The sequence below is a fragment of the Tinamus guttatus genome, unplaced genomic scaffold, assembly GCF_059628265.1.
Source record: "Tinamus guttatus ecotype Peru unplaced genomic scaffold, ASM5962826v1 Tinamus_guttatus_pri_ptg000214l, whole genome shotgun sequence".
In the NCBI taxonomy this organism is placed as follows: domain Eukaryota; kingdom Metazoa; phylum Chordata; class Aves; order Tinamiformes; family Tinamidae; genus Tinamus; species Tinamus guttatus.
In genome coordinates this window covers 105,606-177,694 of record NW_028288748.1, presented here as the reverse complement: position 1 = coordinate 177,694, position 72,089 = coordinate 105,606, and the positions used below count along the sequence as shown (strand labels likewise).

Here is a 72,089-nt window from a genome sequence, read left to right as displayed (position 1 = left end):
CCCATTTAAAGGGCTGATGTGACTCTACTTGTCCTATAGTGACAAGCTGCAAAATTAAGATCACACAAAGGCATCGCGGCCCCCTCCTGCGGAGGCTGTTTTGTTGTTTTCTGGATTCAGTCGGCGTGGAACTCACAGGCGCGGGCGGGACGCCTGTCACCGGGGCGTACGGGTTACGGGGGCGTCCGATGATCCGGTCCTGTGAACAGAAACTCACAATTTTCATTAGTTTTATCTTGAAGGTCTGGTTTAATAGACTTGAGCGGGCACCACTTGACTCTGCCATCTTTCCTGACAGCGACCTTTGGGTCGATCTCGGCGTGGGGGGAGCGCTGCCAGTGGGCCCCCCAGCCAAGGGAAGTTTACTGCAACATGGCCTGCCTGGCCACATTTAGAACATGCCATTACGTTGGCTATTGCGGTGTGAACAGCCACCTGAATTGGGGCCAGATGCTCTTCCTTTGCAACATGCTTAATCATGTCTGCGATACTTGCCCCCGCCGGCAATGATCGCAAGATTTCTTTGGTTGCCGAATTGCATTGTTGGCGTAAACATTCCGCTACGACCGGGCTTTTTGCCTCCGCAGGCAGGGCCGAAGAGTCGACCGCTGCTTGGAGACGATCTACAAATTGTGTAAAGCTCTCACTTTCACTTTGCTTTATTGAGGACCATGGTGATGATTTAACAACGACTCTACAGGTTGTGCGAATAGCTTCCCTGGCCGCACGAGTAGTTGTCATAACTTCATGGGCTCGCAGGCCCTGGGCCTGCGCCTGGGGGGTGATCATTGTTGGATCTGTACCCATTAACCACTGCAGGCTGGAGCCATGTAATGGATGATCTGCCCCAGTTACTCGGGCTAAACAGTTCGTACAATTGTCTTCCCATTCTTGTTTGAAAACGATCATCCCTGCTCCATCAAAGATTAGCCTACAAGTTTGTTTTATATCAAACGGGAGCATATCGTCCCCCCCGAAGATACCATCTATGAGGGTTGAGACCATGGCAGAATTAATCCCTTTATCTGCAACTGCTTTAACAATTGCTTGTACGTCCTTAGATTTTATCGGCGAGTAGACTCTCTGTCCTGCCTCCGTCACCCGGACTGGGAACGCTAGCGCGGCCGATGGGGCCCAATCGGCACACGCGATCTTTATTTCCTTCCAGTCCGTGAGAGGGGTTTCTTCCCTTCGCGGTTTTTCTTTAATTCGGATGGGAATATTCTGGCTCTTAGTTCTGTTTACCTTCTTTTTCTCCTTCCTTAAGTTTGAATCAGTTGTGAGCCATTCATCCCAACTAGTGTCTGATCCGGAGCCGGAACTCGACTGACTGGTCACTTCCGGGCTCCGGTACTTTTTCGTTGGGCTCCGGCCCCGCCCACTTCCGTTGCGGGCGGGCTGTTCCCCCCTCCTTGGTTCGCCCCGCCTTCTACTCACAGAGGCGCGTTTTTTCAAATGGCCACTCTGATTGGTTCTCAGCACCTCACTCAGGCCTCCCTCACCTGACCGGTCACCCCCACCACCTTTCTCCTCCTTGTTCTCCTCCCCTACCTGTTTATCTAACGGTTCCCGTCTGTTCCTGCCGGGAGCATCCTCGCCCCGCCCTTCTCCTTGTTGCTCAGCGCCATTTTGGGGGGCATAGGGCGGTGGCCTGACCCAGACTTCCCCAAGGTCTGACTTCTTTTCAATGTTCCTAGCTTCCTCAGCTAGCTCGCTCCAAACAGATTTCGGCTGTTTTTGCTCCTCTGTAAGTGGGACGGGGTTCGGGGATTGAGGGGACGTATCGCCCTCTTGCAGATCTTTAGGCTCAGCAGAATCGCCATCATCTGGGGGGTGCAAAGGCTGTGCGGCTGCCCTGACTCCCATTTTCGGGGTGGCCAACAAACAGTCCTTTACCGCCACCCAGGTCTCCTGCTGTTTCATAGCTTTCTGCAACGCCTGTGCAACTTTTCCCCAAGCCTTAAGATTTTTCCCACAACCCGAAGACATTGTCTCCTCGGCTAACGCCTTGGTACATTTGTCCCACACTTCAGGGTGGAGAATATCCACCAGCTGGTCTATAACCTTAATTTTTAAAAGCCTTTTGGCTTACAATCAATCCCCCAATGTTTATGTAATTGCGATACGACCTTCACAAGGGCTTCCATCCTCCTTGTTGGTCCGGGAGCGTCCTCCCCGCCGGGCTGGTCCAGCCGCTCTGGCCACCGTTCACCCGTCCAGGCGATGATCCCAGGTTTCGGCACCACTTGTTGCCGTTCAAGCGGCGTGGCGACCTGGTTCGGGAATGGCACGGCGACCACCCCCAGGTCGCTCGGGCCATCAGCACGCTAACACCAGTGTGGTGGACAGCAAATGGCGTTTATTGATGGGTAACAAGGTGTTATATATCTAAGGTTTACAACGTCACATCCGTCTGCTTACATCATAAACTAAAGCTATTGGCTATTAGGGGCTCTATCTTTCCGTACAGCACGATATCTTCCGGCCGCCGGACCCTAACTATCTGCAACAGTGCAATAGCACCAGTGGGGCACTACTGGAGAGAAACTAGCTTTGCAGAAAAGGACCTGGGTATCCTGGTCAATGCTGGGTTGACCATGAGCCCACAAGATGCCCTTGCAGAGAAGAAGGCCAACTGTACCCCAGCTGTGTTAGCAATAGCATAGACAGCTCACACGTATCATCCCTGTCCTCTTATCAAGATTCTTTACATTGAGTACAACAAAACTTTATTACAGGAATTGGCACTTTCTAAGCCATTTAATAACACCCATTTTATTTCCAAGGGTAAAAAAAAATACTGGGGTGATAACATTGTGGAAGAATTGTTTGAAAGCAGGAACTGAGAGGAAAACTAGGGCCTAACAGAAGTTTTGGCATTACAAAAGCTTGCTTGGGGTGATACACAGTTGCCACTTCCAGGATGGTTGGTACGCACGGACTCTGCTCCTCCACGGTTCCCTAGGCAACACAATCTGCCCTCCTCGCAGCTGCAAAGGGGAGTAATGGAGGATGGAGTGCAGTGAAGACACCGTGGCCAAACTCTGTTTCACTCCCTGTGCGGGGCCGCTGATAAGCCGCACAGTAGCTGTCCAATGGGAGATATATGATAATATGTCTGGTGCTGAGCCAGCAAAGGTGGCAAATCACTCCTTTCAGATGAACTTTGCTTGAACTTTGCTTGTAATAAGCTCATTATAATGTCAAAACACACCTCCATCCCAAAAGTTACCCGCCTCCGAGGTATGACCACTCCTCACTGAGCATGCGCTCTAGATTTTCACTTGACTGTACCTTTAAATGAAAGCGAGAAACTTTTTCACCAATCAATAACAATATTAAGTATGACTCTAGTCACTCAAGCTCCACCTGAATGTAAAGAAAAGTATAAAAGGTGAACTAAGGATGAAAAGGAGGAGGGAAGAATCCATCGTAACTCTTAGGTCTGTTGACGAGCTCTTTCCCCTTTCCTCCCCTCGGACTGGAACACCACCTGAGGAGAATAAGAAACATAGAATCATAGACTCATAGAATGCTTAAGGTTGGAAGGGACCTCTAAACATCATCTAGTCCAACCCCCCCTGCACACACAGGGTCACCTAGAGCATGTGGCACAGGACTGCATCCAAGCAGATTTTTGAAGATCTCCAGAGACGGAGACTCCACAATCTCTCTTGGCAACCTGTTCCAGTGCTGTCACCCTCACTGTTAAGAAATTTTCTTGACGTTCCTGTGGAACTTTTGATGCTTCAGTTTCTGGCCATTTCCTCTAGTTCTATCAGTGGCCACCACTGAAAAGAGGCCAGCACCATCCTCTTCACTCCCTCCATTGAGGTACTTATATATACTGATCAGGTCTCCTCTCAGCCTTCTCTTCTCCAGGCTGAACAGGCCCAGCTCTTTCAGTCTTTCCCGATAGGGCAGAAGTTCCAGGCCCTTAATCATCCTCATAGCCCTGCGCTGGACTCTCTCCAGCAGCTCCACATCCCTCTTGTACTGTGGAGCCCAGAACTGGACACAATACTCCAGATGTGGCCTCACCAGGGCGGAGTAGAGGGGCAGGATCACCTCCCTCGACCTGCTGGAGACGCTCTTCTTAACGCACCCCAGGATCCCATTGGCCTTCTTGGCCACGAGGGCACACTGCTGCCTCATGGTCAACTTGTCGTCCACCATGACACCCAGGTCCTTCTCTGCAGAGCTGCTCTCCAGAAGGTCAGTCCCCAGCCTGTACTGGTGTCTGGGGTTATTCCTTCCCAAGTGCAGGACCTTGCACTTGGCCTTGTTGAAATTCATGAGGTTTTTCACCGCCCAGTTGTCCAGTCTGTCCAGGTCCCTCTGGATGGCAGTGCAGCCCTCTGGGGTATCAGCTACTCCTCCCAGTTTCATATCATCAGCAAACTTGCTGAGGGAGCACTCTGTGCCTTCATCCAGGTCATTGATGAATAAATTGAACAGGACTCGACCAAGAAGTGAGAGGGAAGATTCCATCGTAAATTTTGGATCAGTCGATGCGCTGATCCCCCTTTCCTCCCCTTGGATTGGGCTGCTGCCTCAGGAGACTCGAGACTGAGTGCCCTCTCCCATCTTCTGGGGTGAGCGATGATTGCACATTTGTACATCAGAGATAGCTACAAACCCCACGCTCTAGAAGAGAATTTCCTGTACTGACATCCGAAACCTGCTTTGTAAATGTTGCATTTGAATAAATCATACTGTTTGTGAACTCGGCTACTTGTTTGGGGGGAGGTGATCGGACCCACAGTTGACAGACTGTTCGTGAATCCGATACTGCCAGAGTCGAGCTTATAGGTGATTACACTATATGGGAACTCGATTCACTCCTAGGAAGGTGATTGGACCTACAGTCCACAGACTGTGTTTGAATCCGATACTGATTTGATATCTCCTTCTCCCATCACCACCACCACTACGGCTTTCAACCTGCAACATTTCACAAAATTGGTGTAGTCAGCAGCATGTCAATAAAGGAACTCCTATGGCGACAGAAATGTGGCCCCTCAGAAGGTGAGGAAGATTGGGCCACAGATTATTGGTTAGATCCTGAAAAAGTTTTGCAAAGAATAGAGGAATTCCGTGCTAAATTTAAGTGTGTTATTAGTTCCATTCTGGGCAATTGCCTAATTCAGGTGCAGAAGGACTATAAAATAAGTGAGAAATTGACATTAGATTATCAAAATAAGAATTTAGAAATTCACTGCTTGCAGCATGAATCAGAGAGGGAATGGCAAATTGAAACAATGCTAATGCAGGCACCCCACACACCCTATATATCAATTCCTGTTGGTCCAAAAAAAGTTAGTCTAGAATTTTTGATTGATACTGGAGCACAGTTTAGTGTTCTGAACAAGTTGCAAGCAGAATCATTAGGAATTAAACCTTCTAAAAAATTTATTGTGGTTAGTGGGGTTACAGGTTCTAAAGAAAAATGCCCACTTGCTAGGACACAATTATGGTTGCCTGGGGAAAAGAGGATGACAGCTGTGGATGTGGTACTAAGTTCACACCCAGGGAACATTCTAGGATATGATGTGCTTAGAGGAAAGCGATGGTATCTGCCTAATGGTAGTGTCTGGAATTTTGGAGGAAAGGAGCAGGAAAGCATAACGGTAGGAGTGCTGGAAGTAACCCATGCCCTGCCCCCATCTCATGTGACCAATGTTCCCCAGTACCCTTTGCCTGCAGCTGCAAAGAAGGGAATAACTGAAGTAATTGTGGACTTTGAAAAGCGAGGCATAATTGGCCGAACACACTCTCCGTATAACTCCCCGGTGTGGCCTGTCAAGAAGCCAGATGGCAAGTGGAGAATGACAATTGATTACTGAAAACTTAATCATAACACCGGCCCACTAACAGCGGCAGTCCCTAGCATAGCTGAGATTGTCATGGCTATACGATCAGCTGCACACCCCTGGATGGCCACCCTAGATATCAAAGATATGTTCTTTATGGTACCCTTAGATGATAAAGATAAGCCACCGTTTGCATTTACATGGGATGGTGTACAATACAGCTTTAAGCGATTGCCACAGGGATATAAACACTCGCCCACTATTGCACATAATGTGCTCGCAAAACTTCTAGCCACAGTAAAGAAACCTCCTGAAATATGCATTTATCAATATATAGATGATATACTAATAATATACTAATAGGTGGGAACAACAAAGAGTATGTACAAGAAACTGCTCAAACTGTTTGGCAACTATTAACAAACCATGGCATGTAGGTACTGTCACTGAAAACCGGGAATAAACCTCTTATCACCAATTTAGTATTAAGAAGCAGGCATTCACTTTATTGCAGTGCTGGGTGCACGGGGGATAGCTCCACCTATCATGCACACCCTAAGGTGTGTTTGCTAAAGCCTTTATTTCTAAATTATCTACATATGCATTAAATTCTTGGAATGATCATACATAGTCATTCTATTTCCCAGAACTAATTATAATATACCCCATCCTCACGCGCGTGCGCCCTCTGTCCCTTTGGTGGTGTCTGGTGGTCTTTTGAGACCCCCTGGTGGTCGTCTCGCTGTGTGCACTCGATGACGACCCAGAACTCACTTCCATATATGGCCCCATTCTCACTCAGAGGCCCTGTTTTGGTCCTACTGCCCAGTTCCAGAAAGTTCTTTGAAGATACAGTGGTCCTTATCTTCGTCTTCAACTGGTGTTTGTTGTTTTTGTCCATATTCTCTCATGATGTCCCAGGAACATCTGCTGTATTGTCTATAATTTCTGGCAACAACAGTGAAAACATGTCCTTGGGTGCATTCTCTTCTGGGGTTTCTCATAAGTATCACCATCCAAATGTCAAGGTCCAGTGCAAGAAGTTAAATTCCTGGGGGCTTTGTGGGTATCAGGAGCTGTAGCTGTGCCCGATGATACATTAACAGAGATTGAAAAGGGACACCTACCCCGAAACAAGAAGGAACAATAACAACTAATGGGAACACTAGGATATTGGAGGAAACATGTTCCTGGGTTCTCTGTAATTGCCCGTCCTCTGTATGATTTGCTGAGAAAGAACAAACCGATCCATGCAGAAGCTATTAGAACCCTAAAGGATGAATTAGTTATCAATCAGAGGCTAGGCCCCCTAAATCCAGTGGACCCTTTTTCGAGTTGAATGGGATTTCTCTGAACATGCCTCCTATTGCGGTATCTTTCAAAAAGGAGCTTCAGGTCCTTCACGATCCCTGCTTTTCTCATCTACCTCCTTTAAAGGGACAGAGCAGCATTATTCTGAGTGGGAAAAGGGACTCCTCTCCTTAGTTCATGCAGTGAAAGAGGCAGAAAAACTATGAACCTCACAGGATATCATCGTTCAGGGGCCTTTTCCATTGTTAAGCCCTATCCTTAAAGGTACCCTCCCTCCTGAACATGTCAGAAGGGAAATATCCACAAAAAGAAGGACCAACCAAGACCTCCAAATTAAAACAGCCAGTAAGCTCAGACATTGCAATGTTATGTCTTCCTTATAAGCCTTCACCTATTAAGGTAGCTCCAGAATTCACTATATCCTCTAAAAAGGATGGAGTATGGTTTACTGATGCCTCTGCCCAAAGAACAAGCACGGAGTGGAATTATTAAGGCAGCAGCCCTGTAAATAAGCTCAGTAACTGAGGTCAATAACTGAGGAAGGTGATGGTAGCGCCCAGGTCGGGGAACTCCGAGCCCTGCTGTTAGCTGTGGAAAATGGAACTGAGGTAATTTATACTGATTCCTATGCCACATTTAAGGGAGCAACAGAATGGATATGTCAATGGGAGGCAAATAATTGGGAGGTAAATCGTGTACCAGTGTGCAGGACAAGTGACTGGCAGAGACTTTTGGAAGTAAGCAGACACTGACCTTTAGAGATAGGATGGGTAAAGGCACATGCAAAAACTAGTGCACCAGCAACTAAGTGGAATGAGGAAGTGGATAGGTTAGCACAAGTGCAAACAGTGGCTGCTGAAGGAGATGAGTGGCAAAGGCTAATCAAATGGTTGCATGTAAAAAGGGGACATTCGGGGAAAAATGACCTACATCACGAATGTGTGGCACGGGGATGGCCTGTGTCAGTAGCATTAGTTAGTGAAATCATATCAGTTTGCCCTCAATGCCAACTCCGAATGAAAATGAATCATCCTAATCAAGCTTCCCCTCAGCACATTCAAAGAAACAAAGTCTTATGGAGCACCTGGCAAATTGATTATGTAGGACCATTAAGACCTGCTCGTGGTCGAAAATATATCCTGGTAGGTGTGGAAATAGTATCCAGACTAACCATGGCTACGGCAGTAAGTGCAGCCACTGGTGAGAATACTGTGAAAACCCTGCAGGACTGTTTCAGTAGCCTCCCAGCACCAGAGTGCATGCAAAGTGAAAATGGCAGTCACTTCACTGCTACTGTGGTGCAAGATTGGGCAAAACAAGAAGGAATAAAATGGGTGTTTCACACTCCCTATTATCCCCAAGCTAATGGTATAGTGGAAAGAGTCAATGGCATGATTAAGAAACATGCAAAAGTGTCACAGCCTAACTGGGATCTGCGGCTATCCCAAGCAGTCTACACAGTCAATAACAGATGGGGAACTTATGGAAGCCCCAAAATACAAGCTTTTTGTCCCACAGGACCTCCTGCTCCCACCTTATCAGAGCCCTCGAAGTCACAAAAGCATACACCTATTCAAATGCAGGTGGGACAACCCGTGATGGCAAAATTGCCCTCTATTGGTGGTGTTCCTTTAATTTTGGCTAAACCTTGAGGATTATGTGCCTGGGAAGCCACTGATGCTAGTGGGAAGATACACCGCATAAGCAGTCGGTGGATCATTCCAGACTTCTGACCAAATATAATTGCTAGTTTATGCTTGCAAAATCAATAACAATCCAATGTGTGCCGGTCAAGGCAGAGACCGAGCATTCTTCCTTTTGTTTTCCAGGATATCAAAAACCCGGAATGCTGGACAATTGTACCTGCAGCCAAGGACTCTCCTATACTGATCTCGAGTATCCATCGGGATTGTTAGTTTCCTGCATAGTGTGTCTTGTCGTTTTGATATTTGTAAATCAGATATTTGTAATAGGGTTATAGAGCTGTAGTTAGGATTAGCAAATATGATATTTACAACTTGCATTGGGAAGATATGCTTTGGCTTGATATGTTTAGTGCACTGGAATCGAGGAGATGCTCAAAGTGACAAGGCGCAAACCTTATCCGTCCCTGACTCTGCCACCCATGGTTTGAAGGATAACTTAGCCGTAACTTTAATAAAGGGGTTTGCAACTGCTCTCAATGTATCTAGTATGACTGCTTGCTTGCCTCTACCTAAATCTGTAGAAGACCCCCTTCCTATGGCTATCCTTCCCACTGACATAGCAGGGAGCTTTCTGAGGTTGTGGGGTACACCGAGTACTCTCCATATAGTGAATCCTTATTCTCCAAAGAGAGAGCAAATTGCTGTGCAGTTTAGTCGGCCATTTAATTTTTCTACTATTGATAACACAGTTTGCACTTATTATGAAAACAATAGTACTGCAGCTCTTCCCTGTAACTGGATCTTATGGGGAGCAAGAGATTTGCAACCTTGGGGACGAGCAACCGCCTCTCTGCAATATAGTCAACCTATAAATGCATCCTGGTGTATACAGTGGAAGAGAGGGCAAGATTGTCCCCCCCAACATCATCATAACTTTGATTGCTCTTGGTTTGGAGAATTCCATGACTTCACGGGTTTTACACCATTTGGCCCAGGATTTTCTTTTGGTTCAGCATCAAACAAGTCAGCGTTGTGGTATTGCCAAAATGTGATAAGTTGCTCCAATTGGGAACAACACGATTGGGTCAGATGCTATTGGCCAGTTTACATTTCCCTAAAAATAGGCTGTCTGGGCCATAATCACAGCATAAAATATAAATCAGTAAGTGAAGATTTTGTGCCTTGTAATGATTGCCGTATAGCTTCTGGTGACGCTCCAGCTGGTTTGATCTGGGCCTGCAGTGATGGCAATATGTATACCTCCTTACAGGCTGGATTACCTGAACTCCAGTGTACCTTGGGCCTTCCAACATTGTGCCCCATATGGAGGAGGACTCCTCTCCGACCCCACTGGATGGCTTGAGCAAAACAGGCAAAAACAGAACTGTCAGGACATGTAGAGGGGTGGCAGGACCCAGGAGCAGCCACCCACATAGCCTGGGGAATGGAAGGATTCTTTGGATTTGATCGTGCTACTGTGCAAATGCGATTATGGTTAAGTAAGATAGCCTATCAAGTAGAAAAATTAGCTAATGCCACCGATACTAGTATACAGTTGCTCCGTCGTCAATTACAAGCCACATCAACAATGACTCTTCAGAACCGGATGGCACTGGACTTGATGCTGTTACACCAAAATGGATGTTGTGGCTACCTAAACCTCCCCAGTACCGACTGCTGCATTTATATCCCTAATGTTACACAGGACCTCGAAATCCAATTAGAGAAGATACGACAGGTGGCGAAAGACACCCATGAACTCTGGGAATCAATGAACAGTAGCTGCCTGACAAAGGTGTTTAGTTGATTTGGATTTAGTGTCACTGGTTGGTTCCAAAGTTTAACAGAATATGTGGTGATGTTCACTGTGATGATAATTATCCTAATTATAGCAATATCTTGTGTAAAATCTACTATAATGAATGCTAATCAATGAAGATCATTCAATTCACCGCTTATACCCCTTCACAAGCAAATGACCCAATTGATGTCCCGAGTACTAAGACTCTAATTTGAGACTAAATTTCAGTATACAATGGTAAGTGGAGTCACGTGGTGGATACAAAGTTTGTTACAATCATTACTTACCATTGTAATTGCAATAACTTCTGTATATATATATTTTTTCTTGTAGAACTAGACTCCCTGCCTTTTGTAACTCCCCCCATCTAATGTACCAATGTGCAGTCACTTGCTTAACTGCATCATGTTTAGGCCATGTAATATTAACACCTAAACGACTTCATGTGAAGCTTGAGTGACTATAGTCATGGGATGGATAACATGTACAGCGCTGAGCCAGCAAAGGTGGCAAATCACTCCTTTCAGATGAACTTTGCTTGAACTTTGCTCGTAATAAGCTCATTATAATGTCAAAAAACACCTCCATCCCAAAAGTTACCTGCCTCCGACGTATGACCACCCCTCACTGAGCATGCGCTCTAGATTTATGGTTGACTGTACCTTTAAATGAAAGTGAGAAACTTTTTCACCAATCAATAACAATATTAAGTATGACTCTAGTCACTCAAGCTCCACCTGAATGTAAAGAAAAGTATAAAAGGTGAACTAAGGATGAAAAGGAGGAGGGAAGAATCCATCCCAACTCTTGGGTTAGTCGACAGGCTGATCCCCCTTTCCTCTCCTCCAACTGTGAAAGAGACTGTTATGGGTTGTGTTTGTCTCGACATCGTTGACACACCATTTACCTGGACAATGGTGTGTCCATTTACTTGGACCTGGACAGAGGCGGCTCTGACTCAGCGGGGGCGGAGCCAGCAGGGCAGGCGGGGTTTTCAAAAGCTGCCCCCAGGGAGTGCGAGCGACCAGGAGCGCTGTGAAAAGAGAGGGCAAAAAGAGAGTGGCGCGGCAGGGAGGGCGTGGCGCGGCAGTTAGCGCGGCAGTTAGTGCAGGCAGGAGGTGCAGGCAGGGGTCAGGGAGTCTCCCTCCAGGTGTGGAAAAGAATCTTCTCCCCAGACTCTTCCAGCAGCGGGAGATCAGGTAAAGCCATGGTCTCCACTCGGCAGAGAGCTTCCACCAGGAAGACTGTGGCGACCCAGACTGAACCGCCACAGAAACATGCAGCGGTCCAGGTTTCTGGCTGTGGGGAATGCCTGAGCCTCTCCATGTTACCGGGGAGTGGCGAAAACACAGCCTGCCTTAGGTGTGAGCAGGTGGACGACCTGCTCAGCCTGGCGGCAGGGCTAAAGGAGGAGGTAGAACGGCTGAGGGCCATCAGGGAGTGTGAAACAGAAATAGACTGGTGGAGCTGCGTTCTGCAGTCTTCCCAGGAAAGCCACCCTGAGAACCCCCCAATTCGGTCTGAAAATCCAGTACCCTCTTGCCCTAGGGCAGAGGGGGCAGAATTAACAGTATCCAGGGACGATCAACAATGGAAACAGGTCCCCACTCGAGGTGGCAGAAGATCCCTTCCACGGCCCACCTCACCTCCACCTGTAACCACATTCAACAGGTACGAGGCCCTGGAACTTGGGGATCAGATAGAGGAGGCCTTAAACCAAGGCCCGTCTAGGGGGCTGTCTACAGAGAGGCAGTCTGGTCCATGCTGCAAGGCTGCTCCTCCTAAGGAGAAAAGGAGCACCCGGAAGAAGTGGCAGGTGATCGTCGTGGGTGACTCCACGCTACAGGGCACGGAGGCACCGATATGTAGATCGGACCCCTCATCCAGAGAGGTCTGCTGCTTGCCAGGGGCCCGAATAAAGGATGTCACAGAAAGGCTCCTAAGGCTTGTTCAGGAGTCTGACTATTATCCTCTGGTATTGTTTCATGTGGGCGCTAATGATGCCATGGGGAAACTGAGGGAGATCAAGCGAGACTTCAGAGCCCTAGGGATGGCCATCAAAGGTACGGGAGCCCAGGTAGTGTTCTCTATCCTGTCAACAAGGGGAATGGATTCAAGGAGGAGAAGGTGGATATGGCAGATTAACAACTGGCTGCGCCGCTGGGCTTGGCCAACAGGGTTTTGGCTTCTATGACCATGGGACTCTGTTTGATGACCACCAGCTAGTGGGGAATGATGGGATCCATCTCAGCAAGAGGGGCACATGTCTCTCCACCAAAAGGCTGGCCAACCTGGTTAGGAGGGCTTTAAACTAGACAAGAAGGGGGAAGGGGAGTGTCACACAGACACGGCGAACAGTACCGTGCAGCCTAGATCAGATGGCGTCCAGCGAGAGCATGCTAGTGGGGAAGTGAGGATAGGAAATGATCATGGAGGGTCCTCTTTCACTCCTCCTGGGAAACCTGCGGGCTCGGTTACTTCCCTGAAATGCTTGTACACCAACACGCGAAGCATGGGGAATAAGCAGGACGAACTGGAGATCTGTGTGCGGTCCCAGCATCATGATCTTATTGGAATCACAGAGACGTGGTGGGATAGCTTGCACGACTGGAGCACTGCCATGGAAGGTTATGTGCTCTTTAGGAAGAACAGGCTGGGAAGGCGAGGTGGTGGAGTAGCTCTTTATGTGAGAGAGCAACTGGAATGCATGGAGCTCAACCTGGGAGTGGAGGATGAGCGAGTTGAGAGCTTGTGGGTAAGGATTAGAGGGCAGGCTAATGTGGGAGACACTGCGGTGGGAAACACTGACCAAGACGAGGAGGTTGATGAGGCCTTCTATAGGCAGCTGGATATTGCCTCACAGTCACAGGCCCTGGTTCTCATGGGGGACTTCAACTACCCCAACATCAACTGGAAGGACAACACAGCCAGGCACAAGCAGTCCTGGAGGTTCCTGCAGAGCGTCGACGATAACTTTTTGACGTAGGTTGTGGAGGAGCCGACGAGGAGAGGTGGGCTACTGTTATCCATATCCAGCTGGCCGTTAACCCACCGCTCGATCTGCGACATCACGACAGACATGTTCTTATAGTCACACCAGTTGCTACTTGCGTTCTTACAATTGTCATCATAGTGAGCCGCAAAAGCCGCAGCTTCCCTGTCGTCAAGTGGGACCCCTACCAGACAGGTCACAAAGGGTGTGCTGGGTGTCACTAAGCTAGCACAAAATTGTGTAGTATTTAGCTCTCTGGCTAATGTTACCCATATATTTTGACATGATTGGCCCGCACACAGTCCTCTGTCCTGCACTGATAAGCTTGTTTACAGGTTCTTCCTCTCCTACTTCTGGTGGTGACTTTCCCACGATCTTTTTGCCTTGGTCTTAGTATCCATCTTCTATTGGGAAGCCTCCGTTACTTAGATATGATCCCACTACTCCCCCTTTTTTTTTTTTATATATAGCTGGCATTTCAGCGTTTGGTTCATACGTTCCACTATGTCATGGTCCTCAGGATGCAATAGTATGGTGAAAAAACAATCTTTTAAATCGATTATTAAGATGTCCCAATCATTTTGAAAGGTTCTCGATTTCTATTTATGTTTGCATAGCTTCAATTTGGTTTCCTCCCCAGAAATTGCTTGGGATTTCTATATATTAAGGAGGCCCCCGCTCCAGTAGCATTGAGGCTTTTACAATTTGTAAGGACTGTTGCAGGTCCTTCCGTGCCAGTTGCACTGGAGCTTGGCCGTCGCTTCATTCTTGTTTCCCATGCTGAAGTACTTCCCTAGTCTCTTTCCAAGGATACAAGTCAGAGTACGGCTCCCAGTCCTCCACTGGTTGGGGGGGGAACGCAGTAGTCTGAGTTATTCCTGGCTTTCCCGCTTTCGAATTCTGCACTTTCCTGTTGTGCTTATTCAGCCCTCTCTGCTGATATATATATTACACAATAAAGATCTAAAGACCACACACACAAACAGCACAAACACAGTTTCTATCCAGTGGCACGACCTCACGTAGCTGTGCACTCCACTAGTGAGTTCCACTGTCTCAATTGCCAAGTCCCATCCTCGTTGCCAATTAGGTTGCGAATGGGTTTGGGATTCGGCAATAATCACACAGAACAAAGTGGCTACGGCTATTCAGGTGAAAGCACGTTAAAGAAGCAAAGTATGCCTAATTACTCGTGAGGTAATACTTGTTGACAGGACACTGAGACTGAACATTCTCTCGAGTTGGCAGATTAGAGGGTTGCTAATAGGCTCCTAAGGCGGCGGGCGTCCCCGCGGAGACAACGCGGGCCTCAGTGCTAGGAGTCTCAACCCCCACCTTTCTCTCTGCACTGTCCGTTTATGCCCGGTGCATCCTGCCACGTAGGGCCAGTACGTGCCAGCAGGCAGTCCGGGTGTGGGGGGGGGGTGGGCGGACAAACTCCGCCTTCAGTCACCTAATCTTCCCTCCTGGGTGCGCAGGTGCGCATCCCAGTAAATTGTCCCAGCTGTCAGTCTGAGGGTCCTGCCTTTCTCATCTCCCTCCCTCTCGGGTGTTTGACCTTCAAATTAATTTAGAGGATGTTTGCAGTTAAGTTGGCTACAAGCCCGGTCGAGCAGCCGCCTTCAGCTGCTTTTGGAGGAGGTCGGCTCTGAGCCTGGCTGAGCAGCCGCCTCCATGCTCCTTATCTCTCAGACCGGGCAGGCAAACATCTTCTTTCTCAAGGTCTTGGATTCTATTTCGCACAACAATTTTATGACTCTACAGATCATACAAATTTCCACCTTTCAACCATACCGCGTGTCGGCATCAATATACAAAGGATACAACACATAATAGAGATGAACATAGCAAATAGAAATGATAGCCCTAATAACGGTTTCTGTCCTCACTTAAAGCATTACAATTCTTCAACCCCCACTTTAAAAGATGGATCAAATCCCCCTGCACCTCCCTCCTGGCTGTTGTCAAGCCCTCAGCAACATAAGTCTCCTTGATCTCATTTGCCTTTTCTTCCCCGGCCCCCCTTCTCCTTTTTTCAAGGCGATCTAACAAGTCCTGGACCCAGCCGGGCCGTTCTTCAGGCGCGACGGGGCGGTCCGGGAGCGGGTGCACAGACGGTGCAGGCGCCACAGGCACAGATGAGGATGCGGGCGGGGGGGTTGGCAATGGATCTCCAGACACCAGTGGTTTTCGGTGGCGTGGCGGTCCCGGTCCTGAAGTGCTCGCAAAGGCCTTTACAGGTACACTGCTCGCAGCTTCGGGAGGCTCACGATCCGGCGGTGGCCCTGTGATGTCCTTTGGGCGATGGTGGGGCTCAGAACCCCCTCGCTTCAGCTTGGGGCTTTGCAAGTGTCCCTTGTCTCTAGCCCATTTATACAGCTCATACAGCTTCTTCGTGCTCACTGCTGCCTCCCTCTTTGCTAATAAGTCCAGCAGCAATTGTACAGCAGCTTCTCGCTCCCTTTTGTACGTACACCGGGGTCTCTGCTTCTAGCCCTTCCCTGACGCTGTCTTTCCGTCCCGAGCCCCAGCTTCTTGCCCCCCAATGCTGTCTTTTCCGTGTGCGCAATCACGGCCGGCTTACCCGCTCTGGTCCCCGTCTTGGTCGGATCACTCGGCTGCACCTGTACGTCGTCCTCCGGAATCCCGCACCATTGTACCAAGTCCCTGTTTGTAATCTTGTCCCTGTTCGGAATCTTGTCCCTGTTCGGGCGCCACTTGTTGCAGCTTGGAGCAGGTCAGGAATGCCAGACAACAACTTCATAGAAGCTGGAACTGACTTGGTTTATTCGCTTACATGCAGTACATTTATATGATTCTAGCAGTTAGTGATGTAATTACACAGGATCCTAATTGGTAGACAATGATCTAACTAAGACCCTTACAGCCCCCCTTACTTGTTTAGCTCATCCTTTTAGTACAACAGCTCTTTTATTCCCTCTGACCTTGGTCTACTTCCTTATCTCCTAGTTAGCAGCCCCTTTGTTCTTTCACTGAAACCTGAAGGCTGGAATTGAGCAGGCCTGCTGGGCAGCCATGTCCGTGGCTCTCTAACCATTCCTCTACACTACTGGACCTCGTGCTATCAAATAGGGAGGGACTTGTAGGAGATGTTAAGGTGGGGGGTAGCCTCGGCTGCAGTGACCATGAGTTGGTGGAGTTCAGGATCCAATGAGGAGGAGGCAGGGCTGTAAGTAGCCTTGCAACGATGGATTTCAGGAGGGCCAACTTTAGCCTCTTCAGAGACCTCCTCAGAAGAATCCCATGGGCTAGAGCTCTAGAAGGTAGGGGGGCCCAAGAGAGCTGGTTAGTTTTCCAGCGGCACTTCCTCCACGCCCAGCAACAGTGCATCCCTGTGTGTAAGAAGTCAGGCAGAGGGGGCAGGAGACCTGCGTGGATGAGCAGGGAGCTTGTGGCAATGCTCAAGCAGAAGGCGGCGGTATACAGAACGTGGAGAAAAGGACAGGCCCCCTGGGAGAAATACAGGAACGTAGTCAGGGAATGCAGAGATGAGACAAGGAAAGCTAAGGCGCGGTTGGAACGCAATCTGGCAAGGGACGTTAAAAATAACAAGAAAAACTTATTCAAATATATTAACAGCAAAAGGAAGATCAGGGAAAACGTGGGTGCGCTGGCGGACGAGATGGGCACCCTGGTTACAAATAACACAGAAAAAGCAGAGTTGCTGAATGCCTTCTTTGCTTCGGTGTTTACCAAGGGCATCCCTTTAGAGCCCCAGGCCCTAGGGACAAGAGAAGAAGCTGGGGGAGAGGAAGACTTGCCCTGGGTAGAGGAAGATTGGGTCAGAGAGCACCTAAGGAACCTCGATACCCACAAATCCATGGGCCCTGATGGGATGCACCCCAGAGTGCTGCGTGAGCTGGCAGAGGTCATAGCTAAGCCGCTCTCCATCATCTTTGAAAGATCCTGGAGAACAGGGGAGGTGCCGGAGGACTCGAAGAAGGCCAATGTCACGCCAGTCTTCAAAAAAGGCAAGAAGGAGGACGCAGGCAACTACAGGCCAGTGAGCCTCACCTCCGTCCCTGGAAAAGTGTTGGAACGGCTCATATTGGCTGTTGTCTTCAGGCACGTGGAAGACAAGAAGGTGCTCAAGACTAGTCAGCATGGATTCACCAAGGGGAAATCATGCTTGACTAACCTGATAGCCTTCTATGATGAAATGACCGGCTGGATAGATGAGGGGAGAGCGGTGGATGTCGTCTATCTCGACTTCACCAAGGCTTTTGACACAGTCCCTCACAGCATCCTCCTGGGCAAGCTCCAGAAGTGTGGGATAGGTGAGTGCACAGTGAGGTGGATTAGGAACTGGCTGGATGGCAGAGCTCAGAGGGTGGTGATCAGCGGTGCAGAGTCTAGTTGGAGGCCTGTAGCTAGCGGGGTCCCCCAGGGGTCAGTCCTTGGTCCAGTCCTGTTCAATTTATTCATCAATGACCTGGATGAAGGCACAGAGTGCTCCCTCAGCAAGTTTGCTGATGATACCAAACTGGGAGGAGTAGCCGATATCCCAGAGGGCTGCGCTGCCATCCAGAGGGACCTGGACAGACTGGACAACTGGGCGGTGAAAAACCTCATGCAATTCAACAAGGCCAAGTGCAAGGTTCTGCACCTGGGGAGGAATAACCCCAGACACCAGTACAGGCTGGGGACCGACCTTCTGGAGAGCAGCTCTGCAGAGAAAGACCTGGGTGTGATGGTGGACGACAAGTTGACCATGAGGCAGCAGTGTGCCCTCGTGGCCAAGAAGGCCAATGGGATCCTGGGGTGCATTAAGAAGAGTGTCTCCAGCTGGTCGAGGGAGGTGATCCTGCCCCTCTACTCAGCCCTGGTGTGGCCGCATCTGGAGTATTGTGTCCAGTTCTGGGCTCCACAGTACAAGAGGGATGTGGAGCTGCTGGAGAGAGTCCAGCGCAGGGCCACAAGGATGATCAGGGGCCTGGAACATCTGCCCTATGAGGAGAGGCTGAGGGAGCTGGGCCTGTTCAGCCTGGAGAAGAGAAGGCTGAGAGGGGATCTGATCAGTGTCTACAAGTACCTCAAGGGAGGGAGTGAGGAGGATGGTGCTGTCCTCTTTTCACTGGTGGTCACCGACAGAACTAGAGGTAATGGCCACAAACTGAAGCACCAAAAGTTCCACATGAACTTAAGGAAAAATTTCTTAACAGTGAGGGTGACAGAGCACTGGAACAGGCTGCCCAGAGAGGTTGTGGAGTCTCCTTCTCTGGAGATCTTCAAAACCTGCTTGGATGCAGTCCTGTGCCACGTGCTCTAGGTGACCCTGCATGTGCAGGGGGGTTGGACTAGATGACCTCTAGAGGTCCCTTCCAACCTTAAGCATTCTATGATTCTGTGACTGTGAATTTGGTATTGCCAGAGTCGGGCCTATAGTTACCACAGTATTGGGTATCCCTGTTAAGAGATGAGTCCAGGCATGCACTTTGCTTCAAATTGCAAGAGTATCTTTTGCTAAATTGCCTGATTTTGGAGTATTTGGAAAGTTAAGTTGCAAAGCTAAGCAGAATTACCATTAATTACCATTACCATCTTTTTTTCTAGTCCAATCAGGATTTAAGAAATCCTTAACTGGCACTTCCTGTAGTAGTTTGGCTTTTCCTTTCACAGCCACATCTTCCCACTTAAGGAAAAAAATCATAATTACATAGATAATTAAAGTCAGTGTTTTTACAAAGTGACTTGAACTTCTTAAACTTCAGCAGGGGATGAGGCTGCTTTGTATCTTGGGTAAAGATAGGTTGAAATATATTGTTATGTTAGGAGATGTTCTGCATGCCTGAGCCCAAATAAATTCTGGAAATTATCGTGGAACAAAATTATAGTGAGGATTCTATCTTCTGTCACTTGGACTTGTAAATAAAAGGACTCCATCTCCTTGCATTTTTTTTCTGTCTTTGCACTGAGTTCAATCCAAAAATAATCTTTCCATACTGAAGATGTGTCTGTGACCTCCAAATAATTCCCACCATACCACTGACCTCTCACTTTCTTACTCACAAGTATCCTAAGGAATATGCTATTATTTAGTACTTATGAGGCACACTTCAGAGAGAATAACACAGTATGCATAAAACAGCTAGCTTGTGAGCCTAACTTCAGCTATAAGAGAGAGAGAAGAAATATCAGTAAGAGAATACAAAATACCTAGAAATTTTAAGGGACAATCAATACTGACTCATAAAAAAGACATGACAGCTGAGAAATGTATCAGAACTCACCAGGAATTAATTTTCAAATTGTCACAAGAGAGAAACCAGTGATGAAGACTACCTTTCAAGGAAGTACATATTATAAGATTTGCAAACTGAAGAATCAAAATATAAATGCAGAAATCTACTGAATAGACTGGGGAAGAAATATGAAAGGAACATGTGGAAAAAAAGTCATACAGTTAATATACTGCATAAACTATTCTTCTCAATAGAATATACAGACACTTTGAATTTAGTCCTGTGCTATTTGTTCTTTTAATCAGAGATTCATAGACATTTTAGTATTACTAAGTGGCCTCTGAGGTGATCAGATTCATCATTAATTGCTTAATGGCTTATTTTATACAGTTGTGATTTCTGCTCAAAGTACTATCTATTATAAATGCTTAGAAAATTAGACCTCCATATATGAATATATGGAAACAGCTCAGGTTAGAGACAGCTGAAAGTTTTGGCTGTAAAACTCAAAATTAGAGCATGTCTAGCCCACGATTTTTCTGTATCTGTTCTACTGCACTCATTTTTTCCCCTCATGACTTCTTGATGGCAAGAACAAATGCCTCCATAAAAAACATAAACAATGATTTTTATACTGAGAGTTACACTGTTCAAAATGTATTTGGAAGATCTAACCAGTGGCTATTTTGTCACCATTTCTTGACTTAGTTTTCAATAAGAATATAGCCGACTTTGGATAACAGACTTCCACAATTCACTGTAATTTATCAAGAGAGCCAATAAGCTTGGTTCACTTCTTGATTGCCTGTCTGGAAATGCCAGCTTAAATCTAGACTTGTTTATATAACACTAGATCAATGGAAGATCAATGTTGAGTAGAACATTGCTTCTTGGAGAGACTTTGATCAATGGAAAATTTGGTGGGTTTTATCTGATTGAGACTAGGGCCAAAAAACAATTGCATGAAAATAACTTCTTGAAAGTTAATATTTTTTTCCTTTTTCTGTATTTCTTTGTGTTCTGGCTACAGTAAAAGGGACCTGTGACAAATGCTATATGAAATATGTTATAAACCACTTGCAAAATATATAGTTGATTGTTTCTGTAGGCTACAACATATTTCATTCTCTTGCCATAAATATATATATATATATATACTGATACATAAATATATATGTATCTGTAGGAATGGGAGAAGTTGGGAATGCTAAAACTGTTCTTATTCCCTATCTTTTGATAGGGATAGTCAGTCTTTGTCAGACATTAAACTGTCCCATTGACCTTGAATGTTACTTTATGCAACTCCCCAGTTTGTAATTTTTAAAAATCATTTTCATAGGTATCTTAATATGGCCTTAGAAACCACAGTGTCAATAAAGGCAGTTTCAGTAAAATCTGTTTCAGTGCTCTTTCTAAGTATTTATAGATGTGTGCTGACCCGTCTCTAAGCTCTTTTGTCTACAGAACAATTTTAGAGGCATTCAGGCAAAGGAAGAGAGACATTCAGGGATACCATGACCACATGGAGATATTGCCAGAGACCTGTACTAGACCATCAGAGAAGACTTTTTCTCTCCAATGGTTCATGAAATAACAAGCATCAAATCTTCAGCTCTAGTCAACTGCAGGAAACTGTCAAGTTTTCAGTTGTTGGTACTATGGCTTTTCTTAAACCCTCATCCCCATTTTGTCAGCTATGTTTCTACACATTGCACTCTTACCTCCTAGGCAGCTACTTCCATAGTTGTATAGGAGAGTCTAGAAAGACTTTTTTAGCCCATACTCTAGTTACAAAAACTGCAACCTGTACCTGTACTGAATGCAAAATGAGTCCCTTGGACCTCAAAGGGAAAGGCATTTTACTCTGTCTTAGATGCTGGATATCCTGCTTTAATATTTCAACTGAAAGAGCAACATCCCCTTTTCTCATTTCCCACACTAGTGATAGCATTGCTTAAAAGAAGTGATCATACACTGACTGACATACAGAGGATCACCTCCCTAACAGATTTTCGTACTGCAATTTTGCCTACTTCAAGGCACTACATCATATACAGCATCACTTTTCTGCTTACTGACAGCTGAAACCTCAGAGTTTCTGTAATATTGCTTTATATTGCTGCAGTACTGAACAATATTGCTGTAGTAGTTCAGCAATAGCCAAGTTTCATTGCAGGAAATAATCCATATTATCATTTGCCTATGAACAACATTTTTGAGTCTTATTTTCTTACAATTTCAGCCTCTCTGTTCATTCAGTGGTCACTTCATCCCATTTAAAACAATGAAGTCTGTACTATCCATTTAAAATTTTCATAAATGAACTTTGGAAAATATTTAACACTTGTATATTGTTCTCTGTTTTTGCCATTTTATCTTTTTCAACTGTTTAGTCTGTTAGGTTGGATCATTATGATGTGAACATAACTATCGTAGTTTTTCCATATACCCTCTTTTAAGTTACTTTAAGGAAGCTACCTACATTTTCCATAGGGAAAAAAAAGTAATCTGAATATCCTTTATTGTAAGGAAAAAAAAAAAAAAAAAAAAAGCTGGTCTACTGAGAATAGACTTCTGGGTTTAAAAGGTTCTTAATAGGCCCCATCTTTTAAGTCTTACTTAGGCCAAAAGTCAACACAGACCTCTTCTCTTACAAAAATCAACACAGGATGTTCAGTTAACCCTTGGAGCCTTGTCCATTGTAGTTCATTTACCTAAAATGTTCCATTTTCCTCTACGACAATCTGTTATGTCCCTGTGCAATGACCAGTGGGCAGGTAATTTTCTTGTAGAAGACCTCTGCCTAGTAAGTGCTGTCATGGTAATAGTAAAGAACAGCAATGCAGTTAAAGGGAATTGAAAGGAATAGGTACTTTCTGAGGGTGACTCAACCCTTCCTAAGACAAGCATATAAAAGTGGGATGAATCATTTTTGGAAGAACTTCTATCTCTTTGTCAATTAAAAATTAGACACCCCAGACTTTTATGTACATAAGACTAGTTTGAATAAATCTTACTCTAAATATATGACTTTTGTGACAGGCAATTCTAGTAACAATAACTATCAGGTTGCCTGAGAGCTGCACTGTAAACAAGGTATTATTTCTCACAGTATTATGTGGAAAGGAAGAGAAAATCATAGTCAGACTTCAGTTCTACATATGATAAAATTATGCAAGGGAAGACATGGGATTCAAACTCTCATGGGCAGGATTAAGGACCGAAGACACAGCTTGAATCTCCAGCCTGTGTGCAGATGAAGTATCACATTCCTGTGGAGAAGAGTGAAGTAATTGTCCATGGTTATTTAGAGTAACCCCAAAGGCCCAAATCCCTACATTTTAGAATAGCCTAGCCAGGGAATGCATTATCTGAGGGTGTATGCTTAATGATTTATCAGGTACTTTTGAAAAATCTGCTCTTTAATTCCATCCAAGTCATTATAGATCATGCACAAAAAAAAAGGGAAATTTCACCTTTAAAAATAGATTGTATCAAGAATTAACAATGAATTCTCCCCTGTATGAGGAATAAAAATGAATACTGAATTAATTGCTTTGTGGTACATCTTATATTATTAATGGTGACTTAATGCTAACCTGCACTTTGTCTTCCTTTTATTCATGGCATATTTGGATATCAATCCATATATATATGACCAGTAGCAGACAGCACAGCATTTCCTGTGATTTTTTTCAGACACTGTATGTTCGATTTTCAGTATTCTTAGAATGGTCCAGAACTATTGATGATAAAACATGAATAAAATCTAGTCATTCTGCTCTTTCTGGCACTTCTGTTCAGACAAGACTTCATGATGAAGGATTATTAAGTACAGATTAAAAAAAGGAATTTAACTTTCATGTTAAACCTCTCAATTCCTTTTATTGTTTGTTCTTTTCATTTGTTTGGACAAAAGCCAGAGAATTTTGATGTGTATAAATCAGCCCTTATAAATGAAATCAGGAAATACTTTTTAAAAAGTGGAAAAATATTTCTTGGTGTACATTCATTTAAATTCATGTTTAGACTACATCTTAGACTCCTATCTGTTTTCCAATGTAATTAATAGTTTTTTTCTCCCTAGGTTTCATACCTGCTGTCCTTAAACCTGCTGTCATTTAGTCATTAGCAATCCACCTTGTCTGTCTACTTGGCTTCTGATTCCAGGCCTTTTGCCAAACTCTTGGGAGGGAGGGGAGTTGCACCCTCCTGTGTAGTTTATTGTTTCAGAACACCACATTTTTAATGCCTTCTAACCAAATAAAAATTAACATTTCAAAAACACACTTCCCTTAACTGTCTTAGATCAACATCAGAAGCAACAGTTGCCATTCAATGTTCCTGACACAGGTGTCCCAAATGAAACATCTACTTCTCAGAAAATCTCTCTAAGCTCCTTCTATTGCCAGAGGAGAGAAGTAGGCACGTCCAGAGAGCAATTTCTTATCTAAAGTGTTATCTAAGACCTTTCCTAATTGCCCAGATGGGAAAGGAAACTAAGCATGACTAGTACAATTTAAGCAATCTCGAAGGTAGATGACAAAAATTAGCTGAAGTGAAAATCACCAGACTACATCAGATAGTTGATGATATTGCACCAGAAGTCTGGTTGTAGCTCTGCTTTATCTCAGCCATTTGCCACAAAGAATATTTCATATTGACTATCTGGAATTTTGCTACCAGGACTTGGATTCCTTAAGAGAAATCTCCCCTGAAGCTGAAGCCATCAGCTTCATCTAGCTGTTAGTCATCTTTGAAGCTCATTATAACTTTGACACCTTGAATCAAGGTCAGAGCACAATGCTTAGTTCCAACACACAGGCAAATGATGAATATGTCTGAAGAAAATAAGGATTAGTCTCAAATTACTATTGCATACAATGAACTCTGCTTCTAGACAACATCATTAGTTCATATGGGGAGTGGAAGAGTTGTATCTGACAAACACATTTATCTACCTTTGTTGAAAGAGTGCCTTTCCTTTTTTTAATTAGTGTAAACTTCCACCTCTGAAGATCATCAGTGTGCACTGATTTGTTCAAATGCCAACTTTTTTATTGGTTTTATTATTTATAGACAAAACTTTTATTCTGGTTTTATGGCTTTCTAAGTCTTCTCATCACACCTCCAAGCAAAAGGAAAAGACAATTAATACTTTTTGTGAGTAACTGTAAAGTTTGTAAAATTTGCATCGTTAATATTATTGGATGTGCCTCATACTACCAGAAGTATTTACTTCAAGTTACTAAAGGATGTGATATACTCTGTACTTGTGGAGGTCTGCTTCAAGGACAGTAGTACGGGATGCCTCGTTAGTAGATAACCAACCTCAAGGACAGCAGTGCAGGTGTTCTTCAGCAAGCAAGGAGAAAAAGCTACTGTATGGCTGCTGCAGGACTGAGAAGCTGATTGGATAGTCTCAGTGTAAGCCTTTAGATTATTGGTTTATTCAGTAACTGTGCTTCACATACTTGTAGGCAAATACAGTATTGTATCCGGGACAGTATAGTATATAAGCTTTATCTGATGCTCAATAAAATGTCTTTGGTTCATTATACCAGAGGCCCTGCTCTCAATACGCCACGTACTCATCTAAATGAACTCATCTATTTCTTTAAAATGCCTTCTTTCAAATGTTGTATTCAATGTAATTTGTTCATAAAACTAGAACTTATTTATTTTCTCCACACTAATATTTGTTGTATTACTGCCCTGGTTAGAAGACAGGAAATCTGCAAGCAACAAATATGACCTTTTCAGAGTAACACAGTAGGTTTATTACTACAGTTTTGAGGAAGTTGTTGTGAGGATAGGAAAAAGAAGCTCCTTTCATTTCAGAGAACGGAGAGAAAATAGGTGCCTTAGTCTGTTGCAGTTCAAACGGCTGCAGCGACCTGGTTCAGGGACGGCACGGCGACCACCCCCAAGCCACTCGGGCCATCAGCTAGTTGACACCAATGTGGTGGACGGCAAATGGCCTTTACTGATGGGTAACAAGGTGTTATATAGCTAGGTTTACAACGTCACATCCGTCTGCTTACACCATAGACTAAACACTATTGGCTATTAGGGGCCCTATCTTTCCGTTCAGCACGATATCTTCCGGCCGCCGTTCCCTAACTATCTGCAACAACTTCCCCCCTCCCTATGCATAACAAAACTAGCTAAAATACAACTATCTTATTCTTATTACCATCTTATTCTATTCTTATAGTTATACCAATCTTAAAATTACATATCATAAACTTGACATAAAACATAAGGCACAAAGAAGAAGGCGCGTAGAAGGTAGGGGATGACAGGTAATACCAGGGTGTAGGAATAGGGTGTACCTTGGGATAACTTGGGGGTAATACTGAGTGGATATATTCTTAAAGCAGTTGTTGGTGTTCTACTAACATGATGTTAACCTTCTCTAGCCGATTCTTGACAAACGGCATGAGCTTATTCAATATACAGGGTCCAAAGATTAGCGTCATCATGATCATTATGATCGGCCCTATCAAGGTGGATATCAGGGTGGTTAACCACGGCAAACCGGTGAACAAATTTTTGTACCAGCTGCGTTTGGAACAGGGTTCAATGGGTGCTAGTTGGCAAGGCATGGCACTGAAAACTGGTGGCCCTGTAGTTATTTTTGTACTAATTGCTCGAGATTGTTCGATCTGTTCAAGTACCCCATTTAAAGGGCTGGTGTGACTTTACCTGTCCTATAGTGACAAGCTGCAAAATTAAGATAACGCAAAGGCATCGCGGCCCCCCTCTTGCGGAGGCTGTTTTGTTGTTTTCTGGATTCGGTCAGCGTGGAACTCACAGGCTTGGGCGGGACGCTTGTCACCGGGGCGTACGGGTTACGGGGGTGTCCGATGATCCGGTCCTGTGAACAGAAACTCACAATTTTCATTAGTTTTATTTTGAAGGTAACAGCCAGATGCTCTTCCTTTGCAACATGCTTAATCATGAATGCTCCCGCCGTTTTTTCTTTAATTCGGATGTTTACCTTCTTTTTCTCCTTCCTTAAGTTTGAATCAGTTGTGAGCCACTCGTCCTGACTAGTGTCTGATCCGGAGTCGGAACTCGACTGACTGGTCACTTCCGGGCTCCGGTACTTTTTCGTTGGGCTTCGGCGTTTTTTGAAATGTCCGCTCTGATCGGTTCTCGGCCCCTCCCTCGGGCCTTCTCTCCGCCCCTCCCTCGGGCCTCCTCTCCGCCCCTCCCTCGGGCTTGCTCCCGGCCCCTCCCTCGGGCCTTCTCTCCGCCCCTCACTCGGGCTCGCTCCAGGCCCCTCACTCGGACCTCCTCTCCGCCCCTGACTCGGGCTCGCTCCAGGCCCCTCGCTCGGACCTCCTCTCCGCCCCTCCTTCGGGCTTGCTCCCGGCCCCTCACTCGGACCTCCTCTCCGCCCCTCCCTCGGGCTCGCTCCAGGCCCCTCGCTCGGACCTCCTCTCAGCCCCTCCCTCGGGCTTGCTCCCGGCCCCTCCCTCGGGCCTTCTCTCCGCCCCTCCCTCGGGCTCGCTCCAGGCCCCTCCCTCGGGCCTCCTCTCCGCCCCTCCCTCGGGCTCGCTCCTGGCCCCTCCCTCGGGCCTCCCTCAAGTGTCCGGTCACTCCCATTGGTTTCCGGCGCCTCACTCGCGCCGGGGGCACCCTCGCCCCACCCTACCCGTGCGGCTCGGCGCCATTTTGAGGGGCATAGGGTGGTGGCCTGGCCCAGACGTCCCCATGCTCTGACTTCTTTTCAATGTTCCTAGCTTCCTCGGCTAGCTCGCTCCAAACAGATTTCGGCTGTTTCTGCTCCTCTGTAAGCGGGGCGGGGTTTGGGGATGGAGGGGATGTATCACCCTCTTGCTGACCGTTAGGCTCAGCAGAATTGCCATCATCTGGGGGGTGCAAAGTCTGTGTGGCTGCCCCGACTCCCATTTTCGGGGTGGCTAACAAACAGTCCCTTATTGCCACCCAGGTCTCCTGCTCTTTTCTAGCTTTCTGCAAGGCTTGTACAACTTTTCCCCAAGCCTTAAGGTTTTTCCCACAACCTGAAGACATAATCTCCTCAGCCAACGCCTTAGTACATTTGTCCCACACTTCAGGGACACGCTTCAGGGACTTCAGAATATCCACCGGCTGGTCTATAACCTTAATTTTTAAAAGCCTCGCAACTGCAAGAGTAAAATCTTTTGGCTTACAAATCTTTGGCTTACAAATCTTTGGCTTACAATCAATCCCCCAATGCTTATGTAATTGCGATACGACCTTCACGAGGGCTTCCATCCTCCTTGTTGCTCTGATAGTGTCCTCTCTGCCGGGCTGGTCCACTCACTCCGGCCGCCGTTCAGTCGTCCAGGCGATGACTTCCCGGGTTTCGGCACCACTTGTTGCAGTTCAAACGGCTGCAGCGACCTGGTTCAGGGACGGCACGGCGACCACCCCCAAGCCACTCGGGCCATCAGCTAGTTGACACCAATGTGGTGGACGGCAAATGGCCTTTACTGATGGGTAACAAGGTGTTATATAGCTAGGTTTACAACGTCACATCCGTCTGCTTACACCATAGACTAAACACTATTGGCTATTAGGGGCCCTATCTTTCCGTACAGCACGATATCTTCCGGCCACCGTTCCCTAACTATCTGCAACAAGTCAAATCGTTCTGAACAATATCAAACTGAAAACAAAAATAAAAGACTGACAACTTTGTAAGTATGACTGAGTTAGCACGCTTCATTTTTAAACTTTCCTTGCATCTTGACTGCAGTATGTACCTTGGGGATATGCAGAATTAGAGAATCATTCTTCCATTCTCATTTGGACAAAATTTCCTTTGAAGCTGAGGAAAGAGACAGAGAACTATACTTACAAGAATCAACCTTGAAAGAAAGGATTAACTACATAAGAATTGATTTATAGCATCCAAACCTGTATCTTACAGGACTATCTCATCAGCAAACGCCAAGACCAGATACATCAGGGAAATTACAAGAACTCGAGGGAAAGAACTGGGATAATTGATCCAATCTGGTATCATCCTGATCACTGGCAATGATCAGTTTAAGATATGAATAAAGCTAATAGAAAATTTTCAAAGAGTAACTACTGACAAGAATACGTCCAGATGGATGTGGATATATGATTCATTTGGAGATGCCTGGTACTCCAGCATTTTTCTAAACCAGAACAACAAAGAGCACAAGCTTTTTAAACTTAGCTGAGTACTTCTGTGTATATTTGATGTTGTAGTACAGAACTTCAGAGCTTCGGTCCATGAGGCTATACCAATTTATAGGACAATCCCTGTGAGTGTGCTTGTTTTTTTAACAGGAAGTTTAAGAAAAAGCAAAGGAGACATGTGAGTGCATACAAAGATATGAAACTGTTTGAAAGGGAAAAGTGCTTAAGGAGATAAGGGCATGAATGGAATCAAAAGAAAGGTCAGGCTCCTAGAGAGTTTAGCAGAGAAAACTCTTTGTGTGGAGGACAACCAATGTCTAAATGGGACTCTAACAAAGATAATACTGAAACCTGTAAAAACAGCCCCCCTTTTTTATTATTTTTTTAAAACAGAGGATTTAGCAAATGTGGAGGCCAAGTGAAAATGAAGATCCTGAGGGATGCTCAGGTCCTACAGCTACAGGTGTTTTATCAGCAGACTCAGGGAAGAGAAATGTCTATGGTTTATTTGCATCAATGTTATTGAGGTTTACTTAATACTGCTATTTTCTAGCAAGAACTATAATCCCTGAGAATACAAATTCCACTTTACCTGAAGAGCTAAAGTCCTTTGAAGACAAATAATACTTTACACTTTTATAGCTCTTTCTGTGCTCAGAAGTGCAAAACACTTGTTAAATAAGCAATTGCCCCATTAGAAATGTGAACCTACCAGTCAGGACAATATTTCTTTTCTGGAGTGTCTCTGCCACAGTTCCATGAGGCTGAGGATATAGGACCTGTACATGATCCCTAGGGACTTACAGAGCATTATGTTTACATCACAAAAGAGAAATGCATTATTGTTCAATAGATTGTGGGTCTGTCACAAACACATTGGTCAATCTCCAAGTGTGACAGTTGCAGTCTGCCCAGAACTGCCATCAAAACCACACATCACAGAGCAGAAAAATGCTTTGTTTGGGGGAAAACAAAACAAAATAAAACAAAGAGCAGAAAAAAAAAAAACAGCAACTGAATAGAGATGCCCTTAGCATTCCCATTTGCAGATCTTCTGTTCACACACTCACAGAAGACTACAAATGGCCAGCACGGTGCTTGCACTGCAAAATCTGCTGGCAGTTGCAGGTCCGTAAGTGGGAACTTCACCATGTCCTTCCCTGGATCTGCTGCATGTGTGCTGTTACTCCAGAAATACGATATCTCAGGCTCACATTACATGTTCAGGAGAGTAGTATTTTGGAAAGGCAGAGAGCTAAATTTAGTAATATACATTAAAATCAGACAGGTTTGCAAATCTCAGCTGATCTGATTTGCTGTCCCCAAAATTTACAGCCCTAATGTGCAAATGACTTTCTACTGCTTAACTGTCTTATAGAGTAGGGAAATACATGCTTGCTGCAAGATTCTATAGAATATATGAAAGTCTAATTAAATTCTCCCACCTGATTAAAAAACCACCGAACACAGCCCTGGCAGTCAGTGAGCCTACTATTTTATTATGTCATGCACCACTTCAAAATTTATGCTGTTTTGTTTTTCACTTCCTTGCTGGTCTGATACTTAGCAGAGAGATAGCAAGAAGTCAAAGCCAAGGGACTTTCTCTTACATTGCAGAATATCATTACTATAGAACATGTTTATATTTCCTTTTACCCTTATTGGTTTGATGTTCCTAACTACGAACAAATTGCATTGCTAGTGCTGCAAAGCTGTACCAAACCCAAAAAAGACACAGTGTGGGCAGAATCACTCAGTCCCCATCCTTGCAGCAGGCACCCCATCTGTGGAGGAAGGATATTTAGAGCCATTTCTGCCATCTGCTTCCCCTACATCCTCGCCCAAGGAGGCTCTCCATGCAGCACAGCAGCTTTTTGGGTAGCTGCCTTTGGGGAAGTTGATCTATCTCTACTAACAGCACAGACATCCTATGGATGGGATCTGTCTTCTCTCACTCAAGATATCTAAAGGTTAGGCATCTAAATCTGAACCGGTCACCCTAGGCTCTTTTTTTGTCAATGGAGAGAAATAGGCCAGAGGGATGAGTCCCTCGAGATGCTTATCTCATAACGATATGAATTATCCTTTAAAGTTGAGTCTTTCTATGGCGTTAAGAGATCGAGTTTATACCATATTACCTTGTAGCTAATCCTTGTATTAAAGTATCTAGTAAAGTCTCAGACATGATCTGTGATTACGGTATGACTATAGTTTTATGCTTTATTTAAAGTATCCTTATAGCTTCTCCTAAGTGAAAAGTTCTCTGTTTTAGACTATAGTTTGAGTCTCTCATGGAGAAATAGTCACTATTTATGTTTCAAACTATATTTTCTAGAGCTTATGTATAGGAAAAGCATTGAAATGATTTCAGATTTTAAAATTTGCACACAGTTTTTAATGTATGAAAGTATACAAGGTGTTCTAAGGGTGAAAATAATTAATATTAAAATAAAAAGTGGAACTGATTAATAAAATGTATTCTATTCCAATGTGCTTTATTTTCATAGGCAATGTTTCAACACAAACATTTTGTCCATAGTGTGTTGAATGGAATAAAACAGGTTGAAAACAAAACAAAATCACACTGTACAAAATCCTAATGAATGCAAAGACCTCGAAAACATCAGTGACTGTGCAAGTAAAGTACTGATCCCTTTGATAGAATGTGCAGGAATAAAATGGTAAGCGGTTAAAATGCAGTGGCACAACAATAATTACTTTGCATCTGTAATTCTATTTCTCATTCCCCTATTTACTCTCTAATGTTTTTGTCTATCACAGAATCATATTCCAGTTCCTTAATTTGTAGCCTGTTTCTGAAAAATGACTTATCTTCAATATTAAAAGACACAAAAGATCATGATGATAAATTAAACAATATTTCTTTTTTCTTTTTTTTTTCTTTTAAGCAGCAAAATCTCTGGTCCTCTTGTTCTCTCTCTCTTTCTTTCTTTTTAATAATTAATTTCTGTGCAGAATCTGCGGATTTATTACAACCATATATATACTAAATCTCACCTGTTTTTGGCAGTTACTTTTACATCAACTCCATTGTTATTACTGCTCAGATTAAATTTCTTACATAAATTTATTAGTTTTTGTGGAATTTAGCAAAAGGGAAGAAATAACATAATTGAGGCCTGGAAAATAAGTATTTCTCTAATGGATGACAAGAAGAGCTGTGTTCCATATGGGTTGCAATGGGAGCAAAGGGAGATCTGTGTTGATTTCCAGCAAAGACTATTTTTCTAAACCACTAAAATTTAAATATATATAAAGCATGAAAATTAATATAAATTTAAGAACTGAAGCCCTTAAAGGAGGAAAAGTGAAAATTTGCACTTCTGCAAAGTAAATGAGTATTCAGTTTTGTTTTTTTAAGAGGAAATTCAAGCCTCAAAAAAAAAAAAAGCAGGCTGGGGACGTCAGTGTCCTCAGCCATTATAATCTTCATGCATCATAGTTGCTCACACTCAAAAGTTACACATATCCACATGACAAGCCCAGGGAGTCCTGCAGGGCACTGGGATTCAGCACACCTTTCAGCAATGCCCTGGGGACATGTCTTCCCTGGAAACAAAGTTGCCACGAACAGGAAAAGACAGACTCAATGAAGAAAATGTTGGAGTGAATGATATATTAAAAAAAAAAAAAAAAAAAAAAGGAAGGGAGAAAAAGCACTTTAGAAATGTTTTATGCAGGAGACATCCCTTACTGCTCCTGACACTGCAGGTGGTCTAGGAGGAGTGGATAGTGTCAGGTCAAGATGGGTCACAATGGCAGAGTGCACCCTTTGGAGGTGAATCTCCTGGCAGGAGAGCAAAAGAAAACAAAAACTTTGTTTTCTCTGTTTTCTGGATATCACAGTCTAAGAGAACCTGTGTAATGTAAATTAGCGACCATTTTCTGACTGCATCTTATAAAATTGCACCTCTGTGCATTCAGCAAAGTGTCCTGGGGTAGTGGGGCAGTGTGGGGAGAGGAGATCAAACTTTAATGGAGAACAGGTTTCCAGCACAAAACAAATCTGAATACTTGAGTCTAAGTACTACAGACTATATATTTCCCTCAGAGTTTCCAAGAAGGTTCTGCTTTAACATACTCTCATTATCTCAGCAATGGCAAGTTCCTTGAACATTTAACTTTGGCCTAAACTTTAACTTGTGTGAATGAATTATAGAGCGTGATTTTATTCTACTAAGGCATGTTCCATGTGAGTCAACCTGCCAAAATTATGGAAAAAACATAATAATGACTTCACATACTGACTGGAAATACTGCATAGACAAGGAGGGTATCAGTTGGGTGAATTATTAATTTTCTATAAGAGAGGCTTCATCATGGTGGGACTATAGTCTTACAAATATGGGATAGCAACTGGAGGATACGACCTCTGGGGCACAGAAAATGCTTTGTAAGTGAGATTGATATCTTACTACATGTGTTGAACAGTAAATCAAAATTTCCTATAAATTGTCTAAAATTCTTGTTGCATATATGTTGCAGATAGTTAGGGTCCGGCGGTCGGAAGATATCGTGCTGTACGGAAAGATAGGGCCGCTAATAGCTAATAGTGTTAGTTTATGATGTAAGCAGACGGATGTGACGTTGTAAACCTTAGCTATATAACACCTTGTTACCCATCAATAAACGCCATTTGCCGTCCACCACATTGGTGTCAGCGAGCTGATGGCCCGAGTGGCCTGGGGGTGGTCACCGTGCCGTTCCTGAACCAGGTCGCCACGCCGCTTGAACGGCAACAAGTGGTGCCGAAACCCGGGATCATCGCCTGGACGGGTGAACGGGGGCCGGAGCGGCTGGACGAGCCCGGCGGGGAGGACGCTCCCAGACCAACAAGGAGGATGGAAGCCCTTGTGAAGGTCGTATCGCAATTACATAAACATTGGGGGATTGATTGTAAGCCAAAAGATTTTACTCTCGCTATGGCGAGGCTTTTAAAAATTAAGGTTATAGACCAGCCGGTGGATATTCTCCACCCTGAAGTGTGGGACAAATGTACCAAGGCATTAGCTGAGGAGACAATGTCTTCGGGTTGTGGGAAAAACCTTAAGGCTTGGGAAAAAGTTGTACAGGCGTTGCAGAAAGCTATGAAAGAGCAGGAGACCTGGGTGGCAGTAAAGGACTGTTTGTTGGCCACCTCGAAAACGGGAGTCGGGGCAGCCGCACAGACTTTGCACCCCCCAGATGATGGCAATTCTGCTGAGCCTAAAGAACTGCAAGAGGGCGATATGTCCCCTCAATCCCCGAACCCCATCCCACTTACAGAGGAGCAAAAACAGCCGAAATCTGTTTGGAGCGAGCTAGCCAAGGAAGCTAGAAATATCAAAAAGAAGTCAGACCTTGGGGAAGTCTGGGTCAGGCCACCGCCTTATGCCCCCCAAAATGGCGCTGAGCAACAAGGAGAAGGGCGGGGCAAGGATGCTCCCGGCAGGAACAGATGGGAACCGTTAGATAAACAGGTGGGGGAGGAGAACAAGGAGGAGAAAGGTGGTGGGGGTGACCGGTCAGGTGAGGGAGGCCCGAGTGAGGTGCTGAGAACCAATCAGAGCGGCCATTTGAAAAAACGCGCCTCCGTGAGTAGGAGGCGGGGCGAGCCAAGGAGGGGGGAACAGCCCGCCCGCAACGGAAGTGGGCGGGGCCGGAGCCCAACGAAAAAGTACCGGAGCCCGGAAGTGACCAGTCAGTCGAGTTCCGGCTCGGGCTCGGGCTCGGGCACTAGTGTGGACGAGCGGCTCACAACTGATTCAAACTTAAGGAAGGAGAAAAAGAAGGTAAACAGAACTAAGAGCCAAAGAACTAAGAGCCAAAATATTCCCATTCGAATTAAAGAAAAACCGCGAGGGGAAGAAACCCCTCTCACGGACTGGAAGGAAATAAAGATCGCGTGTGCCGAGTGGGCCCCATCGGCCGCGCTAGCGTTCCCAGTCTGGGTGACGGAGGCAGGACAGAGGGTCTACTCGCCGATAAACCCTAAGGATGTGGAAACGATTTTTAAAGCAATTGCAGATAAAGGGATTAATTCTGCTATGGTCTCAACCCTCCTAGATGGTATCTTTGGGGGGGACGATATGCTCCCGTTTGATATAAAACAAACTTGTAGGCCAATCTTTGATGGAGCAGGAATGATCGTTTTCAAACAAGAATGGGAAGACAACTGTACGAACTGTTTAGCCCGAGTAACTGGGGCAGATCATCCATTACATGGCTCTAGCCTGCAGCGGTTAATGGGTACAGATCCAACAATGATTACCCCCCAGGCGCATGCCCATGGCCTGCGGACCCATGAAGTTATAGCAACTACTCGTGCGGCCAGAGAAGCTATTCGCACAGCCTGTAGAGTTGTTGCCAGACCATCGCCATGGTCCTCAATAAAGCAAAGTGAAAGTGAGAGCTTTACACAATTTGTAGATCGTCTCCAAGCAGCGGTCGACTCTTCGGCCCTGCCTGCAGAGGCAAAAGGCCCGGTCATAGCGGAATGTTTACGCCAACAATGCAATTCGGCAACCAAAGAAATCTTGCGATCATTGCCGGCGGGGGCAAGTATCGCAGACATGATTAAGCATGTTGCAAAGGAAGAGCATCTGACCCCAATTCAGGTGGCTGTTCACACCGCAATAGCCAACGTAATGGCATGTTCTAAATGTGGCCAGGCAGGCCATGTTGCAGTAAACTGCCCTTGGCTGGGGGACTCGCTGGCAGCGCTCCCCCCACGCCGAGATCGACCCAAAGGTCGCTGTCAGGAAAGATGGCAGAGTCAAGTGGTGCCCGCTCAAGTCTATTAAACCAGACCTTCAAAATAAAACTAATGAAAATTGTGAGTTTCTGTTCACAGGACCGGATCATCGGACGCCCCCGTAACCCGTACGCCCCGGTGACAGGCGTCCCGCCCGAGCCTGTGAGTTCCACGCTGACCGAATCCAGAAAACAACAAAACAGCCTCCGCAAGAGGGGGCCGCGATGCCTTTGCGTTATCTTAATTTTGCAGCTTGTCACTATAGGACAGGTAGAGTCACACCAGCCCTTTAAATGGATAGTTGAACAGATGGAACAATCTCGAGCAATTAGTACAAAAGTAACTGTAGAGAAATGCTGTGCTGAGAATCTGCATTGTGCTGGGAATCTGCACTGTGCTGAGAATCTGCACCACCTGCGCCTTGCTGATAATGTCCTGGGGAGTGTTAGTGAGTTGTCCTTGGCCGCCTGGGAATGGGGAGCTATGTGGGAAAGAGTAGTTAGCTATGTCTGGTAAACAACTTTGCAGAGCTGGGAAAGAGCCTATGCGGCCGGGACATAGCAACCTCCCTAGCAACCAATCGTAGCTAACCTGGATATCCCTCAGATGCTTGTAGGTATAAATATATGTGCACTTCCGCTAATAAACGGAGCAAGATCTAAACTCATATTGGGATCGTGTCTTGTAATCCGGCTCGGCTCCCGTAAAGGCCTGTGCAGTTGTCCTGCGCCTGGTTCCAACATCTGGCGCCCGAACAGGGACCCAACGGCAGGGTCGTCGGGACCTGGCGGCAGGAAGGTGCTGTGGCAGGTCGGAGATCCTGGATAGCCACGGCTGACGGGGGAAGATCCGCGGGCGGAAGATCCGGGGTCACCGCGGCTTGACGGAGGATCGCGGAAAATCCAGGGTCACCACAGCGTGACGGAGGATTGAGGAGCTGGGAAGCGGCGTCCGGTGTGAGGTACCCACACCGCCGGGACAGTGCTGGGCACAGGGTCTAGGGGCGGGGGCGGTTGAGCCGTCGGGGCCCCTCCGCGAAGACCGCCTTAACCATGGACTGGGGGGCGGCAACACAGCTGCTATTGTATATTCTCGCCAAGCGAGAGGCGGCTGTGAGTACAAAGAAACTCTATGAGTTGTTACGATGGGCACAAGAGATGGGACATCTGCAGACTCTGGAACTTATATATAGTGCCACTGAGTGGCAGGAGATAGGGGACTCTCTCTGCGATGCCACCATTGGGGGTAGTAAAACGGCTAAGGACTTGGGTTGTACGTGGCAAGAAGTAATGATAGCGAAGGTCCTCCTCACTCCCGTGCAATATCTGTTATGGGAACGGGAGTGGGAGAAACAAATCCAAGAGGTGGTGAACGCACGTAACATCTCGGGAGATCCGTTGTGTGGTGTGACTGGGCAGATGCTTATGGGACGGGATCTCTATGGTGACCCCGCGACTCAGCTAACCTACTCGATGCCCATGTATAATGCTTCATGGAAGCAGGCGCTGTTTTTAGTGCCGTCAGAACGAAAGGCCCCATCATTTACGATGGTGAAGCAGGGATTGCAGAAGTCCTACGGAAATTTGGTGAATAGGCTCGTGCAATCCCTGGAGCAAGCTACTGAAGAACAGACCCTCTGCAAGCTTTTGATCTGGTGCAGAGAGAATGGGTTCAAAGCCGAGGCCCACCTAGTATTCAAATCCGATGTGAAAGCCAAAAGCAAAGTGGCCGCCGGAGTCATGTCCGCCTTTGTGAGCACTTCAGGACCGGGACCGCCACGCCACCGACAACGGCTGGTGTTTGGAGATCCATCGCTAACCCCCCTGCCCGTGCCTGCCCCGGTGCCTGCACCTGCGGTGCCTACACCGTCTGTGCCCCCGCTTCCGGACCCCCCCCCATCGTGCCTGAAGAACGGCCTGGCTGGGTCCAGGACTTGTTAGATAACCTCAAAAAAAAAAAAAAAAAAAAAGAAGGGGCGAATAAAGTGCGAATGAGATCAAGGAGACTTATGTTGCTGAAGGCTTGATGAAAGCCAGGAGGGAGGTGCAGAGGAATTTGATTCATCTTGTAAAAGTGGGGGTTGTAGAACTGTAATGCTTTAAGTGAGGACGGAAACCGTTATTAGGGCTATTGTTTCTATTTGCTATGTTCATCTCTATTATGTGTTGTGTCCTTTGTATATTGATGCTGACACGAGGTATGGCTGAAAGCTGGAAATTTGTATGATCTGTAGAGTCATAAAACTGTTGTGCGAAATAGAATCCAAGATCTTAAGAAAGAAGATGCTTGCCTGCCCAGGCTGAGAGATAAGGAGCGCGGAGGCGGCTGCTCAGCCAGGTTCACAGCCGACCTCCTCAGAAAAGCAGTTGAAGGCGGCTGCTCGACCGGGCTTGTAGCCAACTTAACTGCAAACATCCTCTAAATTAATTTGAAGGTCAAACACCCGAGAGGGAGGGAGATGAGAAATGCAGGACCCTCAGACTGACAGCTGGGACCACTTACTGGCATGCGCACTTGCGCACCCAGGAGGGAAGGTTATGTGACTGAAGGTGGAGTTTGTCCGCTCCCCGGTCTGCCTGCTGGCACGTACTGGCCCTACGTGGCAGGATGCACCGGGCATAAACAGACAGTGCAGAGAGAGGGGGGGTGAGACTCCTAACACTGAGACCCACGTTGTCTCTGCGGGGACGCCCGCCGAGTTAGGAGCCTGTCAGCAACCCTCCAATCTGCCAAATCGAGAGAATGTTCAGTCTCAGTGTCCTGCCGATAACCAGTGGAACTCACTAGTGGAGTGCACAGCTATGTGAGGTCATGCCACTGGACAGAAATTGTGTTTGTGCTGTTTGTGTCTGTGGTCTTTAGATCTTTATTGTGTAATATATATCAGCAGAGAGGGCTAAATAAGCACAACAAGAAAGTCCAGAATTTGAAAACGGGAAAGCCAGGAATAACTCAGACTACGGCGTCACCCCCTACCTCCCCCGCCCACCCCCCCCACCGATGGAGGACTGGGAGCCGTACTCTGACTTGTATCCTTGGACAGAGATTAGGGGAATACTTACTAATTGATTTAAAAGATTGTTTTTTCACCATACCATTGCATCCTGAGGACCATGACATAGTGGAACATATGAACCAAACGCTGAAATGCCAGCTACGAAAAACGAAAAATTGGCAAGAGCAGTATACGTTTTAAATTTTTGAGGTTGCACCAGGGTAGCCTGGTCCCTCGGATGGTCAAGCATAGGGCTGGGCTAAAGGGGGCCCTGACAGAAGTAAAAACGGGTCCCTGTAAGGTGATGCTGAGAGCCTGGAACACAAGAAAATGGACGGGAGCCTTGGACTTGATAACCTGGGGGAAAGGGTATGCTTGTGTCATTACGGATACTGGAACCTATGGGTGCGCTACAGCCGGGGATTCCATCCCCTGTCAGGTTACCTCAGGGGTGGGATCTATTGATTGTGGATTTAAAAGACTGTTTCTATACCATTCCCTTACATCCGGAGGATTCCTCGAGGCTCACCTTCACGCTACCTTCAGTGAACCATGCAGAACTGGCACAGCGTTTCCAGTGGGTCGTCCTGCCTCAAGGTATGCGAAACATGTGTCACATGTTTGTCACTGCTACCTTACAGCCTCTCCGACAACGATGGCCTGATACCATCATCTACCACTATATGGACGACATCCTGTTTGCCCGAAAGACTCGATTCACGACAGAGGATGAGGAAGCAATTGCCAACACACTCAGCAGCTCCGGTCTGGTCATCGCTCCGGAAAAGGTACAGCATACCAGCCCATGGAAATACCTTGGCTGGGTTATTACAGAATCCACAGTCGCTCCTCAAAAGGTTACCTTACATGTGAATTTACGTACATTAACTGATGTGCAGACCCTAATGGGAGATCTACAATGGGTGCGTTCATTGCTGGGTATTTCTAATGAGGACCTTGAGCCACTACGTCCTTTGCTCAAAGGTACAGATGCTGGGAAGCCGATTTTGCTCACGCCAGCGCAGCAAGCCTGTGTCGAACGATTAGGGGAGTTAGTAGCTACGCGCTTATGCCCGCGGTATCTTCCAGGATTGCCTTTGCGCCTTCTCATTCTTTCACGGGAGAATTCCCTCACGGCGGTAGTCATGCAGTGGCAAAAGAAAAAAGGGGGAGAAGACTACCTTGCAGTTTTAGAATGGATTTTCTCCTCAGTTCAACCGTGCAAGAGTGTGACCCCTCGGTTGGAAGCGGTGGCTCACATGATCCGCCGTGGGAGAATTCGGGTGCTGGCAATCTCAGAGGGTGAGCCGGCGGCGATCCACCTTCCCCTGCAGGCGGCAGTTTTGGAATGGGCCCTGTGGCACTCCACTGTGCTGCAGCTAGCGCTCTTGGAGTTCCCTGGGGAGGTGACTTCGGAAAGGCCTGCAGGAAAGCTTGGCCACTTCCTTACCAGCTATTCGTGGGTAGAAAGACCAAAGTGTGTAGAAAGACCTCTGCGTGATGGCCTCACGGTATTCACGGATGCAGGGAAATCTTCCAGAAGGACGGTCATCACCTGGAAGGAGAAAGACCTATGGAAAGTCCACACCCTACAAGCGGTAGAAGGTGACTCGTTGCAGACTTTAGAATTGGCAGCTGTCGCATGGGCGCTGATGCACTGGAAGGACACCCCGTTGAATATTGTATCGGACTCCCTGTACATCCTCGGAGTAGTACAGCGAATTGAGGATGCTCTTTTGAAAGAAACTTCTAACCAGCGATTGTTCCAGCTGTTTCTACAAATCAAAAGAGCGGTGAGGTGGCGTTCGACAGCATTCTGTATCATCCACGTCCGGAGTCATCAATGGACACTAGGTTTGGGGGAGGGTAACGATCGGGCTGACCGGTTAGTGAGCTTGGTGCGTGAGCATGGGCCACTGAGTTGTTTTGAAATCGCCCGTATTGCTCATGAACAGTTCCACACTAATGCCAAAGGCCTGATCTGGATGTATGGTATAACTATGTCCGATGCCCGCGGAATTGTGCAGGCCTGTCCCCAGAGTAGTCATCATGGGCCAGGTCTGGGCATTGGTGTGAATCCCAGGGGCCTGAAGGCATTAGAGATATGGTAAATGGATGTAACACATGTTCCGGAGTTTGCTCGACTTAAGTATGTGCATGTGTCTATCGATACTTACTCGCATGTAATATGGGCAACCGCTCAGCCTGGGGAAAGAGCCCTTCATGTGAAAAAACATCTAACCGCTTGCTTTGCAGTATTAGGAGTCCCAGAAGTGATTAAGACAGACAACGGTCCGGCATATGCCAGTGACAGTGTTCATCAGTTTTGCGAAAAATGGGGTATTAAGCATGTCAGGGGAATTCCAAATTCACCCACTGGCCAAGCCATGGTAGAACGGGCTAATCGCACCTGAAAAGATTACCTGATGAAATTTAAGGAAATGACAGACCCAAAAGAACGGTTGTCCTATACACTGTTTGTATTAAACCATCTTTGTGTGTTTGGAGATGACACGGAACCCCCCATGTGGGTGCACGCGCAGCGGGTCCGTAGTCAAAAGATACAAGAATCATCTATGAGCGTGCACTACCGGCACCCTCGGACCAGGTTATGGGAGGGTCCAGCAGAAGTTGTATTCAATGGTCGAGGGCATATGTGTGTTTCTACACCCACAGGTCCACTATGGGTTCCCAGCAGATGGACTCGCCCTGCGAAAGGACCCACGGATACGAGGAAGCGTCCTGTCGAAAGGGACATGCAGGACAGTGGTGGGCAGCAGCGTTGCTGATGTACTGGGTACTGGGCTCTGGGACGGAAGGGGCTCCAGGGTACCATCCATGGTTGTTTGATCCTCGACAGAACATCTGGGTGACCTTAGCTCGAGAGCTAAATACCACGCATTTCTGCACTAGCCTGGCCACCCCTAGTACCCCCTTTGTAACATGTCTAGTTGGGGTGTCTGTGAACGAGACCACGTGGAAGTATTTCTGGAATGCAGTAAAGGCAATGCCGTCTTTGGGAATCCTCAAACTTTGAAAAGATTGACAGCACTCGAGAACTTGGCAACGGGAATCAACCGTTTCGATCTTTGGAGTCACAACCTGCCTGCAGGGCCTGAACCACAGGAGATAGAATTAATAGATTCTCTTAATGCTTCTATTTGCCTTTATATTAATGCATCGCATAAGGGTTGCGCTTCGGGTTATAATAATAATTGTCGCAGTAGCTCTCAGGCGCCCACCTGGTTGTACCCAATCGGCAACGGGAGTCGTTGGAATAAATGGTGTGGTAAGATGTCCCACAATTCCTCACATCCAGGATCCAGCCCTGTAACCCCTCGAACGTTGCCTGCAGGATATTTTCTCATATGCGGCAACCGGGCTTGGTCCGGAATTCCATCAAAGCCCATAGGGGGTCCATGTACAGTAGGCCAAGTAAGTATGGCTTTGCCCTGGGTCCATCCTAACAGCACCAGGGTCAAAAGAAGAACTCGACGAATGGCACGTAGCATAACCCAGACGGAGGACTGTAACGACAACGTCCGTCTCTGGTCCAAGTGGGAAGTAATTTTGACATCCTTCTTTGTACCGGGAGCTCACAAAGTCCTAGACACCCTATCCTGCTGGGTGGTTAAACAAGCAAATGTCACCAGTCATGTCCTCTCTAATCTTGCGCTAGATTTATCACAGATGCAATACGCGGTGCTACAAAACAGAGCGGCCATCGACTTCCTGCTGCTAGCCCATGGGCACGGATGTGAAGACTTTGAAGGAATGTGCTGTATGGATCTGCAAGACCACTCTAAGGCAATCCACCAGGAAATCCAACAGCTGATGAAACACACCCAGAAGATACAGAAAGATGTGGGCTTCTTTGGACTGGATGGGTTAACTAATTTATTGGGTATTGGCGGGTGGCTGAAATCCTTGCTTAAAACAAGTTTGATGCTTTTGATTATTATGCTTTTAATCCTAGGCTTAGTCAGCTGTGCCTTTGCATGCTTAAGGCGAATGCTATCCTCCCTTACTCATAACGCCTGGTTAATGCAGAAGAAAAAGGGAGGACTTATAGAGGAATGGCTTGGAGATCGAGGACACCTTACGGCTCCAGGCGGTTGGTAAAACCTTGGCGATGAAATGATCGAGAGTCCTTGAACTGCCCATCAGCAGATCAATAGACAACAGACGCTGCTCAGCAGGACGTCGGACTCTTGACTGGAAAGACCTTGCAGACCAACACGGACTTGGGGATGGGTGCATGTATTAGTAAATCGCGGCTAATGTTACTAGTTGTTCTATTGCTTATGCCTTGTAGTTTTTGGCTTTGCTTTTGCATGTATTAGACATAAGGTATTCTCACTTAGCAGCAAGGCTTGATTAGTGCAAAAGAAAAAAGGGGGAATTGTAGAGAAATGCTGTGCTGAGAATCTGCACTGTGCTGGGAATCTGCACTGTGCTGAGAATCTGCACCACCTGCGCCTTGCTGATAATGTACTGGGGAGTGTTAGTGAGTTGTCCTTGGCCGCCTGGGAATGGGGAGCTATGTGGGAAAGAGTAGTTAGCTATGTCTGGTAAACAACTTTGCAGAGCTGGGAAAGAGCCTATGCGGCCGGGACATAGCAACCTCCCTAGCAACCAATCGTAGCTAACCTGGATATCCCTCAGATGCTTGTAGGTATAAATATATGTGCACTTCCGCTAATAAACGGAGCAAGATCTAAACTCATATTGGGATCGTGTCTTGTAATCCGGCTCGGCTCCCGTAAAGGCCTGTGCAGTTGTCCTGCGCCTGGTTCCAACAAGTAACTACAGGGTCACCAGTTTTCAGTGCCACGCCTTGCCAACCAGCACCCATTGAACCCTGTTCCAAACGCAGCTGGTACGAAAATTGGTTCACCGGTTCGCTGTGGTTAACCACCCTGATATCCACCTTGATAGGGCCGATAGCAATGATCATGATGACACTGATCTTTGGACCCTGTATGTTGAATAAGCTCATGCGGTTTGTCAAGAGTCGGCTAGAGAAGGTTAACATCATGTTAGTAGCATGCTGACAACTGCTTTAAGAATATATCCACTCAGTATTATCCCCAGGTTATCCCAAGGTACACCCTATTCCTATACCGCGGTATTGCCTGTCATCCTCTGCCTTCTACGTGCCTTCTTCTTTGTGCCTTATGTTTTATGTCAAGTTTATGATACATAATTTTAAGATTGTTATAAACTATAAGAATAGAGCAATAATAAGAATAAATGATCACAATAAGATAATAGTAAAATAGTAATAAGAATAAGATAATAATGAGAATAAGTAATTAGAATAAGATAAGAATAAGTAAGAATAAGATATTTTAGCTAGTTTTGTTATGCATAGGGAGGGGGGAAATGTTGCAGATAGTTAGGGTCCGGCGGCCGGAAGATATCGTGCTGTACGGAAAGATAGGGCCCCTAATAGCCAATAGCGTTTAGTTTATGATGTAAGCAGACGGATGTGACGTTGTAAACCTTAGCTATATAACACCTTGTTACCCATCAATAAACACCATTTGCCGTCCACCACATTGGTGTTAGCGAGCTGATGGCCCGAGTGGCCTGGGGGTGGTCGCCGTTCCTGAACCAGGTCGCCACGCCACTTGAACGGCAACACATATAACATCCTTTATCAAAGATCTAGCTTTTCCATTGAAATGGACAGAATATTTTTCCTCTGATAATATATCTTTTTTTTCTCTTATCTTGCATCTGCTGAGGTATTCTTAAGAAGTGAGGGTTGTGAGAGCTGAGTTAAAGATTGTAATTATGCATTTTTATTTATATAACTGGTAAACATCTAAAATAAATTTCAAGTCAATGTGTTTTTGGTAGTGGGGAACTTTGAAAGGAGCAGAGGGATGCAGCTAAACCTGGTTAAGCTTCCAAGAAAAAAAAAAATAACCTAAACCAGATTATTTTAGGAGTGTTATACTCCACCACCAGTTTTAAACACTGAGAAACACCAAGAACAGATACCACATGCAGACACTAAAGTTAAAGTGCTGAAGAAGATCAGAACTGTTAAGAAAAGGAGGTCTCTTTCAAGGTCTTTCTTCTCTCTTTAATGTGGTTTCCAAAGCTGCCTAGACTAATGAACAGTATTTTGGTTAGGACATTTAGCCATTCTGACTTCAATTCTCTGAAAAGTGGCTTCTGATGAAATAGCACTGCCATTGGCACAACTCAGCTCTATTTCATGTAATATTAAATAGCCTGCATCACTGCATCACTATTCTTGAATAACTCTCTCAATCTATTATAGTCAGAGTCTATTATTTCTTCCTATGTCAATTTTGTCCTGGTTTTCTCATTTTTCTATTGACTTTGATCTCTTTCCAAACAGAGTTTTCACTTAAAAAGCTGACACCCTTCTGATACAATTCTGGAAAGTCTTGATTCCTGGCTTTCTCCACTGTTCTTTTTTTTTTTTTTTTTTTTTTCCTCCACAAAACTATAATTCCATTTCTCACATAGGCAGAAATTGTGTGTCTTATAAGCAGGGTTTGACTATGAAGACTATGGCCATATCTAAACTACTTAGCATTGCATGTGAAGTAAGTGGCTACTCACAGAAGCAATTTATGGTCTGGACCAATAATCAGAGGTTCAGGAAGGGTTTTGATTCAAAGTTCATACCTGTTGCTTTCATGAAGCAGAGTGTATGCAGCACTGATTCTCGCCCTTCTCTTCATCACACATACTTTCTCTTCTCTAAAAGTATATATATATATACTTCTTTTATATATGATGCTGAAAGTGCACAATAAATTTGGTATCTCTGGATTCTTGTGAAGGTTTCTATATGAGTATCACCAGTTATGCAAATTATAGACTTAATGGTTTTGCTTTCAGTATTTCAGGCAACAAAGTATGTACTTTCTAGTTTATGTATTCTTCATTTCATTTACTCTTGTTCTTCAGGAAACTTCCTCGCTGGATGCTCTGTTTGTCATTTTTATGGCTTGCTCTCCTTTCTACCAAAATATAATGTTGATAGATCAGCAGCACCAAATCTTTTAGAGCAATCATTGTCGCTGCTGAAGTGCCTGCAGGAGTTATTGCAAAGCCTTCTCTCTTGGTGACTGCTGGGTTCCCATTTAATCATTCAGCTGGTGAGTGAAAAAATGAAATTTAGTTTCTTGTATGACTAAATTTAGTGCTAAGCTGTATCAACAAGTAAGACATTGTAGGCTATGCTGCAATTCTTGAAGAAATACAGGGTTAATGGTTGGTAGCATATATATACACTCAAGAACAACAAAAACCATAGAGACCAATAGAGACCAAAGGAAGAAGAGAGTTTATACAATAGAGAGATCTAAAGGACAAGGGAAAACAGAACCTTAACCAAAGAAACAAAGCAAAAAGGGTAAAGAAGAAGGGATAAGGGTAAAGAAGGAAAAATTCTGAGCACCATAGCAGCTAGTATACACCTTGAGAAATTTTAAGAAAGAACTATTAAAGTCTCATGTACACTAGATGGGGGGATAAACTGCTGATTACATTCACAGTCCATTCTTATGTTATCAAGTTTCTTAGCATTTAAGTGTCACTTTTTCCCAAGACTTCCTGACAGCTTTGTAACATCTCAATGTGGCACCACTGAGATGTTAATTTATTTCCTCTTCAGAAAGAAATATACGCTTTTGAAATAAATCTGAATCTGTAAAATTTTGCTAGCTTCATACCTCTTGCCTTTCTACACCTGGGTATTTAAATCAATAGCAGACTAACAACAAAATTATGTAATTTGCATCTACTTGTGGGCAGATGTTCCCAGCTTTTTCTGTCATCTTGTGCCTTGCATCAGTTAAAAGCAGTCCAGACTCCTGTGCCTCACACTCCAGAAAGGAGGATGTGGAGACCTTGAGATAAGGCCTGCTTGGACATCAGGATCATCTTGGGCTCTTCAAGGGTAACAGTAGGTCTACCAACTTGTAGAATCCCTTGGGAAGGGGATGCCCTCCTACAGTTATTTCCCTGACATTGAGTGTACGCATGAAGCATTGATCTTACCCACGCTGAAGCAACACGTGGGTAAGATCAATTAGAATTGGTTTGCCTACTTCATTTGGGTGGTCACAATTTGTATAAATTTATAAATTAGTTGGATTTGTCTGTTTACTGACTAGTTGCTGTTACCATAACTTTTAGTGTAATTAGAAAATAAGTTGAGCTAAATTTCTGTTAATAAGAATTATTGTTTTGTACCATTGTAATGTGTGCAGTAAATTTTGATCTTTGAGACAAGTTCTAGAGTTATGCAGTAAATCTCCTTCTCTGCTTCCTCCCCTCCCTCGGGCCACATGAAACCCACAGAGTCACAGATTGTAGGGCAGTTTGGTCATCCTGTGACACTACTCATTCTAAATAAGGGCCTAATAGCTATAGTAACAACAAAAGACATTGACAAAAGACTGTGACAAAACTTTGACAGGCTGATAGAATAGACTAATGAGAGAATTCAATTTCAGCTGAATTTCATTAAACTCTTCCCACCTCAAGGAAGAAAGAAAGGAGAGATGACCAATAACATAAAGACTAGGCTAATACTACCCTGATTTGTAAGTGAATGTTGTCTATAAAAGAGGGGTGAAAAGAGTAAAAAAAAAAGAGGCAGGTATAATCAGAGAAACCTAGATAAAGAAAATAAGGAGTGAAGTATCAGCTGCTATATCCTCACTTGACTTTTCATTGGAAAAGTAAGACCCCTGATTTCATTGGACCAATACCTTTGATAAGAGTGCTATGCATTACTGTATTGTGGCTTTCCAATAAAGCCCCTGCTGTCCTAAAATACCAGTTTCTCACAATTCCTCCTTTCCTGCTCTTTTCTGTTTGAAAGGCTGAGGTTGTTCTCTATAACTGAATGTAAGTCATCAGGGTCACTAATCATGGCCAGAAATAGGGCGATAATCCATGAAAATGCAAGCAGAAGCTAATGCAGAAACTGTAAAAAGAACTGCAGTGCTGGGGCAGATATCTAGCTATATTTCAAAGATTGAGTAATTTAATGTGTACCCTTGTATCTTCTGGAAGTAGTTGTCCCAATATCTCTCAAAGGAGAGGCATGGTCTAGACAAGACTCTCCTTGCCAGCTGCCCCACCGCCTACCTGCAGCAGCAGCAGTGAGCAGCCTCGGTGCAGAAACACCATGAAGCTCCAGGACCTGTCCAGCTCTCCAAAAAACACCTTGGATGGCCTGCCATCCTAGCACTTAAGCATAGCCACATCAGAGTTTTGGTAGCAGAGCTTGTCTTGGAGGCACTTTCAAAATCATATCCCTGCCAATGTCTTGGAAATCCCTCTGGAAATTAGATTTGGGTTGCAAGTACACTTCCATAGTCTTAGATGTTTGCCTTAAAACACTGAGATTTGATAGGTCAGGCATAAATTACTTTAAACTTCCTCAGTTATTGGAGCGATGGGAGGAATATATACAAATGCTTTCAGAAGTGTTTTTTGTCTAAAAAACACAAGCAGCAAAGTGTTTCCATTAAAAATCCATTTTCATTGTCCAATGTTTAAATGTAGGAAAAGAAATAAACTCCAAATCATCCCATTGCAATTATTAAGTGATATATTTTAAACCCCAGATTACGTCTGGACTGTTTCTCCAGCTCTTGAAAGTGGAAATTTGTCACCTAGATATATGAGTCTGCTCCATTACAAAACATTATGGACAGCTGTAATTGCTGGCCCCTAAAGCAAGTAAAAACTGATATTTAACTTAAGCAGGCCATCTGCTACTCTCTGCTGAAATGCAGACATTGTTTTGTAGCTCCAGGCCATGGCAGAATAGAAATACCTGCCATGAAACATTCTAATATATGTCTTTCTTTTCTTTGTCTTTCTTCTCTTCTTCTTTACTGGAGAGAATTTATCTTTCAGTCTTGCTCAATATCATTTTTTCATAATTGTATGGCTTCATCCTACATTTAAGAAATGCTATTCCTGGACATACGAATTTAGAAGAAAATTATTATTTTTAAAAAATGAGGAGTGTCACAGTCGTGGCAGCCAAAAACACAAACAACTGGGGTAGATGCAATGCAAACTACGCTTTATTGTTCTCTAAGTAAGTACATTATTTATACCGAGCTTTTCTCATCGTGGCTGCTGCTTATTGGTGAGGACTACAAAGGACAGTAGCTAGTAACAGAGTTATGATTGGACAATTCTTAGCTTGGCCAGTTTCTGCTCCGTGGCCAAAACCTCCTTAAACTTGTTAATAACTATCTGCTGTCTCCATGTGAACTCCGTCTCATAGATACACTCTAATCTTTTCAAGGTTAGCGTTCTCTGCTAAGGGAGCCAGGGATTCCACAGACCAGCTGTAATCCCTGACAGAGGAGGTCAGGGAAAAAAAGAATACAGCTTCCAGTCTGTCACTGGGGGAAGAAAGTTAGGTATAACTTTCTTAGGTATAATTTGTATGTTTTAGGTTTCTTTCCAAATAAATGTTATTTCTTCAGAAGGTGCTACTCCTAAAAAAAAAAAAAAAAAGTCATACTGGAAGACTAACAAAACTACATATCACCTCGAAAAAAAAAAGATTTAGATGTTGCTGTCTATTTATTTATTTGTTTATTATTTTATTTTATTGTATCTATCTCCACACTGGGAAATGATTGTTAAAACCGAATAAAATATTAACTGCAAAAAATATATTTGAAATTTGAATTCAAACAGCTAGAATGTCTGTACTCTTAAAATATATGCAAACGTTCTTAAGGAGAGAGTTTACAGCAACACTATAGGGTTGCGCTAATTCTGGAGCAAATATTTATTCTTACAAGCAATGTTATTCATGGATTTTGCATTAAAATCCTTGGAAGTTTAGAGTTTCTCCTATTCATTAACACCGTAACACTATGTAAATATCTCAAATTCTGAAATACTTGTTCTGGTGCACTGTCATTGTATTAGCCCCATTTCAAAGATGAGGATCTCCCTCTAGTTGAGACATTAGCACCCTAAGAGATACACATGACAACATAATACGTAGAGTGAGGTATCAAGCTCAGATTTCTCTAGAAGAGTCTGTTAAATAGTGTATTTGCTTAATGGATTACTCGGTTTACTAGAGCCATTTGTTTAATGGGGACTACTCTCTAAACCACAAAGGAAGCTTCTCTGCAAATTTGGGTCACATCAAGAGACTCAATTCAGCCATGAGATAAAACAGAAATCTTGTCATTCTTTTTCAATCGCTTAAGTTTCTTTTTCTTTTTCTTTTTTTTTTTTTTTTTTGCATCTTGAAAGACTATTTATTTCAAAGTTTCAGAATATCTAATATAATAAAAATTTTTATAAAGTAATAAGGATGATAATGATGAGAAATAGGACTTTTTGCTCCGTTGAGAAGAAAAAGACCGCCACCACTGGAAACCCTTCCTTGTATGTTAATTCATTTCCATTACAACCTGAAATCTTGTGTTTATCACAAAGCAAAATGATATGGTTTTAAAATCATCTCTTTATTTATTTATTTATATAATTTAAGGAACCCCTCTTTAGTCAGGACTATTATAATACTTCAGTATATCATTCCAACAATTCCCCCCCTCAAAAAAAAAACCTTTCCAAAAAGGATCATTTATGTTTAATTATATATATATATAACTTAAAGACAGTTAACCAAATTACAAAATTAATTACTCTAGACTCCTTTGGCAATATTTGGAGATCATTCAGATTGTTTTGAAAATGATTCAGATGCCTTCAGATCTGGAAGCATCCCTATCTAGTATTAACTATAAAGTCTTTGGGGGTAACTGAACTGGGAAGATTAAAGTTAAGGAAGATCAATCAAGATTGAGCTCATATTGATTCCAGATTGGTTCCTGTTTTGTCTTCTGCAGAAAGGAAATCACAGAGAGCTTGCACACCTTTTGCTGCTTAGAGACTGGTTGAGGTGCTCGAATTGACACCATGTTTTTGTGATGGCCTTTTGTTACATTTTAATGAGCACAAAGGAAATTCAAGGCCCTTGATTGCTGAATACTTCCTTTACCCTGGGGAGACATTATTCACATGAGGAAATTCATTATTGCTAAAAGGATTGCTGCTGTAAACATTCAGTCACCACAATGAGGATTGCACGGCCTCCTCTCCTGTGCTTCCTACAACAGTTTACATAGTGTTAAATATGTTAAATGTGTATTTTAGGTAGTTACTATAATGAAAGTGAGCATGGGATGCCTCATGCTATGAAATGGAATCACCACCTGAGCTCATCCAGAGAACCTGGAGACAGCAGGGTGGCAGTGATGGAGAGAAGAGCTGGATAATACTCTGATGTGTTGGAGTTCAAGTGGAAAGAAAAATCAGATTTGCCTACAAAAGCATGTATCATGTACCAAACTCTACAATAAGGAAGAATACTGCTGTGAGTAGAGGTCACATCCTGCATTTGTAAGGTAGACTTTAGGGAGAAATCCTGTGACTGCTTTTTAAGTGCATTTGGTATTTAATGATGTGTTTGTAGAATGTAGTTGCTTCATTTGACTATATTCAGACAGACTGAACCACCAGAAAAATACTCATCCAAAGAATACACCGTTTCTACTACTCTATGCTTACTTCTAATATAATGAAGTGTTCTTTAAGGTTAATAGAGGACCACTCCTCTAAATTTCAGATTCACCTGTAATACTCTCATAGGACTGTTGGTCTCCTAAGCCTCCTCCTAAGAGAGGTCTTAGTATGAAATGAGACAGATTCTTCCTTACCTTAATTCAGCCACTATATAACTTTCTTTGTGCTTTCTATTGTCTACATGTAAGGAAGCTTGCTTATCTCTTACTCAGCTGCAAAAAGATATTATGAAGCCTGGAAAGAAATGGGAACAGTAGTTTAAACAGACAACTAAATGCCTTCCTTATGGCATTGTAAGTAAAAGTGACAAAATTTCTCCCTAAACAGTGACTGAAAAAGAAGACCACAAAATAGCAGGGAGTTCATACACCTACTGTTAAATGCAGCCACAGGGTAATATTTCAAACTGGGTAGAATTGCTCTTCTGTTTTGTTTTCAGATTTGATGATAATAACTATTACTGTTATGCATTGTCCCATTTTCTTTTAATAACTGCAAAAGCATAAAGAGATTTTACTGCATTGATAAATTCATAAGGAAAGAAAACACAATTAACCTGAGCTAGTTACTCTCTTATACATCTTAATTTAGTATACATTCCTTTCTCAGAGCAGACTTGACCCTTATATATTAGCCAGTGATTGTAAGGCCTGTGATAAGGAGATAGACAGATCCATTCAGAGGAGATAAGTGATTCCTGGAGAGCTGGAGGATTTGTAAAATCAGTTCCACATTGAACCTTTTGCCTAGTCCTTGAACTAATAGGGGATGAGTTCATGAAGAAAGATTTTTCTCATAAATGAATGAGAAACCACCAAAAATCCAAGAATGCATTTTTAGCTAGAAATAAAGGGAAGAATGGCTTGTTTCTTTTGTTCCCATTCATGGTTCCTGTGTTCTGCCTTAACGTAACTAAAATCAGGCCTTTGGCATTTATCTTCCATTCTGCTCATTCTGTGTCTTTTCTCTTTTTAACCTTGTTTTTTAATGGATTTGCTTTACCCTTTTGTGCTTTGGGAGAGATAAAACAGGAATGAATTTGGACCCGGTCTTCCTCTGTGTAGATGATCATTTGTATCATGCAAACTGAGTAACATCACTTGGAGAAACAAGAGATGCCAGTCAGGAATATAAATAGGAATTCTCTCAAGAGGGTGATTGAACTAAGACTATAATTTTCTAAATAGTGTGCATGTCCTGAAACAAAATAACTATAATCAGACCATGAAACACACTATCTTTTTAATCACATTTTGTTTGTATTTTTTTTAGGAGATATCTCCTTTCTGAGGATGGAAATAATAGAAGGTATTGGAAATGCCCTAATTTAGTCATGCATTTGTGATAGTCCTTGACATATGCCTTTGCAGAGTCAGGTCACATATATGAGACAAAACTCTCACTGTTGCATTGGGTTACAAGTCAGGGATTCAAATTAGCTTTAATTTTGAAGATGTTTCTGCAGGACACTTAATTTTAGTGTTAATTGCAATGTTTGGTCTTGAACAATAGTCTATTGTTCACATCCTCATATGATGGAAGGTTGTTTAAATGGAGTAAAACACTTCAAATGAGCACTTCATTTACTTCGTTTGCACTTCCATCCATTTACACTCCTGTTGTGTGGGACCTTCTTATCAGTTTAAACAGGCCTTTACAGAGAGAAACTGAAGCTGCAGGTCCTTACATATATAGCTTAAGATTCCAATGGAGAGAAAAAAACGGCAAGCCCAGCATCAATCCATTTTTGGTAATTCTTTGAAATCCTTTAGTTGGCTGTTTTATGCTTTGAAAACACATTACTGTCATTGGCTTAAAGGGACCGTTCCAGCAGAGCAGAGGATTACAGTGATGTCCCCTACATGGTGGATCCCCCACATTTGGGCTGCCTGTAATGCAGCACTGCACATAATGGGCAGATTGACAGACCCTTAACAAGAACTGCTTGTAGCAGGCAGCAGTCTAATAAAAGTAATCCTATTTACAGCCTGCCTTGAGATGCTGCTCCAAGTTGAACAGTTCACCTCTGGCAGTCTCCTGGCCTTGTCATCTTTTCTGCCATTTTCCTCACATTTAGCTCAAAGGCTCAGATTTTTATTAAAAGGGGGAGCAGAAATAATAATAAAAGGAAAAATATAAACTAAAGCATGTTCTTGAATATGGCAGGAGTCTCACCTCTCTCTGTATAATGGCAACACATTTTTGTCTCCCTGTCAGAGAGACAAAGCAGTTCTTATAAACCTGATCTACAATATCACATACCGTTTGTATGTGCCTGATATTATTCTCCCCTATCCATGGGCATTCAATCCTAACTTAATTAACTTGGCAAGCAGAAGTATTGTGCTGTGGCACAGTCAGTGTCTGTTACGCTCACAAACCACCATACCCAGCTGGGTATCAAGACTCTGTAGCTGCCTACACTTACTTTTGATCTGTATGACATGCAATAAATCCAGTCAGCAACCCCATAGAGTTTGGCTCTACATCACTACTTTCTGAATGGACAGACCGTTTTTTTTTTTCCCCTGTAAAATTAAAAGCCTTTGCTGCTCTCAAGATAAGCCCAGAATAAACATTATTTTCACCATTTTATTTTATTCCTTGAGCCATTGTGTAGAAGATCAGAAAGAAGGGACTATGAAAAGCCGCTAAGATCTGTTTTAAACATCTACAGTTATACAGTTAGGCACATTAACATTTATACAGTATGGATTCAAATTTCACTTATGTGGTTGTAAATACAGAAAAAAATATATGATCTGACATGGTTTGGCACTCCAACATGAACAAGAGAGACACTGGGATTGATTGACTAGATTTTTAATTAAGAAAATGGGCGCCCTGAACCTGACCCTTTTTTGAGGTTTGAATGATTTCCAGGAATTAGCACCTCCTCCATTCCCTCTCCACTGATGTTTGTTCATCATCACACTCTGATTTGCCAAATTTTAAATGGAGAGGGACATGCTGAAATGACAGGCTTTACAGCATGTCTGGAAAACTAAAATCTCATCAAAACAACATCTTACTGTAGATTTCTAGGCTATAGCAAATGAAGCTAAGGATCTTTTTAGTGATTATCAAAATTCTTCCCTATCTTATTTCCAAGATTTTAAAGTGATTTTTGAATGTATAACTGAAAGACTTTAGTGAAAAAAAAAAGCTTTAATAAAAAAACAAATTTATCAGAGCAACCACTTTTAGCAACCAAAATTTCACAATGTTCAAGCAATAAAGGGAACATTTTTTAATTGAAATCTCTGACACCACTCACCCAAATAGAAACATATATATACTTATTTATATATATTAAGGCGATAATTTAACAGTACCTAAAATTTAGATATTTATAATTTTTCTTTAAAAAATAAACATGTCATTTTGCTATAAAATTAACACCAGTAAAACTTTATATTTTTCATTTAAAAATGTATTGCTGGATTAATGCATATTGAATCCCTTATCAACAGATGCAGTTAAATAGCCTCATTAAGAGTCAGTGATGTTAGGCTCTGTGGCAAAAACATGTCAAGCAGTCACTACTTCATCTCAAAGTTCTATTCCAAGAGATATGAAAAACTGGAAAAATCTGAACAGCCACCTTTCGGGAAAAAGGGGAATTTATTTCAAAATCTTGTGTAGGACTTTGTTTTAGCATGAATTAAAATCAGTGCAAGAGCTATTCAGAATTCTTATTCTCTATGGTTAATGATAGCTGTGTATAATGGGTTAATTAAAGCTAAAGGTCAAGAACTCTTCATTTCCCCTTCCCTTCCCTTCCCTTCCCTTCCCTTCCCTTCCCTTCCCTTCCCTTCCCTTCCCTTCCCTTCCCTTCCCTTCCCTTCCCTTCCCTTCCCTTCCCTTCCCTTCCCTTCCCTTCCCTTCCCTTCCCTTCCCTTCCCTTCCCTTCCCTTCCCTTCCCTTCCCTTCCCTTCCCTTCCCTTCCCTTCCCTTCCCTTCCCTTCCCTTCCCTTCCCTTCCCTTCCCTTCCCTTCCCTTCCCTTCCCTTCCCTTCCCTTCCCTTCCCTTCCCTTCCCTTCCCTTCCCTTCCCTTCCCTTCCCTTCCCTTCCCTTCCCTTCCCTTCCCTTCCCTTCCCTTCCCTTCCCTTCCCTTCCCTTCCCTTCCCTTCCCTTCCCTTCCCTTCCCTTCCCTTCCCTTCCCTTCCCTTCCCTTCCCTTCCCTTCCCTTCCCTTCCCTTCCCTTCCCTTCCCTTCCCTTCCCTTCCCTTCCCTTCCCTTCCCTTCCCTTCCCTTCCCTTCCCTTCCCTTCCCTTCCCTTCCCTTCCCTTCCCTTCCCTTCCCTTCCCTTCCCTTCCCTTCCCTTCCCTTCCCTTCCCTTCCCTTCCCTTCCCTTCCCTTCCCTTCCCTTCCCTTCCCTTCCCTTCCCTTCCCTTCCCTTCCCTTCCCTTCCCTTCCCTTCCCTTCCCTTCCCTTCCCTTCCCTTCCCTTCCCTTCCCTTCCCTTCCCTTCCCTTCCCTTCCCTTCCCTTAACTATATGCTATAGTTTAAGTGAAAGCAAATGGGCATGTTTACATACATAGATACTTTGAATTGTCAAACACTGCTTGGTATATCTACATCTAGTTGTAGCACAAGACAAAGTTAGTCTGTCTTAAAGAGAGAATTATTCATTACAAAATTGCTCTTTAAACTTTTGACACCACAACAATTTAACAAGCTAAACTTTTTTTTTTACTGTTTTTTTATAGTTTTACCTGTATGACTGGAATGCATATGTGAATCCATATATCAAACTAAGAACACTAATTCCTGCAATCACTTGATTGTAAAACTCAAATATCATTTTAATCATTGTAACAGCCATCTAAGTTAAACCAGACACATCTTGGAGTCACTTTTTTTTTTCCTAAATCTCTCAACTAGAAATCTGTTGAAGGATTTTATATGTCAGTTAATTTCTAAAGGTTCTAAATTGGGAAACTACAGGCCAGTCAGCCTCACCTCCGGCCCAGGAAAGGTGATGGAGCAGCTCATCCTAGAGACCATCTCTAGGTATGTCAAGGAAAAGAAGGTGATCAGGAGTAGTCAGCATGGATTCACCAAGGGGAAGTCGTGTTTGACGAACCTGATGATAGCCTTCTACGATGAGGTGACCAGCTGGATGGACGATGGGAGAGCTGTGGATGTGGTCTACCTTGACTTCCGCAAGGCTTTCGACACAGTCTCCCATAACATCTTCATGGGGAAGCCCAGGAAGTGTGGGTTAGATGAGTGGACAGTGAGGTAGATTGAGAACTGGCTGGATGGCAGAGCTCAGAGGGTGGTGATAAATGGGGCCAAGCCTAGTTGGAGGCCTGTGGCCAGTGGTGTCCCCCAGGGGTCAGTACTGGGCCCGGTACTATTCAACTTGTTCATCAATGACTTGGACGAGAGGACAGAGTGCACCCTCAGCAAGTTTGCAGATGATGCCAAACTGGGAGGAGTGGCCGACACTCCCGAGGACTGTGCTGCCATTCAGAGAGACCTAGACAGGATGGAGAGTTGGGCAGAGGGGAACCTCATGAGGTTCAACAAGGACAAGTGCAGGGTCCTGCACCTGGGGAGGAATAACCCCAGGCACCAGTACAGATTAGGGGTTGACCTGCTGGAAAGCAGCTCCGCGGAGAGGGATTTGGGAGTCCTGGTTGACAGCAGGTTAACCATGAGTCAGCAATGTACCCTCGTCGCCAAGGCCAATGGGATCCTGACCTGCATTAGGAGGAGCAGTGGCCTCGTGGCCAGTGATAGGACAAGGGGTAATGGATACAAACTGAAACACAGGAAGTTCCATCTCCATGTGAGGAAGAACTTCTTTCCTGTGAGGGTGACAGAGCCCTGGAACAGGCTGCCCAGAGAGGCTGTGGACTTTCTCTGGAGATCTTCAAAATGTGCCTGGATGCCACCCTGTGCCACATGCTCTAGGTGTCCCTGCTGGAGCAGAGGGGTTGGACTCGATGATCTCTAGAGGTCCCTTCCAACCTCAACCATTCTCTGATTCTGTTTAGTTTCCAGCCTGATGAGGTATGAAAACAGGCACTGATGCAGAACTGTTTCTTTCCACTAGGTGAAAGTCAGTGTCATGCATTTGCCCTGTCTTTCTCCGTATGATATCTGGGTCTTTGTATCTGTCTCTGAGTAGGTCTCTATGAATGGGAAAACTGAACTGGTCTGACCTATGGTAACCCTGGAACTAGAGGTTATCTGCAAACGTATTTAATGCCGACTTCATCAGTAATTAAATAGATTGTATATGAATCACTTGGAATCCAGAAGTCATACAGATGCTTTGTTTTGGCTCTGTACCTGAGCCTTCTACGCTCTCACTCTTTGGTTGAGGTTCTCTCTGTCTCACTCTGTATGAAACAAAGGTATGCCCTAAGAGTCTTAAAAATGATCATCACCGTCATGCCTTCAGCTGGAAAGTAGTCATGAGGAGCAGTGCTTAATTTGACTGCCAGTATTTCATAGCAGTATAGTTTATGTTAAGTCTGACACCTGATATTTCTGCAGAATTCTTCAGTTCATATTTCCTAGTAAGAAACAAAGCCCAAAATACTATTTTTCTTCTTTCCCCTATAAAAAAGAGTTGCCATGGTTTCCTTTTGTTTACAGATTTGCCCTTGCACCTAAGAAGGAAATGTAACACTACTTCATCTAATGCTATTATGATCTAGGCCCCTCATTGTTGCACTGGAGAAAATTAGTGTCATGGTGATGAAATCCAGCTCCATCACTATTTCAAGTGATGCACTAGTAGCCATGGCAACAAGGTATTCCCTTCCAGTAAATGCCTGTAATGGTGCTTTTAAGACTGTAGATCAAAACCAAAGCATAATGTTGAATCACCCATAAGCAAGTACTGACTTAAAAGCAAAAAGGTCAGAACAATAGGTTATTCATAAACAGAGAATAATTCTTTTCCAATTTAGAAGCTTTTATTTGGGATATGCTCCAAGATAAAAGTGGGAACGATATAGTGCATAGAGCACTACAGTCACATGCTCTCAAGTTACTGTAGAGCCTCCTACAGTCAGTCTCCTGACTTTCCCTCTGGCTTCTGCTATTCTCCATGGGCCTGCTGTGCACTGCTTGTCTCTTTGAGCTCTATGATAGTCCTTGTGATTTACTCTGACAAGGAAGAAGGAGGTTACAAAGATTATAGAACTCAAAGGCAGTTAAATTATTTATATAGATTTATATAGATGGTCTCAGTGTTCAATTGTGGAAAGATATTCTACTAAATGATAAAATGATAACACTGAAATAAAAAGCTTGTCAGCATAATGAATGTTGAAGGAAAAAACAGACCTTGAAGATGGCTTTAAAAGAAAATAAAAAGCAAATATATATTAATGTCTCAGGAGTATCAGTGTTTTCCAGGGAATAGAGAACTTATTGCCAATTAATTTCACATCCCCCTCCCCAAAACATGAGCCAAGGAAAATTCCCTTCTTAAAGGGAATTTTTTTACACCATATATATAGTACTGAGTATCTTTCCTGAAAACTGAACATCCACATATTTTCCATTGTAAAATATTTCTGTTAAATGCTATGGGAGAATTTATTTTATTGTGTAAAATATTTTCATTTTTTAACATTCATAATGTAATATTCTTTATTGTGTGATGATTGTAACAACCAAGTCATGACACTGATGTTTCAGAGCATGTTAATTAACAATAACTATAGAGACTATAATGAACCCAGAACAAGAAGTATTTGGCTGAATATCTGGAAAGACTTCCAAATAGAGTTCACTGTTTTTGTGATTGAATTCCTCATTCAGCAGATACTTGAAATGTAGACAATTTATTTAAGGAATGCTCTGTGTGTGTGTGTGTGTGTGTGTGCACACGCTTGTGTATATATTATGCACACATGTGTATGTGTAGGATGAGAATCTACCATTATTCAAAGAAGATCCAGGCAGGGGCATAAGAATAACATGAGAATTGCAATTATTGTTTTAAAATCTGGAGCCTGAATTTTAAATTTTCAAAAATGCCCAATTTCTAAAATTTGGGAATCTTATCTCACTACTTTAGACGTCGAATCTGGAAACTGCATCACTACTTAGTAACAGCCACTACTAGATTGTTGGGTTACTCTTTTTTGCTGTTAATATGCTAGAGGAAACAACTTTGAATTAGCCATAATTTGGTAAAGATTTTCTATTTTTAATTTGCTTCATTATTAAGACTAAAGGATGGTGGGATATTTGGGGGTGTGAGATGGAAGGGAAAAATTACGCAAAAAAGCTGCTAGTGGGCAGCACTACATGGCTAGTAGCAACAACAGTATCAAAAATAGTATCAAAAAACAATAGCATGAAAAAAAGGAAGATTAAATCAGAATGATGTGGTACTTTTCTGTGAATGTCAGATGGAGCTTCCTTAAAAGCAACATCTAATAGAGTCTCATGAGGTCTCAAAAGCCAAAGTGACATGAGCAGCCTGTATCTCAAAAGACAATGAAATGTCAGTGTTGTGTGTCAGCTTATTCACTGGTCTTGGAGAACATTTCAGGTCTTTCATTCTAGCTTTTCACAGTGACAATTTATTTTCTTATTCAGTTTCAGTCCCTAAACTGTCTTACCCCAGCTCCTGCAAAGTTCTGACACATGTGCTGAAAGCTTAGTTTAAAATGATATTTACATTCACTGCCGAGTAATTCTATCAGTTGTGTGTGGAGTTTTTCTTGCATGCGTGTGTTTTTCTTAACCAGAGGAGATGAGAAGACAATTGATTTTCTGAAGGTTAATACTTCAAAATGCCAAGTCACCAAGCCTGTTGAAAAAAAAAGGAAAACTTCCATTTGAACTATTTAACCAATCTATTTCAAGACAGAATATTAGATATTGAGAAGTCAGACAGTCATCTTCTTAAAAGCTTTCATTCAAAGCAAATCATGTGCTAGTCAGTACTACTCAAAATTGTGGTCATTTTGCCCCTATGCAGGTTGATAATTGTAGTCCAATAATTGCACACACTTATTACTGTTTGTCTGCTTCTCATTTAGGAAATGAGGCTTAATTAGAATTCCGAGTGTATTCTGTTTGTTTAACAGAAAAAAAAGCTGCCAAGCCTAAGATCTGACATTTAAAACAAAATCAATACTTTTGTAGAACATTTAAACATCTCAGGTAATATCATGAGGAGAGAAAAACCGTGGGCTCAGAACGATCCAATGTGAATCAACCTGAAAAAAACAGTTTATTGAAACAAAGCTGTCCCTTATATACCAGTTCCTTTCCCATGTGGCGCGCTCTCGTCTCATCTGATTGGCTAGAGCCTTTCTTCTGATTGGTTGTTGTCAGGCTCCATCGATCCTCCCTTAGGTCGCAGGTTCAAAGTAACCTTTTGTTCTGCGCCACGTGCTTACTCCAACGTCTCGTGCTTACTCCAACGTCTCGTATGGCTGGTTCATCGGGTGGCCATTTTCCTCCAAGAACGACTCCACAATATCCCCTTTTTGTTCTTGAACCAGCCAAACCTTCCTTAGGGCTTTTTCAATCATATTAAACACACATTTCAACAAGCAAGGCACAATTAACAGAATACAACACAAAATCAACAACACCATCCCTGCACTTCTAATTAACAATTGTAACCATCCCGAAATGCCCAATCCACTTAATAAATTGTCCAACCATGACAGACCCTCATCCTCTGTAACCTTATGCAAAATCTTTGCATGCTCCCAAGTGTCTTGGACATCTGTAAGTATTTTGCCGGACTGATCAATATAGCTGCCATAGTGACATTCTCCTGTGTACATTGATATGACGTATTGAGTAGGCTATATGGATTCAGGTCTGGCCAGTTGCTTAAAGGAATACCCAACACCGGTGTATCAAATTGATCTGCTGTCCCACAAAGCCAACAATTCTTGATTTGGGTATAATTAACAATCCGCTTAAGAAGCATAACATATCAATTAGCGTTAAAGGCAACATTATCTCCTATGAACCACATTATACAGCTAATAACAGTAACACTTCTTCTACCCCATGCACTTCTTCCTCCCACTTCTGCAGGTTCACACTTTCCACAGCTAGGGTACCGGTTGCTTGCCTGCTACATCTGATTTATGTGAGTCTGTTTCCAGCCAAGGTCTCACTCATTTTGCTGGTACCCATCTGGTTCCGGTATCTGTAACGACACAGGCATACCCTTTCCCCCAAGTTATTAAGTCTGCTGGTCCTTCCCATCTCCCTGTGGTCCCATTTTTTACCGTGACTTTGCATTGTCCTTGTTTTAGTTCTGCGAGATCTCCTTTTAATCCTGCTCCATGTTTTACCATTGGAGGCACCAGGCTGTCCTGTGGTAACCGCAGAAAGTTCAAAACATACAATGCTTTATATAACCGATCGTTGGGGGACAGTCCCAATTCTCCCCCTTTTTGTTTGTGAAGCAGACGCTTCAACATCTGGTTCATGCGCTCCACAATAGCCTGCCCTGTGGCAGAGTGAGGGATGCCCGTAACATGTGCAATGCCCCATAAGCAAAAAAATCCTCTGTATTTTTAGAAATATAGCAGGGGCCATTGTCGGTTTTTACTTCCCGAGGGACACCCAGAGCTGCCATCGCAGTCCACATATGGCGTTGTACATGTTTACTGGTTTCCCCTGTTTGTGCCATTGCCCACACAACAAGTGAAAAGCAATCCACAGAGACATGCACATACTTTTGCTTCCCAAATTCTGGAAAATGTGTAACGTCCACTTGCCAAATTTCCAGAGGACCAGTACCCCGGGGGTTAACTCCCGTGAGTAGTCCTCCGGCATGTTGCTGGCAGTCTGGACTTACTATGCCTCTCACATCTGTTTCTGTTAAGCCAAATTGACATTGAAGGACGTTTGCAGGCTGGTGAAAAAATTCATGTGATCGCCTAGCTTGTGTAAAGCGATCAACGGACGGGGCTGCCCATGCGGGTGCCACGAGCATGTCTGCTCTGTGATTACCTTCTGCTAGGCCATCTAGGATACCTGTGTGGCTCCTAATATGTGTAATAAAATACTTGCACTTTCTTTCTTCTAGCAAAAGCCATAATTCCTTGAACAATGAAAACAGCTGTTTATTATCTACTTCTTTAAGCAAAGCGCGTTCCATTCATTGTACTATTCCTACCACATATAGAGAATCACAGACTATGTTAATAGGTTGTGTTTGCCACCAACGAAACAGTTCCACCACTGCTCGCAACTCAAGCTGCTGTGTGGAGCCCTGGAAATCTGTAATGACCACATCATGCCACTGCTCATCCTCCCTCCAAGTTAAGGCTGCCTTCTGAGATTTTCCCCCAGCATCTGTAAAAACCGTTAACCCCGCAACTGGATACCGTGATTGCTTTGGTGGCTGCTCCTCATATTGCCCTAGAGATGATAGGCTAAAAATCGGTGGGGAGGCAAATGAACCTTCATTTCCCCCTGAAACTCCAAAAGCGCCACCTGTAAGGCAATTGAGTTCTGTACAGACCATTGTAAATATTCTGCTGCTAATGGTATGACAATAAACGCTGGCTCTGTGCCTGCAATTTCCACAATTCTCTGTCTCCTCTTCATTATTAACTGAGCAAATGCCTCAAGCCGTGTGGTCACGGTTCATTTTGGCTGTATGGACAAGAAGGTCCACTCTAAAATGTGGAGTGGGTCCTTATCCATTACCCACTGAATAATCAATGCAAAAGGATAACGATTGTGGTTAATAAGCAAAAGGCCAATATCATAGTCAGGATCCTAGCGATATGTATATGCTGTAGTGACTTTTTTGCTTATTGTTTTTAAAGCATGTTCTGCCTCTTCTGTCAATGCATCCGCACCCCCTCCTCCCTTTAACAGTTTCATTAAAGGAGCTAGTTCCGAACTGGTAAGACCGCAAATTGCTCTTACCCAATTTAAATCTCCCAGTACCTTTTGAATGTCATTCAAGGTCTTTATGTCAAATTTTATTTCTATTTTCTGGGGTCTCACTATTGTTTTGGTAATTTCCCAGCCGAGATATTTCCAGGCTGGTCGTGTTTGTATTTTCTCGGGAGCTATCTGAAGACCTCCTTTTTTCAAGGTCTCCTCTATTTCTGTCATCAGCATGTCAAGCTGCAGTTTTTCTCCAGAAATCAATATATCATCCATATAGTGATAAATAACCAATTCTGGGTGTGCCTGTCACACAGGAGCAAGTGTCCAAGCCACATACATTTGACACATTGTTGGTGATTTTTTCATTCCATGTGGTAACACCACCCAGTTGTACCTTTTCATCGGTGCTTGTTTATTAACTGATGGCACTGAGAAGGCAAATTTTTGATAATCATCTGGATGCAGCGGAATCGTAAAAAAGCAGTCCTTTAAATCTATAATCGATATTGTCCAATTCACTGGAATCATGCTCAGTGAAGTTAGGCTGGACTGTAAGGCCCCCATGTCGGCCATAACCTCGTTAATTTTCCTAAGGTCATGTAACAACCACCACTTACCCGATTTTTTTCAGAATGGGAAACACTGGGGTATTCCAAGGGATGGTTGTTGGTTCAATGTGACCTTTTTCCAACTGCTCCTGTACGAGAGTTTCGAGATGGGCGATCTTTTCTGCTGACAGCAGCCACTGATCAACCCAAACAGGATCTTCTGTTTTCCATGATAGCCTCAGGACTGGTCGTCCCTCACCAATGGCCACATTCAAAAAACCTCACTACTAGTAACTAGCCGCACTTCCAACTGGCTTAATGCATCGCATCCTAATAAAGAAATAGGTGCATTCATCACATACGGACGAATGGTACAAATACTTCCATCTTTTATGGCACATTGAATCAAGTGCTTGCTCAACCTAGTAGATTGGGTACCTCCAACCCCCATTACTGGTATTGGAATAGCCTCTAGCGGCCATACCCCTTGACTGATAACAGTAATGTCTGCACCGGTATCGATCAACATGTTTACCTCATGAGACTGCCCTCCAGGTTCTTTTAGTGTTACCCGTTCCATGGGTTTCTTTTTCCCAATTTCCATGGTCAAAAATACTTCTGCTGCACCAGTGGAACCAAATCCGCTTGCCCCTCTAGCAACACTTTTCACAAAGGGTACAGCGGCTTTGAATGGTACAAGCTGCCCAATTATGGCTCCTGCAGGCACGGCAACAGGAGGGTTTGGAGTCCAGACCATCAAGGAAATGATCCCTGTAAAGTCTGCATCAATTACACTGGGTAACACAAAAAGACCTTTACGGGTAGCAGATGACCGCCTCAGTAGCAAAGTGCTTAAACCACACCCTAGGGGACCTTTCATGTTAGTTGGGACACATCGCGCCTGTGTGTCAGTCAAGAGTTGTTTCTATTGCTGTAGCGACATCCACTCCGGCACTGCCTGTGGTGGCGGTGGCGACACCATCCAGGCAGCCTGGGACCGTGCTTGTGTCGGAGCGCACAGCCCTGTCGCGCTCGTCCCTCCGTTTCCCAAAGGGGTCCCATTTTTGTGGAACTGTGATCGGCAATCTGCAGCTCAGTGCCCAAATTTACCGCAACAATCACATGTCCCAGAAAAACCCTCTTTATTATTCTGCTTACCTTCACTCTTCCCCTTACTCCCTGGACCCACTTGGCATTGTACCTTGATGTGTCCCGGCTTCCCGCATTTGAAGCATCATGGGATGCGATCACTCCTTCCTTGTTGGACCAACGGCTTGACCGCAGCCATGAAAGCAGAGGCTAGATACCCGGCATGTTCCTCAGCCGATCCTATTCGCGCACATGCATCCATCATTTGTGTGATACTAGCGTCTTTGGGCAGGGTCTGTAAAACTCATTTGCAAGGCGGATTAGCATTTTCTATTGCCAAAGACATTAGCAGGGCTTCCCACACCTCGTCCGTTAATGGGGTTCATTCTAACGCGTCACAGAGGTGATCTAAAAACTGCATATAGGATTCCATGGCCCCCTGCTTGACCGAAGTATACGGTGGCGTCGGCTTACCGTCCTCAGGAAGTGTCCTGAGTGCCTCTCGCACCAGGGTCGCTGACAAGCGCAAAACCTCTACATTTAATCAAGCTTGGCATTGTGCATCAGCCCACTGACCTCCCCCAATGAGCATGTCTATTGAGACCAGGCGCAATGGGTCCCCTTTGTCTCTTTCCAAATTAGTGAGAGCAGCAGCTGCAGCTGCATCCTGCCACCGAGTGCACCATAGCACTTCCTGCATAGGACTCAGCAGAACGGAAGCCAACTGTCTGATATCATGAGGTGTTAGCAAATGCCCCATAAATATGTTATTAAGTATAGCTTGTGTAAAAAGCCCATGTAAACTGTATCGTTGTACCGACTTACAAGCTTCCTTAATCAGATCCCATGACAGGGGCACCCACTGATTTGGCTGATTGTGACCCCCCATAACTACCGGATAGGCATTAGGAAGGAATTCCCCTTCTATTATTGCATTTTGAATAATTCCTTTCCAGTGTTTCTTTGCATCGTATGTTGGGGCCTTAGTAATGGGATTCACCTAGAAGAGAAGAAGGTGTTCCTGGGGAACTGGACTGACGCCTAGTGACCAAGCACCTGGAGGAGCACTAACCAGCTGGGAATCTGTAGCTGGCCAATGAGAAGGCCGCTCCCTAGCGCATGCCTACCTGCACTGGTATAAAGCTCTGCTGCAGACAACAGCAGAGGGGAGTTGACCTCACTTTGTGTGGAGGTGTTGTTTGCTCTGGCTTGTGGGGAGGGCCTCGGTGCTTGGCGAGGATTGAACCGGCTTCGAGTTGGGGTGCTGCTCACTCTGATTCATGGAGTGAGCCTCAGCATTCGAGTGACCCTTGACATCTGGTGACCCTGACGTGATCGTGGGCGACGTGATCGTGCGAGAATGCGAGGGATCTTACTGGAGAAAAGCGGATTGTGACCACGACCTGGTGAGTCAGAATGGGAATTGCCGCATCTAGAGTGGAAGTTGCTGCAACAGCAATGGAACATGATACTGTTGAATGCTTCGTAAGGCTTGCTCAAAAAACTAAGATTGAGGTCTCAAAAACTGAGTTAACCGATTTATTGCTATTTTGTAAGAAGAGAAAAATCATAGAAGAAGCTTCCCAAGCATATACATTTGAATCATGGGAGCGAGTAGGAAGAGAACTATGGGATGGTGTACAATTAGGCTCAGAGGAAGCGTGGCGCCTCACAAAAACATATCGTCTCATATGGCCTATGTCTGAGCGGTTAGTCGCTATCGCCTTTTGGGAAGCGCTCCATGGAGAAGAAGAGGAAAACGGGTCTGAAAGTTCTGAGTGTACTAACAATGCTGAGCCAAATCAGTGTGAGAAAATAGATAATAAGAAAAAGGTAACCTCACCTAAACAGGCGTGTCCGGTAACTTTGGCCGAACGAGAAGTATGGGGGGGAGTGGATGAGTATCTCCCCCTGTGGGAGGGGGAGGAGCGACCACCTCCCACAGCACCCGAATGGGAAAAGCGACCACCTCCCACAGTGCCCGAATGGGAGGGGGAAAAGCGACCAACCCCCACAGCGCCCAAAATGGAAGTGGACCCAATTAAAGTACCGATCCCAGATGGATCGGACGATGATAATGCCGTGGTTCAAAAAATGCAACAAGAACTTCGGGGACAGGCAGAGAGAATGACAGAGTTATTAGAACAAATGCGGCGATTAGACTGCGGGTCCAAGGCCAGAGATGTGAAGGCAGCATATAAGGCTGCCCATAGGGCTATAGTGGAGGGGTTGGAAAATGTAGATAAACAATTGGAGCAGTGGGAGGCATGAAAAGATACTCCTAAGATTCAAAAGAAAGCAGCTGGAGGAAGTGACCCAGCTGAAGAAGGATTGTTGCTGGAGCTCCCAGCCACTACAGGTGGAAGTAATGATGAGGGAATGCCACCTGTTGATCCAACATTCAATGCGGGAGCATGGTATAAAGGACTCATAGAGAATGCTCAACTACAAGGAGAATTTGTATTAACACCACTAGCAGCTCCTGTAGTAATGGGAGCCCAGGGCCCTAGGTGGGAACCTCTTGATTGGAAACTGGTTCAAGGCTTACAAAAAACAATAATGCAGTATGGGCACGACAATAAGTTGGTGAGAAATCAGGTCTCTGCTCTGTTTAAATATTCCCATATGGTGCCTGCGGATAGCAGAGCGATAATGGAGCTTCTGCTTTCCTCTACCGCTTATATGCTTTGGTTAGCAAAATGGCAGGAAAGATTAGAGGAAAAACAATTGGAGAATTTAAATCGCAGTATGGATGATCCATTAAGGGTTGCCACCCTTGATCAACTAATGGGGAATGGGCATTACCGGGCAACCGAGGCCCAGGCAGCGCTCCACCCCAGGATACTACAGCAATCGAAAAATGCAGCGCTAGCCACTTCTCTTGCACTACCACAAATAGGAACGCCACAGTTGCCATACACCAAAATAACACAAAAGCCGAATGAGTCTTTTTTCAATTTTGTCGATCGACTAAAGGGAGCCCTGGATATGGCACCTAATGTGCCTTCGGAAATGAAAGCAATATTGGCCAAAGATTTAGCAGTTCAAAACGCAAACCAAACTTGTAAGCAACTATTAGCTACTTTGCCACCAGGAGCTTCAATTGTCCAGATGATAGAGACCTGTGCCCGAGCGCCAATGATGGAGGAAGAACAGAAGGCAAAAATACATGGTGTGGCTTTGGCCGCAGCAATTAAAGGAGAAAGAATGTCTAGAAAGGAAGACAAGAGATTTCATGGGACATGTTTCCTATGTGGTCGATTAGGACACATGAGGAGGAAGTGTCCTAACAGATTCAGGATGGAAGGTATGGCCCCGAGAGGATTTAATGGGACCTGTACGAGATGTCAAAGGTTCGGGCATAAGGCAGCGGAGTGTCGATCACCGTTTCGCAAGAACGGCACGCCAATACAGGGAAACGGGAGCTGCCGCGTTGAGGGACGCGGCGAACAAGTATCCCCAGACGATGGCTGCCTCTGTGAACTCTCCGCCGCAACCCGCGGAAGCACAGGAGTCAACCTCTTTGTGGCAAAATCCACAGTGATTAGAGACTGACGTGCACATATTAGAATTGATGTGCACTGGTCCCCTGGGGAGGAGCTGAGAGCCAGCGACCCCCCCCGCCAACCGCCACCCTCTTCTCCTTCTCCCGCCCCCCCCAAGCTGCAGTGTCGCCGGGAGCAGGCCGGGGCGTGCGGACGAACCGGGCCTGTTAATGAGCAGCGGACGGAAGAGCAGATTTGTGGTCCTCTCAGAGGTGGCAGTGAAGTGCAACTTTAGCACGGGAAAATGAGTGAGCTTGACCAGTTATGCCAGGAGGCCGAGCAACTGAAAAACCAAATCAGGGATGCTAGGAAAGCATGTGCCAACGCCACCTTGACTCAGATCACAGCCAACATTGACCCCGTGGGGAGAATTCAAATGTGTACTAGAAGAACACTCTGGGGACACTTGGCAAAAATTTAAGCAATGCACTGGGGGACTGATTCCAGGCTTCTAGTCAGCGCCTCCCAGGATGGCAAGCTTATAATCTGGGACAGCTATGTCTCCTCCTAGCTGGTTATGACGACTTCAACTGCAATGTCTGGGATACACTGAAAGCTGATAGAGCAGGTGTCCTTGCCGGTCATGATAACCGTGTCAGTTGCTTAGGTGTGACTGATGATGGAATGGCAGTGGCAACAGGATTGTGGGACAGCTTCCTCAAGGTCTGGAACTGAAAAGAGCGGCGGACTCCGTGACTGGAAGAACTTTCCAACGGTTGAAAACTAAAAATGATAGCATATCCAGTCTGACCATACTAACTTGGACCCCCATTCTCCCCAGCTCCAAAGGGCAAGATTTTTTCCTTCCCCTGTTGCTGAAATGAAGAGCACAATTACCTTTCCAAGAAGAATTTCTGTGGTTGTAAGCAAAATGAAATTGTGTATTCCTTTGGGACCATTTTCTTTTGTCTTGGGAATTTAAAAATGAAACATTATCATAAAAGTATGACCAGAATGATCATGCTTGTGTTTGCAACTATGTTACTTTGTTTTTATTTGTAATATTTGATGCATGATATTGCCAATTTTTGTTTTTGTAAAAAGAGGGGAAATGCTGAGGCTTACAGCTATGTTAATTTGTTTTTTGTAAATGTTGCAATGTTTATTGCTAATTTTTGTTTTTTGGAAAAAAGAGGGGGAGATGTTGGGGCCTTAGTAATGGGATTCACCTAGAAGAGAAGAAGGTGTTCCTGGGGAACTGGACTGATGCCTAGTGACCAAGCACCTGGAGGAGCACTAACCAGCTGGGAATCTGTAGCTGGCCAATGAGAAGGCCGCTCCCTAGCGCATGCCTACCTGCACTGGTATAAAGCTCTGCTGCAGACAACAGCAGAGGGGAGTTGACCTCACTTTGTGTGGAGGTGTTGTTTGCTCCGGCTTGTGGGGAGGGCCTCGGTGCTTGGCGAGGATTGAACCGGCTTCGAGTTGGGGTGCTGCTCACTCTGATTCATGGAGTGAGCCTCAGCATTTGAGTGACCCTCGACAATCGTATCCTTCAAACCCGCCTCCTCCACCCCCCTCATCATCTCCTCAACCCATCTTTTGTTCTCCCAATGCGGGAGCGCAGCCATTAACAGTTTGTTTGCCCACTCTGCACAGTCTGTCCTAGGGGTGCGAGCGGCGGTTGAGATGTAGGAGATGGAGGTGGTGAGGGCAGTAGGGGTGGATAAAATGTTGTCCTGCTGCTATCGGGCTATTGATGTGGCAGTTGATCCTTTGGACCTTCGGCTCCTCCTTCGACAGTTCTTTCAGGAGCTTCTTTTCCCGAAGGCAGAGACAATGGCCAGGGCTCCTCAACCTCCATCTTCCCCTCCCCCATCCCTAGCTGCTCCTCCATCGGGGGTGCTGATGGTGATACAGGGGACGGGACAGGAGGTTGCTCGAATACTCTAATATGAGCTGGATATGCTGTTGACCCTGACAAAGGTCTCAGGGCGGCGAACATCCCAGCAGCCGCAGATCTTTCTGCTTTTAAACTTTGCAAGGTTGATAGCACCAACCTCCAAGTAGTAACTAAGTTTTCTGCTTCTTTACTACCATTGCTTACTCTGTCCCACAGTTTTTCTCCGAACTTTTCCCATACTTCAACTTCAAAAGCATTTTCCGGTTCAACGGGGAACCCATTTTCTCAACACCAAATTAGTAAATTCCGGAGCATAAGCTCATCGTACTTAATTCCTCTCTTAGAGAGTATATGCAGGAGAAGTTTAACAATTGCATCTTCTTCTTTTGTGATTCCTTGACCCATCTCCTGCCCCAGCTGCTCACCTCACAGGGTGTCCCATTGCAACGTTTGTTCTTCTTTGTCCCCGGGCGGTCCTCTGACCCGTCCTGGTCTCAGTCCCACTGAGCCGTCCTCCAGCTGGGCCTCTCCTTCAGGGTTCCCCATGCTCCTCTTCAATTTGAAGCTCCATGCCGTGTATCACATTGGGGTCACCATCTGAGGAGAGAAAAACCATGGACTCAGAATGATCCAATGTGAATCAACCTGAAAAAAACAGTTTATTGAAACAAAGCTGTCCCTTATATACCAGTTCCTTTCCCACGTGGTGTGCTCTCATCTCATCTGATTGGCTAGAGCCTTTCTTCTGATTGGTTGTTGTCAGGCTCCGTCGATCTTCCCTTAGGTTGCAGGTTCAAAGTAACCTTTTGTTCTGCGCCACGTGCTTACTCCAACGTCTCGTATGGCTGGTTCATCGGGTGGCCATTTTCCTCCAAGAACGACTCCACAGTATCACAGGACTAAAGTAATTTGTGTCATGTGCAAAGCTCTAATTAGAGATGTGACAGGAGTAAGAATTGTATTTCTTAATTATTCAGTCTGTACTTGACTCTTCTGCTCATACAAGGCTATTGATTAAATGTTCATGTTTATTATAGTTTCTCCCCTCCAGTCATGAGTGTGAGAAATGAGAGTTAAGGATAGATGAAAAATCTTTATTCTTTGTTAGGTATAAGAGGCACTCGAGGTCAAAGACAGATAAGGAGAAGGGGAGAAAATGAAAGGTTTTGTTTAGTTAGGAGTGAGATACGTTTGAGTTCTATTTCCGTAAATATTTCCTGAATTTCTATCAATCAAGGGTATTAGGTATCAGTGTAGTTCTTACCGTGTTAAATGAGTTAAATTCTCTGAGCTCATGGTATTTGGCTAGGAGTTTCATTAGTATCAGAAAAAAAAAAAAGAAAAAAGAAAAAAAATCAAATTCATAGAGCCAAATTATGAAAGCTCATTTAGATGGCCAAGATAGCTCACTGTAGGTGTAGCCTTTTCTCCCCCAGTAGAGCACTTCATGGATTAAAACACAATTCATCACAAAAAAAGGGACTGGCAGACTGCAACAAGTCATGTTGTTCTGCTTTAACAACTGTCAAACTTCTAGTTATAGACTTCCAGTGCTGGAGTCCTATGCAGTAATGTCAGTGGAGTTCCATTTACTCTGTCTGTAAAAAAGGCTTTCCTCATGTCCAGCATGTCCGCAACTGAAATTCATTATTTCTTGTCTGTTCCACCTTGGGCATAGAACACAGATTCCTTTTCTCTCTGCTGTGACTTTTTAGGATCTTCTTCCTGATTTCACTGAAATTTCTATATTAGAAATCTCATTGACAAATACAGACAGGTAAAGCTATCCACAGAAAGTTTTCAATCTTAAGTGGAATGAATCAAGTTAAGCTAGGTGAGGCTAGGCTTAAGTATTTTGTTTTAGAGGGCTTTAAAGGCTTTATTTTGTG

At 44.4% G+C, this 72,089-nt stretch overlaps 1 protein-coding gene across 1 annotated transcript; it reads left to right on the top strand.

Moving 5' to 3' along the window:
* Positions 1-34,334: 34,334 nt before the first annotated feature.
* On the top strand, positions 34,335-47,845 carry LOC148594684 (uncharacterized). The gene is made up of 5 exons (XM_088524831.1): positions 34,335-34,398; positions 34,461-35,336; positions 38,982-39,049; positions 39,322-39,468; positions 47,756-47,845. The coding sequence occupies exons 1-5, from the start codon at positions 34,335-34,337 to the stop codon at positions 47,843-47,845; spliced, it is 1,245 nt and encodes a 414-aa protein (XP_088380957.1).
* Positions 47,846-72,089: the final 24,244 nt, after the last annotated feature.

Bases quoted from the DNA above. Each gene is read 5' to 3' on its own strand.
- LOC148594684 (XM_088524831.1), top strand. From the start codon at position 34,335: ATGGCGCTGAGCAACAAGGAGAAGGGCGGGGCAAGGATGCTCCCGGCA. The intron at 34,399-34,460 runs GTTAGATAAACA...GTGACCGGTCAG, and splicing joins GGCAGGAACAGATGGGAACC to GTGAGGGAGGCCCGAGTGAG. The intron at 39,050-39,321 runs GTATGCTTGTGT...GCTACCTTACAG, and splicing joins TTGATAACCTGGGGGAAAGG to CCTCTCCGACAACGATGGCC.